This window comes from Rutidosis leptorrhynchoides, chromosome 9 (assembly GCF_046630445.1).
Source record: "Rutidosis leptorrhynchoides isolate AG116_Rl617_1_P2 chromosome 9, CSIRO_AGI_Rlap_v1, whole genome shotgun sequence".
In the NCBI taxonomy this organism is placed as follows: domain Eukaryota; kingdom Viridiplantae; phylum Streptophyta; class Magnoliopsida; order Asterales; family Asteraceae; genus Rutidosis; species Rutidosis leptorrhynchoides.
In genome coordinates, this window is record NC_092341.1 from 324,657,503 (window position 1) to 324,729,591 (window position 72,089).

The 72,089-nt window shown below is 33.2% G+C and overlaps 3 protein-coding genes across 3 annotated transcripts in view; all 3 read left to right on the forward strand.

The window, feature by feature from the left end:
• Positions 1-25,698: 25,698 nt before the first annotated feature.
• On the forward strand, positions 25,699-28,775 carry LOC139865700 (cell division cycle 20.2, cofactor of APC complex-like). The gene is made up of 5 exons (XM_071853779.1): positions 25,699-25,836; positions 25,937-26,209; positions 27,316-27,585; positions 27,669-28,250; positions 28,432-28,775. Exons 1-5 carry the CDS (start codon positions 25,765-25,767, stop codon positions 28,576-28,578), a joined length of 1,344 nt encoding a protein of 447 aa, XP_071709880.1. The 5' UTR covers positions 25,699-25,764; the 3' UTR covers positions 28,579-28,775.
• A 12,231-nt stretch (positions 28,776-41,006) lies between these two features.
• On the forward strand, positions 41,007-42,774 carry LOC139867671 (late embryogenesis abundant protein At5g17165-like). The gene is made up of 2 exons (XM_071856035.1): positions 41,007-41,202; positions 42,286-42,774. Exons 1-2 carry the CDS (start codon positions 41,102-41,104, stop codon positions 42,536-42,538), a joined length of 354 nt encoding a protein of 117 aa, XP_071712136.1. The 5' UTR covers positions 41,007-41,101; the 3' UTR covers positions 42,539-42,774.
• Positions 42,775-70,835: 28,061 nt separating this feature from the next.
• Positions 70,836-72,089, forward strand: part of LOC139866251 (aluminum-activated malate transporter 4-like) — a 6,190-nt gene continuing 4,936 nt past the window's right edge. The window contains exon 1 of the mRNA XM_071854435.1: positions 70,836-71,474. Within this exon, the coding sequence (XP_071710536.1) occupies positions 71,132-71,474 (343 nt within the window). The 5' untranslated portion in view covers positions 70,836-71,131. The remainder of the gene's footprint in view (positions 71,475-72,089) is intronic.

Consider the following 72,089-nt stretch of genomic DNA (forward strand, 5'->3'; position numbering starts at 1 on the left):
CTCTTCATCCTTGCATCACTCACTTTCTCTTCAGGAGCAAGTTGAGATATCTCATGACAAATAGATTTCACCTTGGTAAAATATTGAGAAATAGATAGACTTCCTTGTGAGATACCCGCAAGCTCATTTTCTAAGAGCTGGAGGCGTGCTTCATTCTTCTTTGAAAATAATTTTTCAAAAGTTTTCCAAGCGGCCTTTGGTGTTTTCTCGTCACGAATGTGCTCCAATAGATCCTCCTCGATTGTAGTCTTCAATATAAATAAAGCCTTCCCGGCCTTGATGTTCCATTTTCTCAAGGCTTCGACATTTTCTTTCGGTGAAGGCGTTGTGTCACTGCCAGCAACTATTTCCCATAAATCATGTCCTTGTAGGTAGGATTCTATGCAAGTCCGCCAATAACCATAGTTGTGGTTATTGAGACTCTTGATTCCACTGCTCGTACTTGCAAGATCTGCCATCATGACGTCCAACGTCCAATAAGCTTGGTCCCTGACCGATGAGCTTTCACAGTTCCTAACTGTGCTCCGACAGAATCTCCCTTAGAGCCTTGGTGAAAACAAGTCGATGTAAACGTCCAACATTTACCGATTTCCTCCACTAGAAATGGTCCCGAACGACCCGCTCTGATACCAATTGTTGGAAGCTTCGACGAGCCCAACACACCTACTATAGAGGACCTAGGTTATACTCACTCACTACACCAACACTTTGACGTTGATTAGCCTTTAATTTTATGAATCCTTAGTGCACAATAGTATTTAGGCGACAGTGTCGACCATATATCATTCAGGCGGTATAACCGACCATGTATCACTTAGGCGGCAGAGCCGACCATATAATAAAAATAACACAAGTGCACTAAGAACTCAAACACGAACTAAGGCTTAACCGGGAAACTTAACAAAGAACACTTTTATTAATACAAAGAAACAATTACAATATTATGGACTCAACTCACACTCTTACTTCTTCACAACTTCTACTTCTAACTCTTCTTCACTTCTTACTTCTTCTCTACTTCACACTTCACTTACTCACTCCTTACACAAATGAACTACTCATCACCCATATTTATACTACTCCATGGAACATTCTAAAAATTAGATATTTCCATGGATAAATATCTAGATATTTCTATACAAATATCTATATTTTTCTTTTCTAGATTTTTCTTTTCTAGATTTTTCTTTTATTTTCTAATATCTAGATATTTTCTTATACATATTAATATCTAGATATTTTACATATATACATCTACAAATTCCATATTATTTTATAATACCAAATTTGCATTGCATTTTAACAGCCCTTTCTGTATTACATCCTGATGAATATCCTGCTCTTAGAATAAGCAACCCTTTTTCGTATTATGCATTAACTAATCGATCGGATTAATAATTACTCACTTGAAACTGCTTTATGATGCCACAACCACCAGCAACGAACCATAACTGAAAAAGAAGCAATTAGCAGCTACCCATTTGATAAAGATTGATCATAACCCAACCCACATTGTAAAAAGGCTTGAATATTCTGATTTGTTGGTGTTAGAGATTCATGACATGGACCAATTGGGCAACTTTCTTTTTCGTATTTGAATGGTGGTGATATTAAAGTTTGTACATTGTATGTTTGTTTGTTAAGTCTTTATTTGATGTTATAAATTAAATGATCAGAATGAATAGGTACAAGCTGGTGCTACAATAAGTTTGGTAAAAATAGTGGAATTTTTTTTTCGAAAAGCTAGGATTTCATTCATGAATAAAATTAAAAGGTGCAATTGGGTTTGTGAGGAACCAAACCCATACCCATGATTACAGACACGAAAATAGTTAACACGAGTTTACGATAATTACATTAACGATAAATAGACACTAGGACTATTTAGCCAAGTTAACCAATCTATCGATCTTCCATGGAGGCGGAGCGAGATCCATTCGAAGGATTTCACTTGAACCTCATTTAGAGCTACCGGTCCGATCCAACTTTTGTCCCGAAAAATTTTGTTGTTCCGGTTCTTCCAAATGTAGTATGCACACACCCATTCCGTTGCTTGCCAAATCATCATGCCAATTTTCGATGTTGGTCTTCGAGCTTTACCTCTCAAAATCTCGCTTACACTAAGATTCGAGAAGGGGCCCAAACCCCACCATCTAAATAGTCGTTCCCACAAGTCCAATGAGTGCTTACAAAAAATTAAAGAATGTTCCACCGTTTCTGTAGTGACCCGAACTTTTCCATGTTTATATATATTAATTGAGAGTGATATTTACATGATTAAATGTTTCCAACATGTTAAGCAATCAAACTTGTTAAGACTTGATTAATTGAAATAGGTTTCATATAGACAATTGACCACCCAAGTTGACCGGTGATTCACGAACGTTAAAACTTGTAAAAACTATATGATGACATATATATGGATATATATATAGTTAACATGATACTATGATAAGTAAACATATCATTAAGTATATTAATAATGAACTACATATGTAAAAACAAGACTACTAACTTAATGATTTTTAAACGAGACATATATGTAACGATTATCGTTGTAAAGACATTTAATGTATATATATCATATTAAGAGATATTCATACATGATAATATCATGATAATATAATAATTTAAAATCTCATTTGATATTATAAACATTGGGTTAACAACATTTAACAAGATCGTTAACCTAAAGGTTTCAAAACAACACTTACATGTAACGACTAACGATGACTTAACGACTCAGTTAAAATGTATATACATGTAGTGTTTTAATATGTATTTATACACTTTTGAAAGACTTCAATACACTTATCAAAATACTTCTACTTAACAAAAATGCTTACAATTACATCCTCGTTCAGTTTCATCAACAATTCTACTCGTATGCACCCGTATTCGTACTCGTACAATACACAGCTTTTAGATGTATGTACTATTGGTATATACACTCCAATGATCAGCTCTTAGCAGCCCATGTGAGTCACCTAACACATGTGGGAACCATCATTTGGCAACTAGCATGAAATATCTCATAAAATTACAAAAATATGAGTAATCATTCATGACTTATTTACATGAAAACAAAATTACATATCCTTTATATCTAATCCATACACCAACGACCAAAAACACCTACAAACACATTCATTCTTCAATTTTCTTCATCTAATTGATCTCTCTCAAGTTCTATCTTCAAGTTCTAAGTGTTCTTCATAAATTCCAAAAGTTCTAGTTTCATAAAATCAAGAATACTTTCAAGTTTGCTAGCTCACTTCCAATCTTGTAAGGTGATCATCCAACCTCAAGAAATCTTTGTTTCTTACAGTAGGTTATCATTCTAATACAAGGTAATAATCATATTCAAACTTTGGTTCAATTTCTATAACTATAACAATCTTATTTCAAGTGATGATCTTACTTGAACTTGTTTTCGTGTCATGATTCTGCTTCAAGAACTTCGAGCCATCCAAGGATCCATTGAAGCTAGATCCATTTTTCTCTTTTCCAGTAGGTTTATCCAAGGAAATTAAGGTAGTAATGATGTTCATAACATCATTCGATTCATACATATAAAGCTATCTTATTCGAAGGTTTAAACTTGTAATCACTAGAACATAGTTTAGTTAATTCTAAACTTGTTCGCAAACAAAAGTTAATCCTTCTAACTTGACTTTTAAAATCAACTAAACACATGTTCTATATCTATATGATATGCTAACTTAATGATTTAAAACCTGGAAACACGAAAAACACCGTAAAACCGGATTTACGCCGTCGTAGTAACACCGCGGGCTGTTTTGGGTTAGTTAATTAAAAACTATGATAAACTTTGATTTTAAAGTTGTTATTCTGAGAAAATGATTTTTATTATGAACATGAAACTATATCCAAAAATTATGATTAAACTCAAAGTGGAAGTATGTTTTCTAAAATGGTCATCTAGACGTCGTTCTTTCGACTGAAATGACTACCTTTACAAAAACGACTTGTAACTTATTTTTCCGACTATAAACCTATACTTTTTCTGTTTAGATTCATAAAATAGAGTTCAATATGAAACCATAGCAATTTGATTCACTCAAAACGGATTTAAAATGAAGAAGTTATGGGTAAAACAAGATTGGATAATTTTTCTCATTTTAGCTACGTGAAAATTGGTAACAAATCTATTCCAACCATAACTTAACCAACTTGTATTGTATATTATGTAATCTTGAGATACCATAGACACGTATACAATGTTTCGACCTATCATGTCGACACATCTATATATATTTCGGAACAACCATAGACACTCTATATGTGAATGTTGGAGTTAGCTATACAGGGTTGAGGTTGATTCCAAAATATATATAGTTTGAGTTGTGATCAATACTGAGATACGTATACACTGGGTCGTGGATTGATTCAAGATAATATTTATCAATTTATTTCTGTACATCTAACTGTGGACAACTAGTTGTAGGTTACTAACGAGGACAGCTGACTTAATAAACTTAAAACATCAAAATATATTAAAAGTGTTGTAAATATATTTTGAACATACTTTGATATATATGTATATATTGTTATAGGTTCGTGAATCAACCAGTGGCCAAGTCTTACTTCCCGACGAAGTAAAAATCTGTGAAAGTGAGTTATAGTCCCACTTTTAAAATCTAATATTTTTGGGATGAGAATACATGCAGATTTTATAAATGATTTACAAAATAGACACAAGTACGTGAAACTACATTCTATGGTTGAATTATCGAAATCGAATATGCCCCTTTTTATTAAGTCTGGTAATCTAAGAATTAGGGAACAGACACCCTAATTGACGCGAATCCTAAAGATAGATCTATTGGGCCTAACAAACCCCATCCAAAGTACCGGATGCTTTAGTACTTCGAAATTTATATCATATCCGAAGGGTGTCCCGGAATGATGGAGATATTCTTATATATGCATCTTGTTATTGTCGGTTACCAGGTGTTCACCATATGAATGATTTTTATCTCTATGTATGGGATGTGTATTGAAATATGAAATCTTGTGGTCTATTGTTACGATTTGATATATATAGGTTAAACCTATAACTCACCAACATTTTTGTTGACGTTTAAAGCATGTTTATTCTCAGGTGAATATTAAGAGCTTCCGCTGTTGCATACTAAAATAAGGACAAGATTTGGAGTCCATGTTTGTATGATATTGTGTAAAAACTGCATTCAAGAAACTGATTTCGATGTAACATATTTGTATTGTAAACCATTATGTAATGGTCGTGTGTAAACAGGATATTTTAGATTATCATTATTTGATAATCTACGTAAAGCTTTTTAAACCTTTATTTATGAAATAAAGGTTATGGTTTGTTTTAAAAATGAATGCAGTCTTTGAAAAACGTCTCATATAGAGGTCAAAACCTCGCAACGAAATCAATTAATATGGAACGTTTTTAATCAATAAGAACGGGACATTTCAGTTGGTATCAGAGCGTTGGTCTTAGAGAACCAGAATTTTTCATTAGTGTGTCTTATCAAGTTTGTTAGGATGCATTAGTGAGTCTGGACTTCGACCGTGTTTACTTGAAAAATGATTGCTTAACAAATTTTGTTGGAAACTATATATTTTTAACATGTGAATATTATGTGATATATTAATCTCTTAACGCGTTTGATATTATGTGATAGATGTCTACCTCTAGAACAAGTCCCATTGACTCACCTAATAATAATGAAGAGTCAAATGTAAATTGGAATGATTCGTGGACTGATTCACAAGTTCCCGAAGAGGAACCGGAAGAAGAGTCGGAACCGGAAGAAGAATCGGAACCGGAAGAAGAATCGGAACCGGATGAAGAAATAGAACCGGTGGGGGAAATAATAAAACGGTTAAGTAAAAGAAAATCCTCAACCAACCGACCAAGGTTAATTATGGTCAATGGTGTTTCCGCCAAGGAAGCAAAATATTGGGAGGATTACCAATTCTCCGATGAATCGGATTCCGACGAGAATTCCGATGATGTTATAGAAATTACCCCAACTGAATTTAAAAAGGCAAAAGAAAATAATAAGGGAAAGGGCATAAAAATAGAGAAATCTAATTCCAACCCCGATGAACTTTATATGTATCGTCAACGCCCGAAGTCCTTAAGTTGTAACAATGACCCGGGAACCTCTAAACCACCAGGTTTTTCTAAACCAATGTGGACAACGACGGCTCGTATTAGGGGAACATCATATATCCCTAGAAACTTGGCAAAACGAACCAAAACCGAAGAAGAAGAAACGAGCGAGTCGGAATAAGATAGTTATATTCGTGTGGTGTAATATATGTAATATAGTGTTCTTATGCTTTATGATATATGTAAAAATTGCTTGTATTAATAAGTATTTTTTTATGAATCTAACTCTTGTCTATTTTACAGTTTAAAAACACAAAATGGATAGACAACTCAATATTTTAAGAGACCTACCCGGAGACATGATTGATGAAATCTTGTCTAGAGTCGGCCAGAATTCCTCGGCACAACTATTTAAGGCGAGATCAGTTTGTAAGACATTCGAAGAACGTTCCAAAAATGTCTTGGTTTATAAGAGACTTTCGTTTGAAAGATGGGGGATATCACATTGGGAAACCCATAAGTTACGATGTGTTTACTTTGACGCATATATTGCGGGGAACCCAAATGCTATTTTACGCAACGGGTTAAGAAATTATTTTGACTCAATATATCCGAATATTGGACTTCGTGATTTAGAAAAAGCGGCTAACATGCAACATAAAGAAGCATGTTATGCTTACGGATTAGTAATGTTCGCTTCTCACCAAAGTGAGAACAAGAACATCGGGCTACAACTATTAAACAAAACGTTTCCACAAGTGACGGAGTCGGTAATTGGGGTAAGAAATGAGGTTTTTAGATTATTACGGGACTGTTGGACATTACGTAACCCTCGTCCCTTTGACGACGTTACAACACGCTGTCTTATCAACGGCCATAACGGTTATGTTGCACAAGACCAAGGATGGGAAGTAGTCCTAGTAAAACCAGAATGCATGACTTGTTTCTGGACGTATGAATTACGTGTCTTTATTGCCTTTGCTGAACGACTTGTGTACTAGCTAGAATTATCTTCACAACTATCTTGTATCAAAGTTATGGTGTGCTATATTTCATGCTTTATGTAAAATAAGCGGTATTGTAAGTTTGTAAAATATTGTATAAAAGTTTGAACGCGAAATATTATTATAATCAGTTTTTCATATAGAATTGTGGTAGTTGAATTGTATATTAGCTACTAAGTATGAACTTAACGGGTAGGTACTACCCGAATTTAAACTTATAAAACGCTAATATGAAGAAAAAGCTTTTATAAATGAGTTCATATTATGCTACGAAATACTATTAACTACTCTTAATATTCTGTATGATTAACTTGTTCCATTTAACTATTTTGAAGGAAATGGCACCGACTACTCGACACACCGTGAATATGAATGAAGAGGAATTCTGTACTTTTCTAGCTTCAAACATAGCCGCAGTACAGGCTGCGCTACATACCAACAATAACCTTGGATCTAGCAGTACAGGAAATCGTGTAGGATGCACCTACAAAGAATTCACTGCCTGCAAACCTTTGAAATTTGATGGAACCGAAGGACCGATCGGATTGAAACGGTGGACCGAGAAGGTCGAATCGGTGTTTGCCATAAGTAAGTGTACTGAAGAGGACAAAGTAAAGTACGCTACGCATACCTTCACAGGTTCTGCGTTAACATGGTGGAATACCTATCTAGAGCAAGTGGGACAAGACGATGCGTACGCACTATCGTGGTCAGCATTCAAGCACTTGATGAACGAGAAGTACCGTCCCAGAACCGAGGTCAATAAGCTCAAGACAGAACTTAGAGGGTTACGAACCCAAGGATTTGATATTACCACGTACGAAAGACGATTCACAGAATTGTGCCTATTGTGTCCGGGAGCATTCGAAGATGAGGAAGAGAAGATCGACGCGTTTGTGAAAGGATTACCGGAAAGAATCCAAGAAGATATAAGTTCACACGAGCCCGCCTCCATACAACAGGCATGTAGAATGGCTCACAAACTCGTGAACCAGATTGAAGAAAGAATTAAAGAACAGACTGCTGAAGAAGCCAATGTGAAGCAAGTTAAAAGAAAGTGGGAGGAAAACGGTGATAAGAATCACCAATACAACAACAACAGCAATTACAACAATAATCGCAACAATTATCCCAACAATCGCAACATCAATCGCAACTACAACAAACGGCCCAACAACAACAACAACAACAATAACAGCAACTACAACAATCATCCCAACAACAATAATAACCGCAACAACAACAACAATCAGAAGCAGCTATGCCAAAGGTGTGAAAAGAATCACTCGGGGTTCTGCACTAAATTTTGCAACAAGTGTAAAAGAAATGGTCATAGCGCGGCGAAGTGTGAGGTCTACGGACCAGGGATTAATAGAACGAAAGGAACAAATGGTGTCGGAACGAGTAATGGCGGAGCAAGTAGTGTCGGAGTAAGTTATGCCAATGTAGTTTGTTATAAATGTGGAAAACCGGGCCACATTATTAGAAATTGCCCGAACCAGGAGAACACGAATGGACAAGGTCGTGGAAGAGTTTTCAATATTAATGCGGCAGAGGCACAGGAAGACCCGGAGCTTGTTACGGGTACGTTTCTTATTGACAATAAATCTGCTTACGTTTTATTTGATTCGGGTGCGGATAGAAGCTATATGAGTAGAGATTTTTGTGCTAAATTAAGTTGTCCATTGACGCCTTTGGATAGTAAATTTTTACTCGAATTAGCAAATGGTAAATTAATTTCAGCAGATAATATATGTCGGAATCGAGAAATTAAACTGGTTAGCGAAACATTTAAGATTGATTTGATACCAGTAGAGTTAGGGAGTTTTGATGTGATAATCAGTATGGACTGGTTGAAAGAAGTGAAAGCGGAGATCGTTTGTTACAAAAATGCAATTCGCATTATACGAGAAAAAGGAAAACCCTTAATGGTGTACGGAGAAAAGGGCAACACGAAGCTACATCTTATTAGTAATTTGAAGGCACAAAAACTAATAAGAAAAGGTTGCTATGCTGTTCTAGCACACGTCGAGAAAGTACAAACTGAAGAAAAGAGCATCAATGATGTTCCCGTCGCAAAAGAATTTCCTGATGTATTTCCGAAAGAATTACCGGGATTACCCTCATATCGATCCGTTGAATTTCAAATAGATCTTGTACCAGGAGCTGCACCAATAGCTCGTGCTCCTTACAGACTCGCACCCAGCGAGATGAAAGAACTACAAAGCCAATTACAAGAACTTTTAGAGCGTGGTTTCATTCGACCAAGCACATCACCGTGGGGAGCTCCTGTTTTGTTTGTCAAGAAGAAAGATGGTACATTCAGGTTGTGTATCGACTACCGAGAGTTGAACAAACTTACCATCAAGAACCGCTACCCACTACCGAGAATCGACGACTTATTTGATCAACTACAAGGCTCTTCTGTTTATTCAAAGATTGACTTACGTTCCGGATATCATCAAATGCGGGTGAAAGAAGATGATATTCCAAAGACTGCTTTCAGAACACGTTACGGTCATTACGAGTTTATGGTCATGCCGTTTGGTTTAACTAATGCACCAGCTGTGTTCATGGACCTTATGAACCGAGTGTGTGGACCATACCTTGACAAGTTTGTCATTGTTTTCATTGATGACATACTTATTTACTCAAAGAATGACCAAGAACATGGTGAACATTTGAGAAAGGTGTTAGAAGTATTGAGGAAGGAAGAATTGTACGCTAAGTTTTCAAAGTGTGCATTTTAGTTGGAAGAAGTTCAATTCCTCGGTCACATAGTGAACAAAGAAGGTATTAAGGTGGATCCGGCAAAGATAGAAACTGTTGAAAAGTGGGAAACCCCGAAAATTCCGAAACACGTACGCCAGTTTTTAGGACTAGCTGGTTACTACAGAAGGTTCATCCAAGACTTTTCCAGAATAGCAAAACCCTTGACTGCATTAACGCATAAAGGGAAGAAATTTGAATGGAATGATGAACAAGAGAAAGCATTTCAGTTATTGAAGAAAAAGCTAACTACGGCACCTATATTGTCATTGCCTGAAGGGAATGATGATTTTGTGATTTATTGTGACGCATCAAAGCAAGGTCTCGGTTGTGTATTAATGCAACGAACGAAGGTGATTGCTTATGCGTCTAGACAATTGAAGATTCACGAACAAAATTATACGACGCATGATTTGGAATTAGGCGCGGTTGTTTTTGCATTAAAGACTTGGAGGCACTACTTATATGGGGTCAAAAGTATTATATATACCGACCACAAAAGTCTTCAACACATATTTAATCAGAAACAACTGAATATGAGGCAGCGTAGGTGGATTGAATTGTTGAATGATTACGACTTTGAGATTCGTTACCACCCGGGGAAGGCAAATGTGGTAGCTGATGCCTTGAGCAGGAAGGACAGAGAACCTATTCGAGTAAAATCTATGAATATAATGATTCATAATAACCTTACTACTCAAATAAAGGAGGCGCAACAAGGAGTTTTAAAAGAGGGAAATTTAAAGGATGAAATACCCAAAGGATCGGAGAAGCATCTTAATATTCGGGAAGACGGAACCCGGTATAGGGCTGAAAGGATTTGGGTACCAAAATTTGGAGATATGAGAGAAATGGTACTTAGAGAAGCTCATAAAACCAGATACTCAATACATCCTGGAACGGGGAAGATGTACAAGGATCTCAAGAAACATTTTTGGTGGCCGGGTATGAAAGCCGATGTTGCTAAATACGTAGGAGAATGTTTGACGTGTTCTAAGGTCAAAGCTGAGCATCAGAAACCATCAGGTCTACTTCAACAACCCGAAATCCTGGAATGGAAATGGGAAAACATTACCATGGATTTCATCACTAAATTGCCAAGGACTGCAAGTGGTTTTGATACTATTTGGGTAATAGTTGATCGTCTCACCAAATCAGCACACTTCCTGCCAATAAGAGAAGATGACAAGATGGAGAAGTTAGCACGACTGTATTTGAAGGAAGTCTTCTCCAGACATGGAATACCAATCTCTATTATCTCTGATAGGGATGGCAGATTTATTTCAAGATTCTGGCAGACATTACAGCAAGCATTAGGAACTCGTCTAGACATGAGTACTGCCTATCATCCACAAACTGATGGGCAGAGCGAAAGGATGATACAAACGCTTGAAGACATGCTACGAGCATGTGTTATTGATTTCGGAAACAGTTGGGATCGACATCTACCATTAGCAGAATTTTCCTACAACAACAGCTACCATTCAAGCATTGAGATGGCGCCGTTTGAAGCACTTTATGGTAGAAAGTGCAGGTCTCCGATTTGTTGGAGTGAAGTGGGGGATAGACAGATTACGGGTCCAGAGATTATACAAGAAACTACCGAGAAGATCATCCAAATTCAACAACGGTTGAAAACCGCCCAAAGTCGACAAAAGAGCTACGCTGACATTAAAAGAAAAGATATAGAATTTGAAATTGGAGAGATGGTCATGCTTAAAGTTGCACCTTGGAAAGGCGTTGTTCGATTTGGTAAACGAGGGAAATTAAATCCAAGGTATATTGGACCATTCAAGATTATTGATCGTATCAGACCAGTAGCTTACCGACTAGAGTTACCTCAACAACTCGCGGCTGTACATAACACTTTCCACGTCTCGAATTTAAAGAAATGTTTTGCTAAAGAAGATCTCACTATTCCGTTAGATGAAATCCAAATCAACGAAAAACTTCAATTCATCGAAGAACCCGTCGAAATAATGGATCGTGAGGTTAAAAGACTTAAGCAAAACAAGATACCAATTGTTAAGGTTCGATGGAATGCTCGTAGAGGACCCGAGTTCACCTGGGAGCGTGAAGATCAGATGAAGAAGAAATACCCGCATCTATTTCCAGAAGATTCGTCAACACCTTCAACAGCTTAAAATTTCGGGACGAAATTTATTTAACGGGTAGGTACTGTAGTGACCCGAACTTTTCCATGTTTATATATATTAATTGAGAGTGATATTTACATGATTAAATGTTTCCAACATGTTAAGCAATCAAACTTGTTAAGACTTGATTAATTGAAATAGGTTTCATATAGACAATTGACCACCCAAGTTGACCGGTGATTCACGAACGTTAAAACTTGTAAAAACTATATGATGACATATATATGGATATATATATAGTTAACATGATACTATGATAAGTAAACATATCATTAAGTATATTAATAATGAACTACATATGTAAAAACAAGACTACTAACTTAATGATTTTTAAACGAGACATATATGTAACGATTATCGTTGTAAAGACATTTAATGTATATATATCATATTAAGAGATATTCATACATGATAATATCATGATAATATAATAATTTAAAATCTCATTTGATATTATAAACATTGGGTTAACAACATTTAACAAGATCGTTAACCTAAAGGTTTCAAAACAACACTTACATGTAACGACTAACGATGACTTAACGACTCAGTTAAAATGTATATACATGTAGTGTTTTAATATGTATTTATACACTTTTGAAAGACTTCAATACACTTATCAAAATACTTCTACTTAACAAAAATGCTTACAATTACATCCTCGTTCAGTTTCATCAACAATTCTACTCGTATGCACCCGTATTCGTACTCGTACAATACACAGCTTTTAGATGTATGTACTATTGGTATATACACTCCAATGATCAGCTCTTAGCAGCCCATGTGAGTCACCTAACACATGTGGGAACCATCATTTGGCAACTAGCATGAAATATCTCATAAAATTACAAAAATATGAGTAATCATTCATGACTTATTTACATGAAAACAAAATTACATATCCTTTATATCTAATCCATACACCAACGACCAAAAACACCTACAAACACTTTCATTCTTCAATTTTCTTCATCTAATTGATCTCTCTCAAGTTCTATCTTCAAGTTCTAAGTGTTCTTCATAAATTCCAAAAGTTCTAGTTTCATAAAATCAAGAATACTTTCAAGTTTGCTAGCTCACTTCCAATCTTGTAAGGTGATCATCCAACCTCAAGAAATCTTTGTTTCTTACAGTAGGTTATCATTCTAATACAAGGTAATAATCATATTCAAACTTTGGTTCAATTTCTATAACTATAACAATCTTATTTCAAGTGATGATCTTACTTGAACTTGTTTTCGTGTCATGATTCTGCTTCAAGAACTTCGAGCCATCCAAGGATCCATTGAAGCTAGATCCATTTTTCTCTTTTCCAGTAGGTTTATCCAAGGAAATTAAGGTAGTAATGATGTTCATAACATCATTCGATTCATACATATAAAGCTATCTTATTCGAAGGTTTAAACTTGTAATCACTAGAACATAGTTTAGTTAATTCTAAACTTGTTCGCAAACAAAAGTTAATCCTTATAACTTGACTTTTAAAATCAACTAAACACATGTTCTATATCTATATGATATGCTAACTTAATGATTTAAAACCTGGAAACACGAAAAACACCGTAAAACCGGATTTACGCCGTCGTAGTAACACCGCGGGCTGTTTTGGGTTAGTTAATTAAAAACTATGATAAACTTTGATTTTAAAGTTGTTATTCTGAGAAAATGATTTTTATTATGAACATGAAACTATATCCAAAAATTATGATTAAACTCAAAGTGGAAGTATGTTTTCTAAAATGGTCATCTAGACGTCGTTCTTTCGACTGAAATGACTACCTTTACAAAAACGACTTGTAACTTATTTTTCTGACTATAAACCTATACTTTTTCTGTTTAGATTCATAAAATAGAGTTCAATATGAAACCATAGCAATTTGATTCACTCAAAACGGATTTAAAATGAAGAAGTTATGGGTAAAACAAGATTGGATAATTTTTCTCATTTTAGCTACGTGAAAATTGGTAACAAATCTATTCCAACCATAACTTAACCAACTTGTATTGTATATTATGTAATCTTGAGATACCATAGACACGTATACAATGTTTCGACCTATCATGTCGACACATCTATATATATTTCGGAACAACCATAGACACTCTATATGTGAATGTTGGAGTTAGCTATACAGGGTTGAGGTTGATTCCAAAATATATATAGTTTGAGTTGTGATCAATACTGAGATACGTATACACTGGGTCGTGGATTGATTCAAGATAATATTTATCAATTTATTTCTGTACATCTAACTGTGGACAACTAGTTGTAGGTTACTAACGAGGACAGCTGACTTAATAAACTTAAAACATCAAAATATATTAAAAGTGTTGTAAATATATTTTGAACATACTTTGATATATATGTATATATTGTTATAGGTTCGTGAATCAACCAGTGGCCAAGTCTTACTTCCCGACGAAGTAAAAATCTGTGAAAGTGAGTTATAGTCCCACTTTTAAAATCTAATATTTTTGGGATGAGAATACATGCAGATTTTATAAATGATTTACAAAATAGACACAAGTACGTGAAACTACATTCTATGGTTGAATTATCGAAATCGAATATGCCCCTTTTTATTAAGTCTGGTAATCTAAGAATTAGGGAACAGACACCCTAATTGACGCGAATCCTAAAGATAGATCTATTGGGCCTAACAAACCCCATCCAAAGTACCGGATGCTTTAGTACTTCGAAATTTATATCATATCCGAAGGGTGTCCCGGAATGATGGGGATATTCTTATATATGCATCTTGTTATTGTCGGTTACCAGGTGTTCACCATATGAATGATTTTTATCTCTATGTATGGGATGTGTATTGAAATATGAAATCTTGTGGTCTATTGTTACGATTTGATATATATAGGTTAAACCTATAACTCACCAATATTTTTGTTGACGTTTAAAGCATGTTTATTCTCAGGTGAATATTAAGAGCTTCCGCTGTTGCATACTAAAATAAGGACAAGATTTGGAGTCCATGTTTGTATGATATTGTGTAAAAACTGCATTCAAGAAACTGATTTCGATGTAACATATTTGTATTGTAAACCATTATGTAATGGTCGTGTGTAAACAGGATATTTTAGATTATCATTATTTGATAATCTACGTAAAGCTTTTTAAACCTTTATTTATGAAATAAAGGTTATGGTTTGTTTTAAAAATGAATGCAGTCTTTGAAAAACGTCTCATATAGAGGTCAAAACCTCGCAACGAAATCAATTAATATGGAACATTTTTAATCAATAAGAACGGGACATTTCAGTTTCAATGTCATCGTCACAAAGTGGGCATCGAACACTATGGAGATCAATCCCCCGTTTATCAAGCTCGCACCTTACCGGAAGACGTTTTTTGATTACTCTCCAAACGAAAACTTCCAATTTTTTGGGGACGAGCTTATTACGAAGAGTTGACTCAGGGTGCCCGATTCGATGAGACCCACTATCATCGAGTAGTTTTGACAGAATGCTTACAGAATATACCCCTGAAGTTGAGTGAGCCCATGTCCACTTGTCACGTGTATCTTCGGTAACTGCAACATTCCCGATAACCTCCATCAGTTCCTGTAGCTCCCCAGCTGTACGACCGATTGGTCTTCTGACCTAATCCCACGAATAACTGAACCCCGAGTTGTTGACCCTCAATCTGTCACTTACCAAGCAATTTTTCGAATTCTCCAATCTGAATAATCTTTGAAATCTGTCCCGAAAGTTAAGTGGACCGGCCCACTGTTCAGCCCAAAATAATGTCGATGATCCATCCCCAATAGTTTTCACGAACGAGTTCTTGAAGGAAATATTCATGTCTTCGATGGAGTTACCTACAAAAACAATATTGCGCCAAGTACTCGAAGTCGAGCGATGATAAGAATCATCACCGGACCCCAAGCCACCACACGCACCATGTATACTTCGAATTAATTTGACCCAAAGCGCATTGGTTTCGGTATTAAACCTCCACCACCATTTGCCCAACAAAGCAAGATTTTTATTTTTAAGTGACCCAAAGTTTAACCCCCCATTTTCATAGGAAGCAATAACAACATCCCATTTGACCCAAGATATTTTTAACCCGGCACCCGACCCACCCCAAAAGAAATTTCTCCTCACACTCTCGAGTAGTTTGAGCACACATGGCGGGGCACGAAATAGCGAGAAAAAGTACAACGGGAGACTATTAAGAACCGACTTAATAAGAACTACACGACCTCCAAATGACAACGTACGCCTTCTCCAATCCGAGAGCCTATCCTTAAATTTTTCAATGATAGGCATCCAATCTTTCATTCTTTTCATATTTGAGCCTATCGGCAAACCAAGGTAAGTAAATGGAAAGGTTCCAACTTTGCATCCCATTCTACAAGCGACATGATTTACCTCATCCATATCCACACCAACCCTGTAAATACAGCTTTTTTGAAAGTTGACCTTTAACCCCGAAGCAAGTTCGAAGCATTTGAGTAGATTCCGGAGGTTATATGCATTTTCTCTACTCCACTTTCCCAAAAAAATCGTGTCGTCCGCGTATTGTAGATGCGAGATAAGAACCTTATCCACACCTATTTCCACCCCTTTGAACAAACCCTTATCAATTGCCGCTTTGGAAAGGATATTTAGTCCTTCCGCCGCGATTATGAAGAGGAAGGGAGATAACGGGTCCCCTTGGCTTGTGATCTCTGTATTTTTGACTTTTCAAAAGCTTTGTGGTAGGATCTGCAAGTTTCTTACTAGTCCTAAATTCTTAGCTAATGGGCTCTTGGGGTTGTAATTCTTTCTCAGGTTTAATTCTATTGTCTTGAAATTTGGCATTTTACATTTTAGTATGAAATGAAGATTTGACTTTTAAATTTGTGAGTCTTCTTAATAGATATTTCAAGGGACTAAGACGTAAATTGACTAAAATGACATTCTTGCGATAAAGGTAAAAACTTTTAGTCAATTAGATTTTAAGCATCTTTGATATGGTTGATATAAAGGTCATAGTTTGTCATAGTTGTTACAGAACTGACAGGGCCGGTTCTGTCATTTTTGATGCCCGGTGCATAAATATAAAAATATGCTCCTTTAATTGTTATAAGCAAATAGTACTATTATACTATCTTTATAAATATAAGTATAAATAAATTGTTATAATCTTGTGTTAAATTTTATGTTTTATTTAAGTGAATATATGTTATAATAGATACATTTATAGAAGAATATAGACACTAAAAAAATATAACCTCACTTCAAGTCAACTTGCAAGGTTTATTAATACATGCTACATATGTTCTATTGGAAAATATTCATTTAAATCCTTAATTTTATTTGAAAATCAAGAGCTAAAACTCAGCCTTTGGATTAAAATAATCAATGGCTAGAATTAAAATCAAATGTGATTTGACGGATCCATCACATGTGATTATCATAACAATCACATGTGATTGTAGATCCAAAGCATACGTGATTGTATGATTCTCAAACAAAATTAAGAATTCAAATAAATATTTCACTTATTCTAGTTTGTAAAAATATCACGGTAATATTAATATATTCATTCAATTGGATTTCAAATATGTTTATATATTAATATTAAAATACTTTTTTATTAATTTAAACTATATCTTTTAGTCTAGATATAAATTGACACAAACTAAATAACATACGAGTACATTATATGATCCTATTTTATTTTGTATTACAAGTACAAAAGTGTTCTTTAATTCCTTAATATACTCACATACAGTTCTACTCGTATATAATTACAATAATGGAGTATTAATAAAAAAGTTTTAAATAATAAAATCTAAAGAGAAGGGTTAATATGTAAGTTAGTATAATAGTGAAGGGGTAAGTAGCAAAAAAGTTAATTGATCGTGTCAGAGAATCACCTTCCCCAAATTTTCCCCAAAATTCTCTGCAACATTCTAACCCCATAAAACCTAAATGAAGCTTTTAAGTTTGCGCCAAGAAACAAAAATTAACCATCTAAACATACTATATATACAAGTATAAGTATCATGTAACATAATTAAATTGTTCAAAACTCGATTTTTACACCCTTACACATCTCAAATCTGTAAAAACTCAAGAACAACCATTGAACACATGATGCCCTCTCTTTCATGATGCCCAGGTGCGGTTGCACCTCCAGCCCCACCCCAGGTCCGGCCCTGAGAACTGATTATTTGATCTTTAAATAAACTGGTATTCAGAGGCAAGGTTTGTTGATCTAATATCTAAATACCAAAGACCTCTAGTGCAGCTATAATTAGAAGTTTGAAATTCCCTAAAAAAAACCTTCCTAAGAAGTATTTAATTGGATAAAGTTACAAAAGTTTAGCTATAAACTGATCGAAACAAAAATCTTTAACGGGTAAACATGTTGTAACAATAAAATAATTACTACCATTTAGGTTTAGGAGTCAATATTCATTGCTCGTATGTTTTGCAATGTGTTAACTAGAGTCAAAGAGAATCATTGTATCATGTAAAACAGTTCAGTTTTCACTGATGACTAACTATATGTTGCACTTTCAAGATTAAAAATCAAAATTAAATCTATCTATAGTTTCTATTATATTGCTAAAATGATGATGTCATTATTAGGCTAATTCATTTATTAAGAAAAAATCAAAAAAATAGAAAAAAAAAATCTAAGCATGGTGGATGATGTCATTAATCTAAATAATTTTAAATTAAAATTAAATCTTACTAATTAATTATTATTATTAAATCTTATTAATAATTATTTTAATTATTAAAATTAAATAATTTTAAATAATTTTAATTAATTATTTTAAATTGAGTACGAGATGGTGTAAAAATTATGCAGAAGGAAACCAATTCTACATTTATATTTTACTTTACACTTTTAAAATAAAATGACAACCAATATTATCTCTTATGATTGGATGTTGATTGTTTAATATGTATTTTAGGTGTTTGATGAAATGTTCACCTTACGAGGTTCTTAGTCGGACTATGTGATTCTACGGGTTATTAAACTAAATAACTTTAGCATTTACATTCACTTAATACCTAAAACATATCATTAAACTATTTCGTTTAAATAAACCCGTGATTTCACGGGTCATTTCACTAGTTGATTGTAGTAGCTTTAGACAAAGACTATTTCCTTATTTATATTTTTGACAAATGTAGTCTACAAAGAATATTGCAACATTGTAGTATTCATATTATCAACTCAACAAGTTCTCAACAAAGGTCGTCTACAACGAATATTTTAACATTTGTAGTATTCATATTTCAACTTGCACTATTTCCTTAATTCTATTTTTGACTTAACGAATTGTCATTTCAATATGCTCCCTAGTTTAGTTTAAACTATTATACGACATCTGTTACTCCATTTCGGATGATAGAAACAAGCCATTTTCTCAAATGAGCACTGGCGGATCTAATGTGTTAAGAGGGGGGGCGGGGAAATTCTATTTTTGACTTAACGAATTGTCATTTCAATATGCTCCCTAGTTTAGTTTAAACTATTATACGACATCTGTTACTCCATTTCGGATGATAGAAACAAGCCATTTTCTCAAATGAGCACTGGCGGATCTAATGTGTTAAGAGGGGGGGCGCCCGCCCCCGGTGGATTTCGAAATTTTAGTGCAAATTTTTTCGATTTTTCTATGTTGCCCCAGGTGGAAAAAATTTTTTGCCCCAAACCCTTCATATTTTGCCCCAAAACCTTCGTATTTTGCCCAAAAACCTTCAAATTTTGCTCAAAAAACTATATATTTTGCCCCAAAACCTATATATTTTGCAAAAAAAAATTCCCTACGTTTTAAAAAAAAATTCGCCCCCGGTGAAAAAATTTCCTGGATCCGCCACTGCAAATGAGTATATATGTAATTACTTTTTTTACGGGATTGAATTTGGTTGATGTTGTATTTCTATTGGTACTTGCAATAACCAACCCTACTTGCTTGAAAAAATCACAACTAATTATTTAACTAATTTTCTAAACAGTCGTGCATCCTTATTTCGTAAGTTTGAAAAGATATTAATTTTCAAAGTTAACTAATATTGTAAGTTCTCTTCCTCACTTAGTTTTCATAAATCCCTATGCTACATAACTATCTATAAAATTTTAATTAAATACCTATGAGGAGTATTCAAATGAATCTAACTTTTAAGTTGAGATACAGGGGATCAATTATAGTGCGACATGTGGCGCGACGATCACATGTGAATATGTAATTGAAACAAACAAAAAAAAGAATTCAAAATTTTTTTTTCACCTTTTTTTTTTCAATCACATATGATTGGATTTAACATGTAATAAATCACATGAGATTCTGCATGCCAATCATATCATATGTGATTGTAAACCCTAATCACACGTGTTTTTCCAATCACATGTGATTGGATTTGACATGCAGAATCACATGTGATTGAGTTTTACAATCACATGTGATTGGATTTGACATGCTAAATTTTAAAAAAAAAATGTTTTTCTCAAAAAAAAATTGTTTATTCAATCACATGTGATTGTCGCGCCACATATCGCGCTCTAATTGGTCCGTTGAATTTCAAACAAATTGTTGGATTCAAGTGATTACAACTCAAACACCTATATATTACTTATTTACCTTATATTTCCCTTTTATAAAAGTTTCGTGTATCATATATCATATACTATATCATATAAACATATACTTGTTGTACTAGTGAAATGACCCGTGAAATTACGGGTTTGTTTATACGAAACAGTTTAATAATATGTTTTAGGTATTAAGAGAATGTAAATGTTAAAGTCATTTAGTTTAATGACCCGTAGAACAACGAATTTCGACTAAGAAACTTGTCGTTGTTTTTACAAATATATTGATGTACATAACTTGGTCAGAATAAATGAATTAACTTGATGTACTTAACTTTGTCATAAAAGCCTATATTACTATAACAACCCTCACTTTTACATAGCTCGAACACTTATTAAAACTAAATTAGTATATATGCTAACTTTAATTAATAAAAATTAAACAAACTTATATAAAGTTATGTAATTAACTTTATTAATAAAATATAGTGACAAAAATATAAACTACAAAACTTAAAGGTAATTAAATAAATTAAACTATAAATAACTACATAAACCCGAAAATAATTGATAATTAATAATAACTTTCGGTAATTATAAAAAAAAATACAACTAATTAAATTATAAAGTCTAGAATATTCTAAAATAAAAAATAAATAAATATATTCTAGATTGTTCTTTTAATTAAAAATAGTTAAAATATAAATCATATTTATTTGTTGTATAACTTAGACCAAAATATAGGATATATATATATATATATATATATATATATATATATATATATATATATATATATATATATATATATATATATAATGTTTCTTTTAAATAAACTTGGTTAAAAGGAAATTGAATTAGAACAAGAATTATGACCAAATACATAAATAAGATAAAATCAAAACAATCCTATCTTTTTTTTTTTTTTTGAAATCGATCGAAATTATCATCATCATTTTTATTTTTATTTTTAATAAGTCCCCTAATTTTCATCTGTAAATACCACATCAAATTTTATAAAAACTTGCATCAAAAAGCTTGAAGAAAATTCTCTCTTTTCTCTCTAGAAATACTTGTGAGTTTTTCTTTTCTTATTTTATTTATTTTTAGTATTTATTTACGGTTTATATTTCTTTTTACCGAATGTTTATTTTAATTTTGTTATACGAAGTTAAATACATATTAGTATTATGTTATAATGATCATAAACTAATTATATGAGATCTGAAATAAATGATAAAATTTATAAAAACAAATTTAATAATTATTTGTTATTAAAAATCGAATTATAAATCATTATACGATTTAAATATGTTAAAATGTAAAAAATAATATATATAATTGAGAAAAATAAGTTTTCAGGTTTCTTAACCTCTGTAAAAATTTATATTCACAGGAAATAATTTTTATAAATTTTATAAATGCTAAAAATGAATTTATAATTATTTATTGCATTCATTATGTACCGAATAGTGTATAAATATGTAAAAATCAAAATAAAACAGTAAAATTTGTGAAAATAATTTTCGCAGGTCTCTTCAGGATTTGGCCCGAACTGTTCGGCATATTCCCATGCATTACGCACCCGTTCGCCACTTTGTTCTCAACTCTTCTAATCATGTATAAGTTATTAAAATCAAAACTTGAATTTAAATATTATTCTACTTAATTAATTTCTATTTATTTGTATTCGAAATCGTTTAATAAACAATTAAATCTGTAAATTCGAGTAGAATTTTTTTTTAGCTGGTAATTATGATTAAAATATGTATTATTAAGATTCTGAAGTATTACATATTTTTGATAAATTTTATGATCAATAGATTAATTATTATATATTTATTTTCATTTTGGTCGCTATATATATATATATATATATATATATATATATATATATAGAAAATAGAGAAAATTTATGTAAATACTTAGGGACTGGAAAAATAATTTTTACAGACTGCAAATGACATATAATAAATATTAGAATCGAAAATATAATTTATTTTCTATTCTATATATTTATTCTTCAATTAATAATTCAAAAACTGTTATTTAAGTTTAAAATTTGAAATAAATAATATCTTCGGTATAAAATTTGTTTTAAAACTTTTATATTATCTATACAGTATATAAAACTTGTAAAAAATATAAACCCAATTATTTAGGTCAATTTGGTATTTTATATGGAATTAAATTTGTTTTATGGATAAATCAAGATTTAAAATAAAGATAAATACTAATTAAATATAAACACATGTGGGATATATTTTATTACAATTTTGTACAACTTATTATAATAAAATAAGTCTACAAAATATTATCTATATTTATTTGGTATATATTTGAATTAAAAGTGAATTTAGACAAAATATATATAATTCGGTATATAATATGTATATAAAATATATGTATTAACCAAATATTATTATTTTAACTTAAGATCAGAAATAAATATATAAAATATAATTATTAATTTATTATATATTTTATTTCTTACATAATTAAACTTATAGTATAATAATAACTTTAAATAAAGTAATGACGACAATACATATTAATAATAATTATACTATAACATATAATATAATAAGATTTATTATATAAGTAAACTAATCGTATCATACCTATACGTCCATAATACGTGAAGATTATAATCAAAAGATAACGTATAACTTATACAAACTCACCGCTATTTACGGTCAAAGGGATGATGTCTATGGTTGCCATTTATGGGATAAGCTTGTGGATCTCGAATGTCATGACTTAGATTATGATTAAGAGTCATGGCCCCCGTTACATTTGGTCATCCCCGACTTACTTGATAACAACGAGCGTCTTGGTAAAGGATTATAATCCGAACTTTTTAAAATTGGGAACTTACTATAAGTGGAAACTTTCCATAAATAGTAACCCTCCGAAAATAGAAACTCTTTTCGTGAACTGTCACTGTTAATATAGTTACTATATTAATAAACATACTTTTGTCTGTTAGGCAATAACTGATCAAACGTTATATCTCTAGCCTCTAGGTTGAGGTCTCGATTGCATTTCTTGCTTCTATTTTCGTTTGTGGATATTCTTCGTCGTGCTATATTAAGGTGAACTTCATAGCCACGCTTTTACATACTTTATTGAATTTTATAAATCTCGGGGTGAGACACATGCTTGATTTTAAATGATTTACACTTTAGACACAAGTGCCTAAACATTTTGATATGCAACTTCATGAAATTTTTGTTAACTTGTATTCTTACATGCAAATCTCCACCATAATATCGTTAATTGCTAAAATTAGAATGTGGCAAGCTTAATTATTGTGAATAGGCCTATTGAGAGCGACGTCTCTACCCATTGACAGATCGTCAAGGGGGTACATAATAATGATTACCGACAAACGCGCAGTGTCAGGGGTTTTAATGTTTACCTCGATATTATAACTCATGGCATATTGATTATTTTTGATATTTTGAACTAAATCTTGTGGTCTAAAACTTTATTATGGTTATTAAAGTTATGTTGTTCACTCAACCATTGTGTTGACATTTAAGCATGTTTTGTCTCAGGTAACGATTAGCTCATATGCTGATGGTGATTGTTATTTGTGTGCTGCCTTGCATTGGAGTCTCGCATATTATAATTTATCCTTTATTAAACATTTGTCATTTACATTGGATTTATGATGTAAAACCTTATTTATTTTCGCTGTTATACAATTAATTTTTTATTAAAATGTATCATTTAGAGTCGTTTTCGCTTATATACTTGTGTTATGATATTAAAATGTCACATTTACCCCCGACCCTATTTGGGGGTGTGACAATTACAACCTTTTATTGAGACATTTATTTCGCATACATATGTAACGTAATTAATCTCGTAAAGGCACCCATATTTGAATAATAATAATATTATAACTTTAATTATAATTATAATTATAATTATAATAAATAATAATAAAGTTTGTTTAAAAATTGTGTATTTATATTTTTAATAATAATTATTAGTAATAACAAATGCCTCTTGATAAATTTTAAAAAAATAAAATTACAATTATTATATGAAGGTTGTACAATATGCTTCAAAGTTTGTACACGTGTTTATGAGGTGATTTGTAAAAGATTTTACAATTTGTTTTAAAACTTATGCATATGGTCATGTGAGTGTTTAATCATAAGGTTGTACATAATATTTCAAATATTGTACATATGGTCATGAGGGTGTTTTACCTAAAGTTGTACATAATGTTTCAAATATTGTACATTTAGTCATGAGGGTGTTTTATCATAAGATTGTACATAATGCTCTATATATTATAAAATTAACATGTAAAATTTTACTAAATATAATGACATCATCATGAGGGTTTAGAATTTTTTTCTTTATTTTTGAATTTTTTTAAGCTTAGATAATTCTTATTTATGATATTATTAAGTAAATTTTTAATTATAAAAATAATTCTATTTATGACATCACTTGCATGCTCTCACAATTTTTCTTTTTGATTTTTTATATAGAAGGAAAAAGGTAAATATTTCATCATCATTTTAGCATTTTAATACAACTTATAGATAGATATAGATATAGATATAGATATAGATACTAGGTTTAAGAGCCCGAATGTTCACGTTGGATTTAAACACAGCAACATTGGAATTAATAGATGTTTATTAAAACAACGTAACAGGCCGATTAGATAAACACGGCAACATTGGAATTATATATTGGGCTTAGCCCACTACCTTTAGTCTGTTCCAAGAGCCCATAAGTCACCAAAGGCATTTTAGCCACAACAATGCTTTACAACGGATACATTATGAATACTAGCCGTTATTTCAACGCCGTCACATAACCACCCCCAAATCACCATTCTGATTTCTGAACCCTAGTTTCACATATATAAACCCCCGAAAATTCCTCTACGTAATCTCAAATCGCCTCCAAATCACCATTCTTAACCCTAGTTTCACATATAGTTTGGCATCGCTGTTATTCTCTCGCCTGTTGCAAACTAAGCAACTACGATCTCATTGAGTTCTTTAATTTCTGTTCTCTTAATCTCACTTCTGTTATTATTGCATTTTTGCCCTAATTTTTTTTTTTTTTTTTTTTTGCAGGTTTTCGTTTGTTTTTTATATATATTATACGTATATATCTGTTACTACTAATATCATGGATGCAGGATCACAATCACGTTGTCCTCTTCGGGAACAATTCCTACAAAGACGCAATTCTCGTGAGAACGTAATACTCTTTTCTTTGATTCATGTTGTTTTCCCCCAAATTTATTGTTAATTGGGTACTGAATTAGGGTTTATTGTTTGTGTGATTGATTGATATGCAGTTGGATAGATTCATACCGAATAGATCAGCGATGGATTTCGATTACGCTCATTACATGCTAACCGAAGGGATAAAAGGTAAGGAAACCCCATTGAACAGCTCGCCATCGAAGGAGGCGTACAGGAAGCATTTGGCAGATTGCTTCAACATGAACAGGACCAGGATTCTTGCTTTCAAGAACAAGCCTCCCACGCCTATAAAAGGGATCCCCGACGATTTTTCTTATTCTGTCCAACGCTCGAAGCCAGTAAAGGCCGGCAGATACATTCCTCAGGTAATCATCTACAATATCCATTACTTCTTTAATTAAAACTTGTTTTGTTTTCAAGCCTTAGAATCTGGTTTCATTACAAGATCCCTTCTTTATTAGTTTAAAATGTGTGTATTGTTTTATTTTGGAAAAAAAGGGACATCACCCCGGAAAATTGTATTAAAATAATAATATGTTCATGATTACATTAGGCATACCTAATGGGGATTTTTAATGTACATCTTAAACCAATACATGCCTGTTCTACTGCAAACAAAACATCCTCTAATTTGTATGTGCATTTACAATTCAATTGGTGACTTAGTTGTTGACAGGTTCATTGCAATACCGACCCAAATTTATCCTTTTATCGTTTGTGCAGCCTATTTAAGACTAACATGTTGACTATTTCCAACAAACTTTGCATAATCCATAGAACCAATAATATGCCTCTTATTCACAGTCATATACGACTTATCACTTTTTAAATTTCTTTCCATTCATCTTATCGGATCACAACAGTACGCTGCAACCCATTCACCAAACCCACTGCATTCCTTTCATTTTGTTGACTTAAAAGGTCAACTGTCATCAAATTCATAGCAGCTACTGGCCCTTCCGAAATACAGATCTGTTTCTTCCGACTAAGAAAACACCCCTGCTACGCTTGACTTTGACCATCTCTTTGTTGTAAACCCTTACTGCCATTCCCCAAACTTTACTGCCACCTTTTGTTATCTGTTTCTTTTCGAATTCCCTTGTTAGCTGTATTTTCTTTTTTACTTTTAATGCTTCTTAGACTTTGATAATTATAGCAGTTCTCCATCTTCACTCCTTGGACTAGCTCTACATTGTTTAACCGAATGACCAAAAACTTTACAATATGTAGAAAATGAAATATGTTTGTAATGTTTTCAAGCACAAAATAGTTAAATGTGGCTTACATACAAGATTATTAACATGTTTGTTTCAGTTTCAACCCCTAAAATAGGGTAATGTTGTTTTTTAACAGGATGTTTTTCAACATTACATTCAATTCAAATTGGTTTCTTGTACTTATCTGTATAATGCACAGTTTAGTTATTAGATTCAAATCTGAGTATTGTGTTTTGTTTGTGCTAAATAAATAGACTTCAGAAAGAACATTGGATGCGCCAGATATTGTTGATGATTTCTACCTGAATCTTCTGGATTGGGGAAGCAAAAATGTTCTTGCGATTGCACTCGGAAACACAGTTTATCTATGGGACGCAACAGATGGAAATACATCAGAGCTTGTGACCATTGATCATGAAAGTGGTCCCGTGACGAGTGTCAAATGGGCACCCGATGGCAACCACATCTCAGTTGGATTAAACAATTCTGATGTCCAATTATGGGATTCCACTTCTAACCGATTGGTAATGATCTGACCTGTGACTTTGTAATTTTGTGATTTGGCCTGTGTTAACTGTTAACTAATTTTGGTTTTTGATTGAAACAGTTAAGAACATTGAGAGGCGGTCACCAATTTCGTGTTGGAGCAATGGATTGGAACAACCATATTCTCACAACCGGAGGTATGGATGGTCGGATTGTGAACAATGACGTTAGAATAAGATCACATATAGTCGAGACCTACTCGGGCCACCACCAAGAAGTTTGCGGGTTAAAATGGTCAGCTTCGGGTCAACAATTAGCCAGTGGCGGAAACGATAATCTTGTTCACATTTGGGACCGATCAATGGCTTCAGTGAACGGCCCAACCCAATATCTTCACAGGCTTGAGGATCATATTGCAGCAGTGAAAGCCCTTGCGTGGTGTCCCTTTCAGGCTAACCTACTTGCTACAGGCGGTGGTGGTGGTGATAAATGTATCAAATTTTGGAACACGCACACGGGTGCCTGTTTAAACTCAGTCGATACTGGGTCACAAGTGTGTGCACTTTTATGGAACAAGAATGAGCGTGAGCTGCTGAGCTCACACGGGTTTACTCAGAACCAGCTGACTCTATGGAAGTACCCGTCAATGGTTAAGATGGCTGAGCTTACTGGTCATACTTCAAGGGTTCTTTTCATGGCTCAGGTATTGTCAAAGTCTAAAGTCAAACATTCCTTTTCCTTTTGTGCTTAGATTATGTTAAAAGCTTCAAAAAACTGATCAATGATCAGTAATTATATAATAAAAACAATATGTTGTTTGCTCAGATTGATTAAAATTCAAACACTGATCAGTAATTATATAATAAAAACAATATGTTTTGCAGAGCCCAGATGGATGTACAGTTGCATCTGCAGCAGGAGACGAGACTTTGAGATTTTGGAATGTTTTTGGGCAACCTGAAGTAGCTGCTGCAAAAGCTGCACCTAAAGCCAACCCTGAGCCATTTGCTAACGTGAACCGTATTCGTTAGTGATTAGTATTTGCTCAAAATATATCTACTTTGGCTTTTCGTAGTACTTGTATATTGGATATAATTGGCAATTTAGTGCATGTGAAGTGAGTTTACGTAGTGATCAATATCATGGTTCACAATCAGAGACCGTATGATGACTCTGGTCAGTGTAATGGAGCTGAATCATAGTGGCTGAATCATGTATATTTGGTGGAAACCATAAAATGTATATATTCAGGTAAGAGCTATATATATTCTTCTTAGCTTAGTTTTGGTCCACAAGATTATGTGTTGCCGTGAGCCTAGACGACGTTATTGCATATATCTTTGAAAGTGAGGAGTGTCTCTATTATTCGGTGTTAATGTTATATTTTTCTCTAGCTAAAATTTACTGTTTTATTGCTGCTAATGAAAGCAAACTATGTTTCCCTAACCTATCCTACTGAAGTTTTTGTTAAGTTCATTACATGATCTGATTGAGAGAATACCGGATATTCAGAAACTGCAAATGATCTTTTTATTTTAATGTTATGATCATAATGCAAACCAGAACTAGCATAAAAAATGTAATGGGCTGAAATGAAAGGTTATAGATGTCGTATTGAATGAAGTCACTGTGATTTTAAGGTAGTTTATTTGTTTGTTTAATCCGTCAAATCCCTTATCCTTTATTGGTCCACCATGTTTATATAAAAACAAAAATACTAGTAGTTTTAGATCGGCGTACACGACTTTTCAACGTGAAGTTAATACTTTTGGAAAATACTTTAAAATGTTTCTAAGCTTAATTCTCAAAATGACTATTACGTTCAAAATTTGATCATTTGTAAGATAATATATAAAATTGTTCATTAGTCATTATATCTATTCTATAGTATCAAAATTTATTACTAATGTATGTGACCATTGAAATCAACACGCAATCCACCTTACTTCCATCACATATTCATTATTCCCTATTTTAAAATGTCACATTATTTATTTATATTTATTTATTTTTTTATACATATACTAAAAGAGGTGGGAAGTTTGGTCGTTTTGACCTCTTCCCCCTTTCCAAACGACATAAAAAAAAAAAAACACACCCCAACTCTTGCCCATAATTCATTATATTAAATTGTTACATTTACTTTTACTAGTAAAAAAATTGTGCATGCGTCAATGTGTAATACTAAATATAAAATATGTTTGTGCAAGTTAAAAGCGACTTGATTCCAAGTTATATGTACACATGTAAGTGATTCAAACGTTGAATAAACAATATGCAAACTATTCGGGCATTCGGCGTGGAGGAATTAGTTTAATTAAGGCGCCGAAATGGAGGAATTCAGCGTGTTAATAAAAGATATTTGAGCTCGTTTATTTCGGCTTCATGATTCGTAGCTTTCTTTTGGTATCATTGTTCGTTGCTTTACTTTGCTTGTGATGGATTTAGTTATGTTTCACTTTAGGTTAGATGAATCTCGGTATAGATAGATTATTTGTTAGCTGCTTTCTAGGTACGAGCCTCATCGGAGTTTCTTATTGTACTCTCGTTGAATTCGTTTTCTTTTGAAAAATGTTTTCCGTTTTTATAAAAGTATTCGTTATTTTTGCAAAAAAAAAAAAAAAAAAAAAAAAAAAAAAACTATTCGGTCATTCGGCGGAAACTTCATTTTTATTTGTCAGTCTATTATACGGATGAATGTGAAATAAAGAACTTTTCGTTTAATTGTATAAAAAATGCTAATTTCATTACATAACAACTGCTGATTGGGTGGGTGTCGTTTAGAGGATCAATTTACTAACATGCAATGTTATTTTGAGGGTTGGCAGCATGTTCAATGGGTGCGAAATGTTAATTTAGCAAAATAAATAAAAATGTCTTTTATATGACACTTTCTTTCATGTGTAAGGTCAAATATTGAAACGTGCAAGATGTGCAATCGTACATGGCCCAATTTTTAAAAGGGTTCAAAAAAATATAGCTCAATATTACATACAATGTGCATATGATTTGATATGACATTTTCTATAGCTATTATTTTGAATACTGTTTGAAGTTACGACGTTTGTTTTATATTATTGAACTTATTATATATGAAAAACTATTGTATATAAAATTGTCACTTTATTTATTGAACAGGGCCACTATAGAAGTGACAAGACGGCCCTGTTCATTTCTCTAGCTTCGCTAGACCCCTCTTGCTCGTATATACTATTAGTGAAAGGGGCATTTCCGTCATTTTAAATGCATTCAAGTTGTTCTCCTCATCCTTGATCACTTGTACGAGGATAGCTCAGTAATTTTGGTTGCATTCACTTACCGATTTGTGGACGAATTGTCGTAGATTAGTTAATGTAGTTAACATATACTTACTTATCAACATTCATTTAATTCATAATCAATATATTCTTAATATATATATACTCCGCACACATCATAAAGGATACACATTTTTCATTCTCGTCTTTATTAAACATATAAAAATAGTTTGATAGTACGACCAATTATTATTAAATTATAAGTATACAAATATTAGAACGTACGTAGCTTTCTTATAACCTATTAAAGGTATATTTTCCTTTCTTTTTTCTTTTATTCACTTATAAGTTATCCCATTCTCTAATTATTTCTTCTTGTACTGATACATCTTTTTATTTGGGTCCTGCTTGGTCCCTTAGCTATTTGTACTGATACATCTATTTTTTTTTATTATATAGTTTGTCTGTTTTTCGAAAAAAAAAATAATTTATTTCTTCTTGTGCTCGAGAAATTGTTCTTACGATGGTAACTAAGCCTTTGTTTCAAAGTTTTTATTTGAGAAGAAATGAAAAGAGATTGAAAGGATATAAAAAAAGTTTAAGGAATTACTCCAACGAATTATAAATTATAATGATAATGATTATTTTGTCCTATTCTTTTTCCATTATTTTCATTAGAAAGACTGAATTCTCTTATTTTCATTTCATTTATCTTCACTTTTCTCACATATTAGCCTTAGAGATCAATGATGCAGAACCGGCAGTGATTACAAGCCTTCTAATATATCTTTATACTCAGTAATTGTTTTAAAACTAATGGCATCTGTAGTCAAAAACATATGATCTTTGAATATTCTAACCTTTTTAAAATGGTTAATGCTTTATTATAAAACAAAATTAAAATTATAAATAATAAAAGGTTGCATATATAATATGTACATTAAAATAAACCTTTACGCGTGTATTTTTGCGTGTGTCCACGTCATGTTGAACATGTATACTAGGTAGCAGATGCTACGGAATATGTAATGGAATATTTCAAACGGTGTAGTCAGACCTGGGTCAGGTGAGTCAAATAAATGAAATAATCACTTTTATTTGTTTATTTATTTCTCACGATTAAGACCTCCCCCAAAAGTCTCTTTTGAGACACAAATCACACAATACGTTTGTTGTATTTTTTGCAGCAATATTCACGCAAACTTAAATATATTTACAAATCTTTCCTTCTGTTTATACTGGCATAGCTGCTTTTCCTTGAATTTTGTAACACTTACAGTTTCTACCCAAAACATCAAACTCAATTCATTATGTTTTTGAATTACTATGTTTTCTTTCTATTTTAGAAATCACAATCAATTCAATAATACCCATTAGAACAATCTCTTAATATTATATTTGAACATTATAGAATGTCAATAGGAATCAAATTTTGTAAGAATGAGGTGATTTATAGTATTATATTATGTTGTAACATCGAGAATTATTCACGTATGAACAGATATCAAATGCGCTTCTTACTCCAAAAACAAATCCTCTTACGGTGCCAAAAAGACCCAAGATAAACACTAATAATTTATAATCGCCATAAATTCTATCAACACACATAAGTTTTGTTTTTTTATAAATACTGATATATTAAAGTTTGTATGTTCATATATTATAAATGTAACCAAAACGACTTACTTATCATTAGATCATAAGTTAACTCTTGGAATCAATCATTTTTAATAGACCAAAGCTTAGTGACTAATTTGATCTTCCGAATTATGTCATTTCAATGAATGTGTAACAAAAAGTATATAAAGTATGGTATATACAAGGATTGGAGAGAAATAAAAGGAATTAGAAAGAAGTTAAATAATTAAAACAAACTAATGATTTTAATGTAATTTTTCTATCTTTTCTAAATTGAAAGTATTTCAATTCATTTCTTTTCACTTGTTTTCGCTTCTTTCACATAAAAACTCGAAAACAGAGCCTTTTAACTCCTAATCATATATCAAGGTTTATTATATTAATTCTTATGAAAAAATTAAAACATACTAATAAAATTACCCTATTGACAGGGACGGTCCCGAGTATTATGTTACCCTGTACGAAACATTTAAAGAATGTCCCTATTACTTTATCGAAAATTTGAAGAGACAAATTACAATTAAAAGTGACGGCTTAACTAATGAGTCTAGTTAAACATCTTTCTAGTGTCTTTTATTTTTTCCATGAGTAATTTAATTTATGCGTAAATGATAACAGAAAAAGACCAAGTTAATCTAACATGTGTCTAAATTAATTATTAGAGTATTACACAAATCATTTCAAAATATGTGACTACAATTTTATTTTTCTTTGTCCAAAAATAATGATCCACTTTTAAAAGGAGACAAACAACTTTACATTTGTATCCTTGCCATTTTTTCATTGATCGGGGGAAATAGTAAATTTGACATTTACTACCGATGTTTTATTACAAGTGTTAATTTACTTTTTGCACATATTTTTAAAAAATCTTGCTAACTTCATTATCCACTAATAAAAAATCTTCTCTTCATAATAACATTCTTCGATTGGTTGAAATCAGAAGGTGTAACTCTTAAAGATAAATGTTTAAACACTATTATTGATTGAAATCATTTAAAATAAAACAATGAGACTTTTTTCTTAAAGATATGGAGTATTGTTATATTTCAGTAGGCTTATAACTACCTTTAGTGGTCTGGTTCAATATATTCAAATTGAAAGAACCAATAAAAGAGAGATGTGTTGTAGAAGATATAGGAGAGAAAGAGGTTGAAGAGAGGTGTGATGTATTTAATGTATATGTGTGTTTTTGTAACTTACATTATGCACATATATATAGTACAAATTTTACTATCCATATTTGACTAATTACCATCCATATTTAACTACTAAATTTACAACACTCCCCCTTGGATGGTAATTTTTATAAAGAGCAATTAATATTGCCTCGTTAAAAACCTTGCTAAAGAAAACCCAGTGGGATAAAACTTTAGCTAAGGAAAAAAGAGTGCAGCATAGAGTTGACTCCCCCTCAAGTAGACAACGCTGAGTCGTCACATCTTTTGAACTTGCCTCATGCCAATATTGTGAACGTATGTTTTGAAAACAGCGATTGACAGTGCTTTGGTATAAAGATCAGCAGAGTTGTTGATTGAACGTATCTCATTTTAATTTGGTTGTCTTTTACGAGATCTTGAGTATATGAGAAGAATCTGAGGTTTTCATCTGAAACTGTATCATCTAAATCTTTTATGTACAAGTTTGACCCTTGTGATTTGTCTACAGTCTCCTTCATGGTTTGCTCAAACTGTTGTTTCAATTCCTATTCTCTTTCAGTCTTTTTCTGAGCCTTACCAATATACCATTCTTTTCCATCAAACTTATGACCGTTAAGACCGTTTATAGCTTTAGCGCCTCGTCAGCATTTATGTTTTGTTCTGTCATTTTTGATACTCTTCTTTCATTTGTACTATGTAAGCTGTATTATCTTCATAGATAGTTGTTGGGCTTTTATAGCGTTCTAGTCCACAAGAATCAATAATGATTTGTATCATTGATCTTAACTAAAATCATTACCGAGTAGCTTCATGTAATGCAATCACTTCGGCATGATTTGATGATGTTGTAACAAGTGTTTGTTTTGAGAACGTCATGATATTGCGGTGCCTCCATTTAGGAATACATATCCAGTTTGAGATTTAGCTTTATGTAGATCAGATAAATAATATGCATCTGTATAACCAAACAAATCTTGTTTCGAGTTGTTAGAATAAAATAATTATAAATCAGTAGTTCCCCGAAGGTATCAAACTATTTGTTTGATCCCATTCCAATGTCTTTTGGTAGGGGCTGAGCTGAACCTTGTCAACAAATTAACTGCAAAAGAAATGTCAGATCTTGTATAATTTGTAAGATACATAAGAGCCCCAATTGCACTAAAATATGGAACTTCTGAACCAAGAAGATCTTCATGATCTTCTAGAGGATGAAATGGATTAGTATCAATATTAAGATCTAACAACCATATGAGTACTTAATGGTTTTTGTCTTGTCCATATTAAAATATTTTAAAAAAAATTCGGTATAAGTTGTTTGATGTATAAGTAAGTCATTAGTTATATGCTCAATATGTAAATCAACGTAATACTTGATTTTTTTTTTTTTTTTTTTAAATCTTTCTTTAGAAGTTGAATAGCTTCATAGATTTCTTTATTTAAGATAATTGATATAAATAGCTATGATCACATATCCGAACATTATTTTTATAAAACACACGTGCAAATAAGTTTATATGTATACCCTTTTCTTATCAAGTAGTAATTTAATCGATTATACCACATACGTCCCGATTGTATAAACTCATTTAGAAATCTTTGTGATTTAATATAATATATTCCCTTGAGTTTTGCATTAGATGCTTATGATACCTTAACCCTTCAGGTATATTCATATATATATCACTATTAAGGGATCCATACAGATAAGTAGTAACAACATCCATGAGATGCATTTAAATAACTACCAGGTTGATTAAGTATCTAATAAGTAATTATATTCATTATAGGAGGATAAGTTTTTCTCCTAATTCATTTTTGGTCTTTGTGGGAAATCTTGAGTTACAAGTCTAGTTTTGCCTTGTAACTTCATTTGCACATTTCTTTTCGGATAAAAATTCATTTGTATCCCATTGTTTCACATCTTTAAAAGTGATAACGATTGATCCAAAAACTTTTCTTTTATTGAGCGATTCTAATTCAGCTCGTATTGCTCCTTTCCGTTGAGTTCAATCACGTCTATTTTGATATTCAATGACAGATTTTGGTTCCAGATCATCATCTTTATTCATGATGTCATTGTAACATTATATGAAAATATCTCATCAAGATTTTTCATTTCATTTCAGTTTCATAATATTGCATAATTTATTGCAATTTATGTATTTACATTTATCAATATCCTCTGCAGAAGGAGTATTGATTTGTGGTTCTTGTTGAACACTTCCTTTTACCTCATTATCAGCTGATTTTCTTTTTCGAGGATTTTTATCTTTGGAACCAATTGGTCTCCCACGTTTCTGCCGTAGCAAAGACTCATGAGTGACATTATTGCCAGCTTTTGTAATTTCAATTCTAGCTGAAGTATTTACTGCTAGTATATATGATTTAGTCACTTATTTTTTGTATCTTTAAATGCATAAAGTAATTAATTTGTAAGTTCTTGCATATGCATTATATTTGAACTTTCTTTTCGCATTCTTTTGTGCGATGATCAATATTCCTTAATTGATGTTCACACCATGAAACATCATTTTATTTATATTTCATTTCTCCCCCTAATATAGGGAACAATGTTTCATTAAAGTGACAATCGACAAAACTTGCTGTAAAAACATCACCCGTCATGGGTTCAATATATCTTATGATTGAAGATGTTTCATATCTAACATATATTTTAATCCTTCTTTGAGGAACCATTTGTTGTGGTTGTTCAATTAAAAATACACTGCACAACCAAATGTTCTAAGATGGAAAATATTTGGTCTCCACCAAAATTAAGTTGGTAATGGAGAATATTTATAACTTGCACTTGATTTAATGCGAATTAATGTCACATCATGTAAATTTACTTGTCCCCATATAAATATTGAGAGTTTTGTACTCATTTCTAATTGTCTAGTTATTAGCTGTAAGCGTTTATCTATTGATTCAGCTAAATCAATTTTGTGTATGCACATGAGCAACTGGATGTTCAACAACAATCCTTGTAGACATATAATAATCATTAAAAGCTTGAGATGTTAACTCACCAGCATTATCAAGTCTCATCCTTTTAATGGTGTAATCAGAATAATGTGTTCTTAATTTAATAATTTGTGCAATAAACTTTGCAAATGCCATATTATGGCTTGATAACACACAAACATGAGACCATGCGTTAGATGCGTCTATTAGAAAAATGGTCCACATGATGGATGAATTGGTCCATATATATACCCTTGAATTCTTTCAAGAAACATTGGTGATTATTTCTCAATGTGCTTTTCATTAATCGCCATATGTGATTTTCATTAATCATCATATGTGTTTTTCGTTAATCACTATATGTGCTTTTCATTAATCACTATATGTGCTTTTCATTAATCACCATATGTGATTTTCATTCATCACCATATGTGCTTTTCATCATATATCATTTTCACCATATGCGCTTTTAATCATATGTGCTGCGCTTTTCGTCATATGCACTTTTCATTATATGCGCTTTTAATTATATGCGATGCGCTTTTCATCATATGCGCTTTTTATCATATGCGCTGCGCTTTTCATCATATGCGCTGCGCTTTTCATCATATGCGCTTTTTATCATATGCGCTTTTGATCCTATGCGCTTTTCGGTGCTACATAGATATTTCTCATTTTCGATTATCATTGACTGATAATCATATCCATTATGATATATATCATAGAAACTTAACAAATTTCTCTTTGATTTGGGAGAAAACAAGACATTGTTTACCAAAAAATTCGTACCATTTGGTAATATGAAATTTTGCCTTTTTCGTTTCTTATATCAAGTCTGCAAGAGCTGATATAGTATTTATAATTTCTTCATTTGATTTAAATCAATGAAATATTTCTTATATTTGATCATAGTGTGTATGTTACTACTATCTGCAATACATAGGTCTTTACCATTTAATTGATGTTGTATTTCTGCAGGATTTATACTAAAACTTCAAATAAGATAAGCAAATAATGAGTTATATTTCAGCAAGATAATCAAATTATATTACCTGCAAACAAGTTATAATCTGAAGTACATAAAAGATAACACTTAATAAAACATATGCGTTATGGTCTAAAACCATTTATTTATGAGTGATACATAAAAAAACTAGGCATCTTAGAAAATTCAAACCATTCAAGTCTCAAGGTAGCTCAGGGTTAATTTAATCAATATTTGTCAACAGATTCACTCTCGTTTTCTTTTCTTTTGGGACTTATTTGTAGAGCTAAACAAGATGTTCATGTATTCAAGAAATACTAGACTGATGATCCACGTTACCAGATCATTAATAAGAATCTCCGGAATTCTTATAAGAGCGTCTACTAATATCTTTAATTTTATTCTTTCATGGATCACCGTTATTATTATTATTATTTTTTTTTGATAATTAATATCGTATCTATCTTTGAGTATTTTCCATAATACACTTGGATTTTCGATCATATAATATGTAGATTCTAAGGACTCGTCAATATGTTTGCTAAGAAAAATACTTACTATTGCTTTCTCTTGTTCGGAATAATTGTTATTTTCATTCAGGGTTTCTAAAATACCGTTTGATTCGAGATGTTTTTCTACATTCATAACCCATGTTAAGTAGTTGTTCCCACTTGTTCTAAATGAGCAAATTTAAGCCTTTTCAAATTCGACATTTTCTATTATCAAAAAGATGAATAACATAAATCATAATCATAATCAACTTCTATTCATAGACAAATAATAAAATGAAATTAGAATCATTTTAAATTCATAAGTAGCAAACAACAGAATAATGGTATGATTACAAATAATAAAACCATAAGGGCAGGATAGAATATAGGTTCACCCGGTGGTATATTAGCAACAATGATAATAGTTAATATGACCAATACAATAGGAAAAATCATCCTTGTGTGAATCATTTTTACAAAAATTTTTTGAGAGTAGTAATCTGAAAAATGAAGATTGATTTGTGAAAATGTGAAAACGGAGATGTTTATTTTATATTTGAAAAATATAGTTGTTGTAACGTCGTCAGTTGACGTTAACAACCGTTATGTATATATGACCGTTGTAACGTCGTTAGTTGACGTTAACGAATAAAGTCACTATATCAAAACGCGTATGAGTAATATAAAGGACAAGATTTTTTTTTCTTATTTTAACTTTTAAGATTTACTTTTAATAAAAATACAAACTACTTTTTCTTATTTTAACTTTTAAGATTTACTTTTAATAAAAATACAAACTACTTTTTCTTATTTTAACTTTTAAGATTTACTTTTAATAAAAATACAAACTATTTTTTCATATTTTAACTTTTAAGATTTACTTTTAAGAATAAACATTAGTATGCATGAAATAAATAATGATTAATTGCATAAGTAATCATAAATGTTAGATAACATATAAAGACCCCATCGTATTCGTATTGATCGGAATTAATCTCGACCCATGGTACCGTGTTGTCAAATGAAGTGTTGCGTACATAAAGTACCGTGTTGTCAAATGACGTGTTGCGTACAATCACGAGGTCTTATTAACATAAATATAAATGTTAGTGAAGTTATTAAGAGTTAGATTACAAAAAATATAATTCAGGCGGTATAACCGACTATATATAACTTAAATAACATAAATATAAATGTTAGTGAAGTTAATGAAAGTTAGATTACAGAAATATAATTCAGGCGGTATAACCGACCATATATAACATAAATAACATAAATATAAATGTTAGTGAAGTTAATAAAAGTTAGATTACAGAAATATAATTCAGGCGGTATAACCGACCATATATAACTTAAATAACATAAATATAAATGTTAGTGAAGTTAATAAAAGTTAGATAATTTCTTACCTTGATTAGTGACGTGTGCTTGCTTAGATAAACCTTGATTATACGGAGCACTTCGTGCTGATAACGTGCTATATTTCAGTAGGCTTATAACTACCTTTAGTGGCCTGGTTCAATATATTCAAATTGAAAGAACCAATAAAAGAGAGATGTGTTGTAGAAGATATAGGAGAGAAAGAGGTTGAAGATAGGTGTGATGTATTTAATGTATATGTGTGTTTTTGTAACTTACATTATGCACATATATATAGTACAAATTTTACTATACATATTTGACTAATTACCATCCATATTTAACTACTAAATTTACAACAAGTATAATAATTTAAATAGAAATATAAATATCTAGTACTACACCTCATTTGTTTGTCTAAAATTACCAAATGCATACGTGATTTGTACAACACATTGTACCTGGTGTACGTACGATATATTGGATTTAATAACATTAATATGGGAAAAGAACAAAAGCATACTAGCAAACCCGACACGTACCAATCAGTCAATTTAAACTTCTCTATTTCTAACTTCTACTTTTTCCTTCTTTCCTCTTCATACTTTCTCTCCCTTTCATCCATGAAACTTCTTCTCTGCAATTACAAAAAAAAAATAAAAATAAAAAAAAAATTAAAAAAATAATAATAATAATAATCAAACTTCACCTACCAAACAAACTCGAACTCCAGATTTGATGTCCCTTAAAATGTGATGTCCAGTGCGATCGCACTTACGGCTCTACTCTAGGACCGGCCCTGCCTATTGAGATATATATATATATATATATATATATATATATATATATATATATATATATATATATATATATATATATATATATTAATTATTATTATCATTATCATTATCAATTATACTAATTAGTATGAGCCTACCACTGTTTACAATTTTTGGGTTGCACGTCTTCTTATCTATATCTATATATCTATCATACGTAACTCACAATACCTAAACCTCAAATACACCACAAATATACCTAACCGATTTTTCTGTTACATCATATCGGATCTCTAAAATATTACTCCAATTTAATACACACATCATCTACCTAAGTACCTAACTGTCAGATTCAGTTAAATAATCACCTTTTGTTTTGAAAAACTTTTTTAATGTATTTTTTTTAAACTTTTTTTCATTTCATTTTTCCGCTTTCTTTTTCATTCATTTATTTTCTAAACATTTAATTAATCGATTCTAAACCTTTTTTTTACGTTCAATTATCTGACCGTTAAGTGACCAAAATCATCCCAGAAACATTTGTTAACCGTTTTTAAACGTTTAGTTAAATGATCGTTAACTAACCAAAACTGCTTTGCAGTGAAACGAAAACAGTTTTTTTTATCCTCGTTGGTACAAAGTATGGTCTCATATCACAGAGTTTCAATCTATAGTGCTTGAAATAAAATTTACAAAGTTCAACTAACCAACCAATAATATTATATTTTTTTAAATATGAACATTAAAAATTTATATATAAATGAAGTATTCATACAAAATTTAAAAGTGTTTATAAATATGGAGACAAATAGTTTGGAGATTACATACAAATCACACCTACCTTTTTCTTCTTGATTGCTACGCCCTATTTTTCTCTTTCATATTGTCCACTTTTTTACACCGGAGAATTAACTTTATTGTATGGCCGCTAATTCGCAAAGCCGATCAATCGCGAGCTTAGGGAAGCGATTTGTTAACCAGTTCCGTACATCATCTGCTGTTGATCCAAATCTCATTTTCAGGTAGGCACTCACACTAGTTCGCTATTTCTCATCATTCATCTTCATACATATACGATTGAGGTCATGTGTAACGAGCTACAGTATGCTGATTTCGAAGTTATAAAGATGATCGAATCTCTCAGTTAGTTATACGATATGTTGATTTCATGATTATAATTTATAATAATAATAATAATTAATATATATACAGTTCCTTGAGTGGATATATAAGTGTATCGGACTGTAATTTACATGATTATCACTTTATCAGGTGATTATTTAACTGAATCTGACAGTTAGGTAGTTAGGTATATGATGTGTGTGTTAAATTGGAGTAATATTTTAGAGATCCGATAAGATGTAACAGAAAAAATCGGTTAGATATATAGATATAGATATAGAATTATAGATAGGAAAACATGCAACCGAAAATTGTTTATGGATCGATGAATCGATCAAATAGTCAATCTCCATGTGAATTCTGCTGATACTCAAAATTTTTACATGAAACCGTTTATATACCTGAAAAACTTGCCTAAAAGTATACTTAAAGAATGAATTAGGTGTAATATGTAAGCACGTGTATTATTACTCAATTTGATTGATCAAATAGATACATGAAGTACTGTCTGATACCTTTGTTAAATTATTGATTTAGATTAAAAGGATAATAAAGAAGATATATGATCATGTAGCATTAAAGGTCAAAGGTGCTAAAGTTCAAAAGAGGAAAAAACAAATCTGCCGTACACTTTTTGGAAGGATAAGTGACAGTGTCATGTCATATATCCAATAATTTTCAAAATGCAGGGGCCAATAATTTTTTTATTTTTTATTTTTTTTTTTTTTTTTAAGGCGGGGGCCTTTTTCCATGTCATTTTCGTGTTATCCGTCAAAATCGGCTGGGATTAGGTAAGTTTTGGACCACAGTTTGTTGAATTTTGGTAGAGTGATTATTGATTAAGACCTTCCAATATCTTAATGTGCAGCCTTATATATGTATTGGAGAATCTGTGTAGTTTAAGACAAGATAACAAAATAACAAATGAATATTTCATAAGTTAAAATTGAAATAAATTGTTTCCATATGATTTTTTTTTCCAGGAGGGCAGTGCATGTGTCGGTGTACGACAAGAACATAGACGATCAGGTCCGTCCAACTTTGGTCCGAGAAGAAGCAATTACCCGAGCTGAATCTGAAACCGACTGGGTACCACACCCTAAGACAGGTGTCTTTGGGCCAGCGGATGGGCAAAAGTCATTTGGGTCTGAGCCAGCAGCAACGAATGGTTCGGTGTTGGAGGAGAAGGCCTTCTACCGTCCACTTGAGAACCTCGAGAAACCGACTCACCCGTGAGAGTTACTTTAAAACCAACTTCCCTAATCGTAGTAGTTATATTGGGAGGTAGTATGTTATGTGTATGTATGTACTTAAGGAATAAAAGAAAATACTATAAGGATATGATGGGCAGTGGCTATGACTTATGGTATGTAGGATGTTGTTGTATGTGACATTTTATGGAGCTTTTTTGTTGTGTAACTTTCTATGTGTAAAAGGTGCATATACATATTAGGAAATTGTTCCTTCCCGCATCTATGTTAGCATTTACAGAGTGACAAATAGAAAAATGATATTTAAAAATATCCCAAAGTGGCTTATTGGCTCGCGTTCTCGATTTCCATGATAGATCTCAGATTTAAACCTCATTAACAGCACATCTTGAGATCATTATTGAAAGGTTCAAAGATTATCACTAGGTAACCCGGTTAGATCATTTTAATTATAAATACTCATAGTGACCTTCGTAAGCCTCCGTTCTCCGTTTTACGATATTAAAGTTTTAACGTTCATTGATTGCGGTGGTAATGTTAGAATTTTAGATTGATTGTGGTACTTAAAACATAGTAATTCATAAAAATTCGATACAAACGTAAAAAAAGGAAGTAGCAAACATAATAAGAAGTGAGAATCATAAAGTAACATCAAAAGAATCTTAATCTTTTCTGTGATGCCCCGTACTAAATCATCATGTACGGACCATCAACAACAGGATCATTACAAGGTTAAGTACTATATGCGATTTCAAAAGAAGTTTGCATTCATATAAATAGTGATGTCATAACCAACATCGAATGTTTTACAACCCAAAAGCATGCTTCACTAAGTAGAAGCAAATAATAATTGTAATAAAGTTTGTATGCAAAAGTAAACGTTCATGCGGGACATCTCTAAAGCAGCGGGTTGTCTACAGCAAGACTAGTACAACAGCGGAAGCAACCTTAAGCACCTGAGAAAAACATGCTTAAAAACGTCAACACAAAGGTTGGTGAGCTATAGTTTAAGTATAACAGTAATGTAAGTAGGCCACGAGATTTCAGTGCTACAACGAGCGTTTCAAAATAGTAATCCAAATCAGTATGTTTAAGTATATGCTCAACCGTGGGCACTCGGTAACTAACTTAACGTTTAAATAATATATCACCCCCTGAAAGTACACTTGGCAAGTGCGTATGTTTACGAAGTATTAAACACTCGTTAAATGCTAGCGCGACTAGCCCGAGTGGGGATGTCAAACCCTATGGATCTATATCTAAGATTCGCGTTCACCGGTTCAAAAACCAATGATTAAACGTTACCGAGCTAAAGGGAATGTTTATGCCGTTGTATAACCCACACATATATAAAGTTTAAGTACTCGTGCCTAGTATGTAAAACATAAAATCCGCATGTATTCTCAGTTCCCAAAATAAGTTAAAGTAAAAAGGGAATGCTATAACTCACAGTGATAAAAGCGGTAAAGTCGGTAATGAAAGTACGCAAGTAGTAAGTCGGTCCGAAAGGTCGTCAACAAGCAATACTAGAAAGGAAAGAAAGAAAGAACAAGTGTGTGTGAAAACCAAAATGAGCAAGTGATTTGAATGAGAGGTAAATGGCTAGTATTTATAAGCAAGGAATTTGACAAGGATTGATGACATGGACAAGGGCTAGTATTTATAAGCAAGGAATTTGACAAGGATTGATGACATGGACAAGGGCTAGTATTTATAAGCAAGGAATTTGACAAGGATTGATGACATGGACAAGGGCTAGTATTTATAAGCAAGAAATTTGACAAAGATTGATGACATGGACAAGGGCTAATTAATTGGGTCACTAGCTAGAGTAGGGTGGGCTTGAGCCCAACAAGGTAGAAAGTCCAACAAGACTAACTATTGTGCATAATTAAATTACTACGCGTAATTAAGCATCCAAAAACCCAGGTAATTATTATTATAAAATAATAATTAATATTTCGCAGTCATAATATTCCGATTATGACAAAAGTTAAACGTGCGCGCAAGTTCGCAGTTTATTCGAAACGTCAAATAACACTAACGGTTATAAAGGCTTCCAATGATCAAGTTATGTATCCTACGTACTCTAAGGCACGTTTTAACATATAAATGGAAGTAAACCACGTAAATCAAGTTTCCAGAGTATAAAGTAACACAGTACGCACAAAATACGCAGTTTCGCAAAAACACAAGGCACAAAAGCAAGTCGAAAAAGCCGGGTCGTTACATTACCCACCTGTTAATGGAAATTTCGTCCCGAAATTTGAGGAGTGAAAAAAAAAATGGTACCGTAATCGATTAAGAGGGGTGTATCAAAGTTCCGTGAGACCCGTGGGCTCAGAAGTAAGTTATTTACCCTGAAAGGTATTTCGGTGTATGAAAGTAAGAATGGGTACATGCCATTAATTAAGTCTCTTGTCCTAAGAGATCAACAAATCGATTCCGTTTCCGATTAACCTCAGTATGTCATCTGAATGTATATCTACAAAAAGAAAGATGGTGTGTCTAGGCTTACAGGCATCTTCGGTAAGTTGGATGCGTGAAATGCATCATGAATGATTCTAAGCTCATCTAAAACATTGAGCGTGAATGTCGTAATATAAGCTGACGGTAGAATGGAAAACATAGTGATTACAACCATGCGATTTGATGTCTGGATAGCGTTAGCCACGGATTTTACCAATCTCTTGGTTTCGGAAGGAGGCCATAGGCATAGGAACTCGATATTTAAGAACGTTTCATTTGAATAAGTGAATTGAGATTTTAGCTAAAAGTGATCAATCGGACTTGCAAGCCATAATTATTCATAGTGCCTTCAGAACGGTCTGAACGAACAATGAGGAATATCACTTTAACGCCTTGATTCGAGTAAAATTTTTTTTTTTTTTTTTTTGAAAAGTTAAGTCACTGGCCGGACAAGGCTTATGCCGCGGCGCGGCAAGCCTTGTCGCGGCGCGACACAACACAGGAAATTTTAGACTCCTTAACCTTGCTTCTGTTCCCAACTTCAGTTATATGCCGCGGCGCGGACCCCTTTGCCGCGGCGCGACATAACCCTAATCCGGGTGCCTGACCTGCAACCTTGTATTTAAACCAACTTTTGCACGTTCCATCATTCTCAAACACATTTAAAACAACCAAATTCATACACAAACTTAAGATTCAGTTTCTAACATCGTATACCATCTAATAACAACATTTAGACATCAAACGTGTTTTCATGAAACAAAACCATCATTTGGTCCCAAATTCAATAATGACAAACATGACACTTCAAATACATGGCGTTTGATAAGCGGTAACCATAGAGCGTGATTACAAAAGGGACTTGCAATACCACTTACGCTAATGCCAATGCTCCTCCAGCTCTTCACACGGGTTCCTTACCTTCTCGATGAACCTTAGCACCTAAAACATAAAACATCATGGGGGTAAGCTTTTACACTTAGTGAGTTATAGGAAAGTAACAAAACACAAAACATAAATCATTTGGGCATAATCAAAACACTTATCCTTCAACCCTTAGATTGCTTGCATACTTTCGGATCCGATCATTCATACCATAGGCATGACTTACTAGGCCGAACCTAGTAATCATGTCTAAGCTAAACATAGACATACTAAATATGCCTAAGCTATCATCATCTCATACATAGACACCCGAAGTGTCTAAGCTAACATGAACCATAGGCAAGATTACTAGCAATGTAATAACCTTGCCTAAGCTAAGCATCATCCATAGACACAACTATTGAGCTAACCCAATAGTTCTATCTAAGCTACGTAACTAGTGCACTTAGTCGTTACTCTCTTGCACGGATGTAATCCGAGAACACTAAGCCACTCTTGACCCGCCCATATTACCCCCTATAAACTCACCTTGTTTAAATGGATTTCCTTGGTCACTTGAGGCTCCTTTACCTTGATTAGCACCTATACATGAGCTAATCTCATTAATAACACAACTTAATCAAAATCACAACTTTCACAAGCTTTTAACACATTCATGCACTTACACATTTACTTAACCCCCTAATCACATCAATACACAAGAACAATTTCACACATAGCCTTTGATCTCATCTTTTCTAATATAACAACATTATCAATCCAACATCATTTTCCTTAATCATGCAAATCTCTAGTTCATCTCTTTTAACCATAACATGCAATTTCCTTCAATTCTTCCATTAAATATCAAATGTGCATAAATCCATTTCCATTACTAGCAACCCTAAATTATCAATTATTCAAATTCTATGACTTACACAATAACAATAATTCATACATGAACATTCTTCTTCAAAATTACTAACTAGAACACATCAACATTTCATTGAGGCATTTCATCAAACACTTAGTGTGCATGACTAGAATTTAAGCTAGAACATCATCAAATTGACCATAATCATTCCATACTTTCATAATGCAAGTTCATACTTGAACTTATTCCTAAAATTACTAACAAATTCGTTTTCAATCATACAAGCATGCACAATAACAACAAACAACAACATTTAAGCCTAAAATTCATCACAATCATCCAACAATAGCAACACTTAGTCATAGAAACTCATACCTTAGCTTTTAGAGTTCAAGAACTCTAATTATGCACAAAGAGGATGAAATTGAAGATTCAAGACTTGCTAGAGTGCTTAAGATGTCTTAGATTTCACTAAATCAAGCTTGCATGAACACAATTTTAACAATTGATGATTTCTCCTTGCTCTTCCTCTTGGGTCGCCACTTACAGACACACACACACACAATAAACTCTCTGCACTTTTATTTTTTTATAAAAATGAGTTACAGCCTTTTTCTTTTCTTTTATTTAAAACAACTATGACTTATTTGCAATTTCTACCCTCCCCATCACAACTATAGTTAGGGAGATCCTTAATCTTAACTTTGCATCCTTAGTCCTTCCTAACTTAACCAACAAACTTAACTTTTGACCATTTAACTAAAACAACCTATACCATTTAATTTCTAAATAATAAAATTTACGTAAAATAATACCTTAAATATTTGGGATGTTACAACTCTCCCCCTCTTGGATCGTTCGCGTCCTCGCGAACCATTCTTGATGCAACGACGGATAATACTTCATGAGCCATTCTTCGGGTTCCCATGTACATTCGGAACCTTTTCTAAATTGCCATAACACCTTCAACAATATAACCGACTTATTTCTCAAGTGCTTAACCTTTTGATCCAAAATCTTTATCGGCTTCTCCGCATATCTTAACTTATTATCGACCTCAATTTCATTCAAAGGAACATAGGTTGAATCATCCGCCAAACACTTTCTCAATTGTGACACGTGAAACGTGTCATGTATATTACTTAATTCATCGGGTAAAGCCAAACGGTAGGCTACCTTCCCCACTTTCGCCACTATCTCAAATGGTCCCACGAACCTTGGACCCAATTTTCCCCTCTTTCTAAAACGGATGATGCCTTTCCATGGAGAAACTTTTAGCATCACTTTATCACCTACTTGAAATTCTATCGGCTTTCTCCTCTTATCAACATATGACTTTTGTCTATCTTGTGCCGCCTTCATTCTTTCACGAATTTGATCAATCATCTCGGTGGTTTGTTGTACTATTTCCGTGCTTCCTAATTCTCGTTGACCTACTTCGCCCCAACATATCGGGGTTCTACACCTCCTTCCATACAACATTTCATATGGTGCCATCCCAATCGTAGAGTGATAACTATTGTTGTATGAAAATTCAACTAACGGTAAATGAGTATCCCAACTTCCACCAAAATCAATGACACATGCTCTTAACATATCCTCAAGAGTTTGTATAGTCCGTTCACTTTGACCATCCGTTTGTGGGTGAAACGCGGTACTTATATGTAACTTAGTACCCATTTCCTCTTGAAACTTTCTCCAATATCTAGATGTAAATCGAGTGTCTCGATCCGAAACTATGGAAACCGGCACTCCATGCCTTGCAACAACTTCTTTCATATATAACTTAGACATTGCTTCCGATGACGAAGCTTCTCTTATTGCCAAAAATAATGCACTCTTAGTCAATCTATCAACAATAACCCAAATTGCATCGTGTTGTCTAGGGGTCTTAGGCAACTTAGTCACCAAATCCATCGTGATATGCTCCCATTTCCAAACCGGTACCTCTAAAGGTTGCATCTTACCGTAAGGCATTTGATGATCGGCTTTCACTTGAAGACAAGTAAGACACTTGTGCACATACTTAACTATATCCCTCTTCATTCCCGGCCACCAATAGTCTTTCCTTAAATCTCTATACATTTTCGTAGCACCGGGGTGAATCGAATACTTAGACTTGTGAGCTAAGTCAAGGAGCTCACTTCTAACATCACTTTGCAAAGGTACCCAAATTCTCCCATATCTAAGCCTTAAACCACGAGAATCTACCACAAAATCGTCAACTTGCCCCTTGATTCTTTCTTTTCTCACGTTTTCGGGTGATAATGCTTCACCTTGTGCAACACGAATATCATCAAATATTTGAGGTGCTATTACCATAGCCAAACTTGTTATCTTAATCGGTTGATGACTAGACTTCCTACTAAGAGCATCCGCTACTACATTCGCTTTTCCGGGGTGATATAAGATCTCACAATCATAATCTTTCACTAAATCAAGACCCCTCCTTTGCCTATCATTCAAATCCCTTTGATCAAACAAATACTTTAAGTTCTTATGATCGGTATAAATGGAAAACTTAACACCATAAAGATAATGACGCCAAATCTTTAAAGCAAAAACTACGGCCGTCAATTCTAGATCATGTGTGGGATAACGTTTCTCGTGTTCCTTCAATTGTCGGGAAGCGTATGCTATGACCTTCCCATTTTGCATCAACACACACCCTAAGCCTTTCTTAGAAGCATCACAATAAACCGTCATGTTCTCATTTCCTTCCGGTAAAACCAATATAGGAGCTTGAACAAGCTTCTCCTTAAGGAGTTGAAACGCTTGTTCTTGCTTTTCTTCCCATCTCCATGGCACACTTTTACGAGTCAACTTGGTGAGTGGGGTGGCTATTCTAGAAAAATCTTGTATAAATCGCCGATAATACCCCGCTAAACCTAGAAAACTCCTAACCTCGGTAGGATTCGTAGGTGGTTCCCATCTCATAATTGCCTCTATTTTAACCGGATCAACACAAATACCCTTCTTGTTAATGACATGACCCAAAAATTGAACTTCACGAAGCCAAAACTCACACTTAGAGAACTTAGCAAACAATCTTTCTCTTCTTAAAGTCTCTAATACTTGTCTTAGATGTACCGCATGTTCCTCCTCACTCCTAGAATATACCAAAATATCATCAATAAATACAATTACGAACCTATCAAGCATCGGTCGACAAACTCTATTCATCAAATCCATAAATGCGGCCGGGGCATTCGTTAACCCAAACGGCATAACCACAAACTCATAATGACCATACCTCGTTCGAAAAGCCGTTTTAGGGACGTCTTCTTCCCTCACTTTCAATTGATGGTAACCCGACCTTAAATCTATCTTTGAAAAGAAACTTGCACCTTGTAATTGATCAAACAAGTCGTCTATCCTTGGCAACGGATACTTATTCTTAATCGTGACTTTATTCAATTCTCGATAATCAATACACATTCTCATAGTTCCATCCTTCTTTTTCACAAATAAAACCGGAGCTCCCCAAGGTGAACTACTAGGACGTATAAAACCTTTATCTATCAAATCTTGTAATTGAGTCATCATTTCTCTCATTTCCGACGGGGCTAGTCGATAGGGAGCTTTGGCAATTGGCGTGGCCCCGGGTATCAAATCTATTCTAAACTCTACCTCTCGCTCGGGAGGTACACCGGGCAATTCACTTGGAAACACATCCGGAAACTCGTTAACTATTGGTACATCATCTAATTCAACAACCTTTTTCGAATCATCAACAACATGTGCCAAAAACGCACAACACCCATGAGACAAAAATCTTTTAGCTCTAGCATACGTGCATATAGGAATAGCACGCCTAGCCCATTCCCCATAAATCCATATAACCTTCCCACTTGGTGATTGTACTAACACAATTTTCTTACGACACAAAATTATCCCTTCATTGTCATCTAACCAATACATGCCCACAATTACTTGAAATTCCCCCATATGCATAGGTATTAAATCAATGACAAACTTTTCATCATCCAAAACAATTTCACATCCCTTAATAATACTATACACCATAACAGTCTTATTGTCCGCTATCTCAACCTCTAAAGGATGCTCTAACATACTTGGAGTCATATTAAAATGTTTACAAAAAGAATACGAAACAAACGACCGCGTAGCACCGGAATCAAACAAAACATGCGCAGGTAAAGAGTTTACAATAAAGGTACCTGACACCACATTTTGGGACTCCTTCGCTTCGAGTGCGGTAATCTGATGAGCTCGGGCCCTTGGTCGGCTATCACTAGTCTTTGGTTCCGTCTTAACCTCTTTCTTAACACTACCACTAGCTAAATCCTTCTTGTATTCCGGACATTCGGCTTGAAAGTGGCCTTTCTCAAAACAATAATAACATTGCTTACCTTTCTTAGGACATTCGGCGGCCCTATGTCCCGGCTTTCCACAAAAATAACAATCGGAGGTACCCGCTTTACATTCACCCGTATGATTTTTACCGCATCTAGTACACAACTTGGCTTCTTTCCCACCGCTTTTACCCGACACAAAACCCCCTTTTGACTTGTACGGGGATTCGGAACCAAACTTGCCCTTTTTCGGACTAACATTTTGCATCGCCTTAGAGTCTTGATCTAACTTTCGTTTAAACGCCGCCTTCTTCCTAAGTTCATGTTCTCTAACAAGGGCTCGATTCATCATCTCGGCTAAAGTCTTATAAGTACTCTTATCGATAAACTCACTTATTTCGGGATTCAACTTTTCATGATAATGATCCATCATCAACTTGGGACTTGACACAAAGTCCGGACAAAAACGAGACTTGTCATTAAACTCGGCATTAAACTCGGTCACCGACTTACTTCCATGCTCTATATTCATAAACTCGGATTTCAACCTACTAACCTCGGCGGGTGGAGCAAATTGAGTCATAAACATTTCACGGAACTTGTCCCATGAGAAACTTGTAGCCACGTCTCGCCCATGAGATTTAACTATGAAATTCCACCACTCATAACCACTACCCTTCATTTGATGAGCCGCATAAATTACCTTTAATTGCTCGGGGCATCCGCACAACATGAAAGTTTCCTCGATTTCATCAATCCATCTTTGACTAACAATAGGGTCAACCTTTCCATGAAACTCGGGAGGATGGCAATTTGCAAAGTTTTTATATTCAAAACGATCATCCTTTCTTTTCGGGGCTTCTACCTCTTCTTGCCTTACCCCACTTCCCCCTTCACCTCTTAAGGTAGGGTTATTAGCAACCAAAGTCTTTAACTTTTCATCTAGTTGATCATTGATCAACGTCTTGATCTTTTCTAGCAAGGTTGGGGTATAACGTATCAAGGCTTGCCCTATTTGCCCCGAAATGTCATTTGGCATGTTAACTTCTTCCGATTCATTGTGAGAGTCTTCTATAGACTCCGTGGATGGGGTGCGGACGTACTCATCATCCTCATCTTGACCTCGGTTTGGTGATACAATAGCCATACTGAAAATCACAATTAATCCATTAGTTCAAATACCGGTAACACCATTATTCAACAAACCAAACCATTCGAAAGAATTCCTAACTCGATTCACCATGACTATAGTAGACGTTCATGTGTACTAAAATGAAGTAATAACAATGGCCTGTTGTTATTACACCGTTTCATTACACATTAAGTCCACTATGACATCATGGCTAACGGGTATCAAACTCCTTTCATAGATCAATCATTATACTACGGGTCTCGTCAATGACTCTACCCTATGGAGCATGGCACAACTGTACGACTTTAACACTTATGCAAGTCCTAAACCGCTTATCCTTCACAACAATGGTTTAAGCCTAGATAATCCCTATCGTGGGTTATCCAAGTCCCTTAAACCACAGCTCTGATACCAACTTTTAACGCCTTGATTCGAGTAAAATTTTTTTTTTTTTTTTTTTGAAAAGTTAAGTCACTGGCCGGACAAGGCTTATGCCGCGGCGCGGCAAGCCTTGTCGCGGCGCGACACAACACAGGAAATTTTAGACTCCTTAACCTTGCTTCTGTTCCCAACTTCAGTTATATGCCGCGGCGCGGACCCCTTTGCCGCGGCGCGACATAACCCTAATCCGGGTGCCTGACCTGCAACCTTGTATTTAAACCAACTTTTGCACGTTCCATCATTCTCAAACACATTTAAAACAACCAAATTCATACACAAACTTAAGATTCAGTTTCTAACATCGTATACCATCTAATAACAACATTTAGACATCAAACGTGTTTTCATGAAACAAAACCATCATTTGGTCCCAAATTCAATAATGACAAACATGACACTTCAAATACATGGCGTTTGATAAGCGGTAACCATAGAGCGTGATTACAAAAGGGACTTGCAATACCACTTACGCTAATGCCAATGCTCCTCCAGCTCTTCACACGGGTTCCTTACCTTCTCGATGAACCTTAGCACCTAAAACATAAAACATCATGGGGGTAAGCTTTTACACTTAGTGAGTTATAGGAAAGTAACAAAACACAAAACATAAATCATTTGGGCATAATCAAAACACTTATCCTTCAACCCTTAGATTGCTTGCATACTTTCGGATCCGATCATTCATACCATAGGCATGACTTACTAGGCCGAACCTAGTAATCATGTCTAAGCTAAACATAGACATACTAAATATGCCTAAGCTATCATCATCTCATACATAGACACCCGAAGTGTCTAAGCTAACATGAACCATAGGCAAGATTACTAGCAATGTAATAACCTTGCCTAAGCTAAGCATCATCCATAGACACAACTATTGAGCTAACCCAATAGTTCTATCTAAGCTACGTAACTAGTGCACTTAGTCGTTACTCTCTTGCACGGATGTAATCCGAGAACACTAAGCCACTCTTGACCCGCCCATATTACCCCCTATAAACTCACCTTGTTTAAATGGATTTCCTTGGTCACTTGAGGCTCCTTTACCTTGATTAGCACCTATACATGAGCTAATCTCATTAATAACACAACTTAATCAAAATCACAACTTTCACAAGCTTTTAACACATTCATGCACTTACACATTTACTTAACCCCCTAATCACATCAATACACAAGAACAATTTCACACATAGCCTTTGATCTCATCTTTTCTAATATAACAACATTATCAATCCAACATCATTTTCCTTAATCATGCAAATCTCTAGTTCATCTCTTTTAACCATAACATGCAATTTCCTTCAATTCTTCCATTAAATATCAAATGTGCATAAATCCATTTCCATTACTAGCAACCCTAAATTATCAATTATTCAAATTCTATGACTTACACAATAACAATAATTCATACATGAACATTCTTCTTCAAAATTACTAACTAGAACACATCAACATTTCATTGAGGCATTTCATCAAACACTTAGTGTGCATGACTAGAATTTAAGCTAGAACATCATCAAATTGACCATAATCATTCCATACTTTCATAATGCAAGTTCATACTTGAACTTATTCCTAAAATTACTAACAAATTCGTTTTCAATCATACAAGCATGCACAATAACAACAAACAACAACATTTAAGCCTAAAATTCATCACAATCATCCAACAATAGCAACACTTAGTCATAGAAACTCATACCTTAGCTTTTAGAGTTCAAGAACTCTAATTATGCACAAAGAGGATGAAATTGAAGATTCAAGACTTGCTAGAGTGCTTAAGATGTCTTAGATTTCACTAAATCAAGCTTGCATGAACACAATTTTAACAATTGATGATTTCTCCTTGCTCTTCCTCTTGGGTCGCCACTTACAGACACACACACACACAATAAACTCTCTGCACTTTTATTTTTTTATAAAAATGAGTTACAGCCTTTTTCTTTTCTTTTATTTAAAACAACTATGACTTATTTGCAATTTCTACCCTCCCCATCACAACTATAGTTAGGGAGATCCTTAATCTTAACTTTGCATCCTTAGTCCTTCCTAACTTAACCAACAAACTTAACTTTTGACCATTTAACTAAAACAACCTATACCATTTAATTTCTAAATAATAAAATTTACGTAAAATAATACCTTAAATATTTGGGATGTTACAATCACCTAGTTTACCATACTACAGGTGAACCTACCCTTGGATGAAATGAAAGCACAGTTCTGTAATGTAACTTCATCCTTTCAGTTACATGTTGAAGTAGGGTTAACGTTAACTAGAGCAACATACAGTTGCAACCAATGAAGGAAGGAACATATAGAGTATCCACATCAGTGTCGTAAATGTTTTAAGCAGTCCCCTCCCAAGGGATAACAAGATTCATAGGTTCTCAAAGTATCTTATATTACATTTCCGAAGGAAAGTCGTACGAAAGGTGTGGTCTTTGAATCGAGAGTGAACTCTTCGAGTGGTTTGTTCCGAATTTATCCGTGTACTTAAGGGGTTGTGCGGATGAGAAGATACGTGAACCCTTGGTTCTAACGAATGGTTTACTCCGAGTGAAAAGAATCTCCAAATATGATTCTTGTGTCTTGAAAGGACCCGTTCATATACATTATAAACGATTCACAATAGTTGATTACATCGCGAGGTATTTGACCTCTATATGATACGTTTTACAAACATTGCATTCGTTTTTAAAAGACAAACTTTCTTTACATCAAAAATTGACGGCATGCATACTATTTCATATTACATCCAACTATAATTGACTTAATATTAATCTTGATGAACTCAACGACTCGAATGCAACGTCTTTCAAAGTATGTCATGAATGACTCCAGGTAATATCCTTAAAATGAGCTAATGCACAGCAGAAGATTTCTTTAATACCTGAGAATAAACATGCTTTAAAGTGTCAACCAAAAGGTTGGTGAGTTCATTAGTTTATCATAATCCATCATTTCCGTAATAGTAATAGACCACAAGATTTCAGTTTCTATAAATATCCGTACACTCGTAAGTGTATAAAAGTATTCTATAAGTTGTAGGCACCCAGTAACAAGCCTTAACGTTCATGTTTTACCCTCTGAAGTACACCAGATCAGGTGTGTTTAAAATAACCTCGAAGTACTAAAGCATCCCATAGTCAGGATGGGGTTTGTCAGACCCAATTGATCTATCTTTAGGATTCGCGCCTACCGTACATAGACAAGTAGTTTAATGTTACCAAGCTAAGGGTATATTTCTGGTTTAAACCCACATAGAATTAGTTTTAGTACTTGTGCCTATTTCGTAAAACATTTATAAATCAGCGCATATATTCTCAGCCCAAAAATATATATAAAAAGGGAGCAAATGAAACTCACAATACTGTATTTCGTAGCAATTATGTATATGACGGCACTGAACAAGTGCAGGGTTTGTCTCGGATTCACGAACCTATATTAAGTATATATATTTATATGTTGGTCAATATCTGTCTAACAATTTAGGTCAAGTCGTAGTGTATCACAATCTTAATGCTCGAGACCGACATGCAAAAGTCAACAAAAGTCAACTTGACCCAAAATGGCTTTCAAAATCTATACATGTTTATTATATAACTTATATATAGTAGTTTTATATATTTAAATATATTTATCAGATCTTATTATACTAAATAATACAAGTCATTTATTAATAAATAAAAATTTATATTAAAATTCATATATGATAAAAATATACTTTTATATATCTCAAGTAATAAAATTTATAAAATTCACTTAATATCATAAAAATATAGAGGTATGTATTATTAATGTAATTACATTACGTGTGGTAAAAATATCTTTGTACGCATATTTATTTGATAAAATAATATTGATAATAATAATAATGATAAAAATAATAAAATGACAGTTTCAATAAAAATATTAATTTTTAGTAATAAAGATAATTTTAGTAATAACATCAACTGATAACAGTTATAATAATCGTTTTAATAATAATATTAAAATTAATGATAATTCAGTTGACCATATCTTTTAATCCGTTCATCGAAACCACACGATTTCTAAATGAAAAGTTATTAATTTTTTTTCTTCAGCTTTTCAATGACATGCATATCATATAACTTATCTCAGTAGCATATGTATCAAATTCGTGATTTATCATAAACTATTTAACGACGAAACTAAGCATACAAACATGCATAATCATATATACTCGAGCACTAGTCAGGGATACACTATTAATATATAAAAGATAAGATATGAATGCTCACGTATCAATATTGTGATTCAATATTGCAGGAAAGTACGTAGACGCAACGAAAATGATAAACGTTAGGTTGACCTCACGAGCAATACCCTCGATCAATACCCATAACCTTCATAGCTATAACCCATAATTTCCTTAGCTATATCCCATTTGAAAACTTATTTTGAAATCGTCTGAATATAACTCCGTCGTAGTATTTTATGTATACTAATAATATCTTGAAATAGTACTAAGTAAATATATATATATGTAATTCGATTGAGAGAGTTTAGAGAAATATATTTTCAAGTTTCTATGAAATAATAAAACCTATTGAATTCTATTTATAATAGATTTTTGAATTATTAAAGTGAATTAATAAAGTATGAATTATTAAAGTGAATTATTAAAGTATGAATTATTAAAGTGAATTATTAAAGTATGAATTATTAAAGTGAATTATTAAAGTATGAATTATTAAAGTTAAAGTAAAGTAAAAGTAAAGTAAAGGTAAAGTTAAAGTATAGTAAAAGTATAAAACTATGTACGTATAATACGCGTATAAAAATATATAATATTAATTTAAATCGTTATATATATTTAATAAAATAAAATATAAATATCGTTATCTTTATCATACTGGTTAAGTAATGAGTTGTCAAAAAGAATAGATTTCTTAAATCACAGTGGACCTTATAACATAGGCCCGTAATCATATCATAATGTATCTGATAATTCAATCATTTGATATTATCTCTTAATTCTGTCGATAAATATATCGAAACAAATATGTTTATGTAAAGTATCATATATCTAATACTTTGTTAATGTTTTCAGTTAATATTATATATTATATATACATATCTATATACACATAATTGTTCGTGAATCGTCGAACACGGTCAAAGGGTAATTGATTACATGAATGTAGTTCCAAACTTTTTAAGATTCAACATTACAAATTCTGCTTATCGTGTCGGAAACATATAAAGGTTAAGTTTAAATTTGGTCGGAAATTTCCGGGTCGTCACAGTACCTACCCGTTAAAGAAATTTCGTCCCGAAATTTGATCGAGGTCGTCATGGCTAACTATAAAAATGTTTTCATGATGAATATGAGTTGATAAATAGAGTTTTATCATCATTGAGTAATATAGATAAAATAATTTGATTACGCGAAGAGTATAAGTGAAGCTATCGCAAGAGAGTGAAATGAGTAAACGTATATTCGTTTTAACCGATGACGTAGTTATGATTGATTTTTGGAATTCATGGGATTTAAAGAAAATCTTTGCAATAAGATTTGGTTCTTCGGCGATTAAGGAAATCAGGATCTTCTTTAATTAAATGCGATAATCTGTCTCGATTTCTCTGTCTGATATTTTACTATAATTTCACCCCCTTCGTTTCTTTATTTCCACATCTCACACCTTCTAGTCTTTCTCCCCAATTCATACTTTAAAGCATTCGTTAATATGCTTCATTCAGTATTGATTCTTGATATACTCTTAACTTTCATATATGTCATTCTTCTTTTTCATCTACCACCGGAGGAAGTTATTTTCTTCTACCATTACCTTGGGGTTATTGTGTTTTTCATTCTCCAGTGTCTTTATATTGCTATACGCATTGATATACACGGTTTGTAATTTCGGGGTTGTTATCGGGCTTTATATTCTCCATTATATTTCGGAGCTTCATGCTTTCGTTTTCTCTTTCCGACCTTAAGTCAAGCGGATAATGGTCCAGAATTCGTAGATATGAATTTTTGGATGAACATAGTTAATGTTCCAAGAAGAAAATCGTAATGGCACGATCTTGATTTGGCAAATTACCAGAATATCCGAAAATATAGAGCTATCAAGATGATATGTTCTTAATATGTTTGGAAATTGGGTAGAATGTAAGAGTCGTGTAAACAGTACATGATGACGGTATGTTCTGTGAATCATCACGTTCCATTAGAAACTCAGCATGACTTACTGTAATATAATCACGTTGATCAAGTGTCATATATTATACTAACTCATGCTTCAGTTCCCAACACTACTTCAAAAACATTCCTATTTTAAATTCAATTTTTTTTTTTTTTTTAGAATTTAGAAACTAACACAGTTTCTTTTTATGTTGTAACGCAGATATTGCGAAGAGATAAAAGATTTCAGATAAGAATAGTTGTGAAAATATCTTCAGGAATATCGAAGATATTATAATAAAAGATACGATAATATGGATGATGAAGAAGATTTGTCTGTGAAGGTTTAGAATAAGAAGTAAGTTGTTTGCTAACGATTTCAGTAGACACTGAATCATTTGGATCCTTTGAAGGCAGGTTTAGTCTTTGTGATTTATCCACAGCCTCCTTTATGGTCTGCTCAATCCGTTTTCCAGTTTCAAACCTTCTCTTTTTCTCAGCTTTACCACCATACTATTCTTTATCATCAAACTTTTGACTGTTAAAGTCGTTTACAGTTTTTGCTGCTTCATCAGCATTTTTCCAATTTCGAAGAACTAGTTCATGGTTTGGGATGTTTTTCATAAAATTCACATTCGAAGTATGTAAGTCTAGGAGATAGACGTTATATGTATAACTTTTGACGTAAAATTGTTGCGAAATTCAAAATACTGATTGCTAATTCCCAGTAGTTGGTGTGACAATTATTGTTACAGGATGTAGGTGAGTACATGATGGGGTTTTAATGAATAAGTATAGTGGCTTTTCGGAGAGGCTTAAGTCGAAGGTTAATGAAGTTGTTGATAAGTTTACTGCTAATGTGGCGAGATATGAAAGGTTCCCCGGTAACAATGATGAAGGGGTAATTGTTATAATAAGGTTTATTCGTATAAACAAATGAAGGTGATTTGCTGGAGCTGTGACAAAACTGTCTATTTTGGAAAGAGATTGAAAAATTATATTTGGTAATAAATATCAAAAGATCTGACATGGATACGTGTTAAACTATAACTTTGGTTTCGAGAGCTTTTCAGATGCATGACAGTGGATAATATGTGGTTGGATCATCATCTCGCATGTCTTTAGGAATTTCGAAGTGTTTGAACACATATTGTAATTGTTAATATACATATGATGTTCTAAGATTTTGAATGATACAAATATTTTTGTGAGTTCCATGAATAGAAATGAGGTTCTAGGACAGTTTTGAAGTCAAAGTATAGTTTTGAAAGATGTAGGAATCTAAGAGTGACGATTTCAGTTATATCTTGAATCGAATTCTGAGATTTCAAAATCAGAATATGTAATTAGATTTTGAATGAGTATGGTTGTTTTGATTTTTATAAAAGAATGTATATTGTTGTGAAAGTAGGGAGTATAATGGATGATTTGCTGAATCAGATTCGAAGAATGTAACATATTAATTGTGAATTTATATATCTCTCGGGTATTACCTACCCGTTAAAAAAAATTCACAATTAATATTTTGTACAAAAGAATTTTATTACAGTCTTTATGGAAATATATATGTGTATATTTCTTCAGATGTAATATTGATTTAATGAGTTAATATTAAATTAAACTCATTCGATTTATGGTTAAGGCGAGGATAGATAATTTCTAAACTTTAGAAATTACATAATCGCCGTAGAATGTTTCCCCAATGAAGTTATGAATCAATACTTCATCGTTGTGGTATTCCTTGGTATCTACATGGCGTATGACGTCGATGCTCGTGGGACAGATTGTGAAGTTGAGGTTTGCGATGCGGTTGTTGTTGGTGGTGGTAATGGTACTGTTGATGTTGTTGATGGTGGTACTGGTTATGCTGTTGGTGCTGCTGCTGGTGTTTGTAACCTTTGCACCATATTCTCCAAAGCCACTACCCGAGCGCGAAGCTCGTTGACTTCTTCTATTACACCGGGGTAATTGTCGGTTCGGACGAGCGGATAAATAAGATCTAGAATTTGGTGTAGTATACAATCATGACGAGATACTCTGGAAATGAGAGAGAAAATGGTGTTTCGGACAGGTTCGCCGGTAAGTGCTTCAGGTTCATTGCCAAGAGGGCAATGTGGTGGATGAAAGGGATCGCCTTCTTCTTGTCTCCAATGGTTAAGTAGATTACGAACCCATCCCCAATTCATCCAGAATAGATGATGGCTAATTGGTTGATTCATTCCGGTCACGCTGCTTTCGGAGCTCATGTGGAAATCCATATCGGCATAGCTGTCGGAATCCGAGGAACTCTAACTGGTTGAGGGATCCATCTTGTATGATCAGGGAAAGAATTTTTTTGGTATGAAATAGATTGTCGAATTTAGATTTGGTATTCTTCAATACATAATTTACATATGTATATATAATACCAAAATCCCATAAATTACGGAGGAATCTTTGAAAGATGTCAGTCAAAGTTCACAGTAACAGATATGCTAAGATAAGAATTCGTCTATACACTATTATGCAATAAATGTAGGAAAACGCGTCTAGACTTAAGAATGATAAGCAGGTAATTTCCTAAGGATGGTAAGTAGATGATTTCCGACTAAAAATGATAAGCAAAAATTTTGACATGCAGATACGGTCGAAGTCCAGACTCACTAATGCAACTTAACAACTATCAGTTAGATACACTAATGCAAGACCTGGTTCGCTAAGACCACCGCTCTGATACCAACTGAAAGGACCCGTTCATATACATTATAAACGATTCACAATAGTTGATTACATCGCGAGGTATTTGACCTCTATATGATACGTTTTACAAACATTGCATTCACTTTTAAAAGACAAACTTTCTTTACATCAAAAATTGACGGCATGCATACTATTTCATATTACATCCAACTATAATTGACTTAATATTAATCTTGATGAACTCAACGACTCGAATGCAACGTCTTTCAAAGTATGTCATGAATGACTCCAGGTAATATCCTTAAAATGAGCTAATGCACAGCGGAAGATTTCTTTAATACCTGAGAATAAACATGCTTTAAAGTGTCAACCAAAAGGTTGGTGAGTTCATTAGTTTATCATAATCCATCATTTCCGTAATAGTAATAGACCACAAGATTTCAGTTTCTATAAATATCCGTACACTCGCAAGTGTATAAAAGTATTCTATAAGTTGTAGGCACCCGGTAACAAGCCTTAACGTTCATGTTTTACCCTCTGAAGTACACCAGATCAGGTGTGTTTAAAATAACCTCGAAGTACTAAAGCATCCCATAGTCAGGATGGGGTTTGTCAGACCCAATAGATCTATCTTTAGGATTCGCGCCTACCGTATATAGACAAGTAGTTTAATGTTACCAAGCTAAGGGTATATTTCTGGTTTAAACCCACATAGAATTAGTTTTAGTACTTGTGCCTATTTCGTAAAACATTTATAAATCAGCGCATATATTCTCAGCCCAAAAATATATATAAAAAGGGAGCAAATGAAACTCACAATACTGTATTTCGTAGCAATTATGTATATGATGGCACTGAACAAGTGTAGGGTTTGTCTCGGATTCATGAACCTATATTAAGTATATATATTTATATGTTGGTCAATATCTGTCTAACAATTTAGGTCAAGTAGTAGTGTATCACAATCTTAATGCTAGAGACCGACATGCAAAAGTCAACAAAAGTCAACTTGACCCAAAATGACTTTCAAAATCTATACATGTTTATTATATAACTTATATATAGTAGTTTTATATATTTAAATATATTTATCAGATCTTATTATACTAAATAATACAAGTCATTTATTAATAAATAAAAATTTATATTAAAATTCATATATGATAAAAATATACTTTTATATATCTCAAGTAATAAAATTTATAAAATTCACTTAATATCATAAAAATATAGTGGTATGTATTATTAATGTAATTACATTACGTGTGGTAAAAATATCTTTGTACGCATATTTATTTGATAAAATAATATTGATAAAAATAATAATGATAAAAATAATAAAATGACAGTTTCAATAAAAATATTAATTTTTAGTAATAAAGATAATTTTAGTAATAACATCAACTGATAACAGTTATAATAATCGTTTTAGTAATAACATCAACCTATTGAATTCTATTTATAATAGATTTTTGAATTATTAAAGTGAATTAATAAAGTATGAATTATTAAAGTGAATTATTAAAGTATGAATTATTAAAGTGAATTATTAAAGTATGAATTATTAAAGTGAATTATTAAAGTATGAATTATTAAAGTTAAAGTAAAGTAAAAGTAAAGTAAAGGTAAAGTTAAAGTATAGTAAAAGTATAAAACTATGTACGTATAATACGCGTATAAAAATATATAATATTAATTTAAATTGTTATATATATTTAATAAAATAAAATATAAATATCGTTATCTTTATCATACTGGTTAAGTAATGAGTTGTCAAAAAGAATAGATTTCTTAAATCACAGTGGACCTTATAACATAGACCCGTAATCATATCATAATGTATATGATAATTCAATCATTTGATATTATCTCTTAATTCTGTCGATAAATATATCGAAACAAATATGTTTATGTAAAGTATCATATATCTAATACTTTGTTAATGTTTTCAGTTAATATTATATATTATATATACATATCTATATACACATAATTGTTCGTGAATCGTCGAACACGGTCAAAGGGTAATTGATTACATGAATGTAGTTCCAAACTTTTTAAGATTCAACATTACAAATTCTGCTTATCGTGTCGGAAACATATAAAGGTTAAGTTTAAATTTGGTCGGAAATTTCCGGGTCGTCACATGTCTCAACATACTGATTCATAGATATGAGGTTTAAGAGGGCGTTGTGATTTGCCGTGAAGTATTGAGAACAGTAACCCACCTAGTACATTTCCTACAATAGGGTGGCCAATGAGTGTACCTAAAAAAAATTTGATTTATTGGCCCGCGTTTTTGTCATGTTTAGCTTTTAAAAGAACATTTTATGGGCGCAAAGATTTTCTCACAAATTTTATAAAACCGCCATCCAAAGTGGCTCAAGGGTTTTTTTTTTTTTTTTTTTTTTTTTTTTTAACAAAGATCTTAATAGTAAGTTTCATCTCTAACGGAGGGCGAGAAAAGTGTGATCCATACATGGTGTAGTCTAATATGAAAACCTTTAATAAAATCAACTAAGGGGGTTTTGAAAAACAAAACCTTTAAACGCTTGTTGTGACAACGTAGACGGAACGAAGTTCCTAGTAAATTTAGGAGTAGGTACAACGTGTACCATTTTGCTTAAAACTATTTGACTTAAGTTGAATAACTCGGTAAAGGAGCGGTTTTTAAATATTTTGAAGATATAACTTAGTATCAAAATAAGTAAGTATAAATTTATACATATATGATTTTATAAATCGTTTAAGTGACCGAAAAGTTTTTAGTACTTTCATTGTCTGTAAATCTTGTGATCGAAAAGTTTTTAGCACAAATAAACAACGTGTAATAAAAAAAATTGATAAACATAGTTTTTCGTATTTCAAAGGTTACGAGTTGAAAAAGATTGAGTGAAAAAAAAAAGCTTAGAATCCTCGGGTGACCAGTTACTAGGTAATGAAAACTAATGACATAAATGTAGTTTTGGTAATTATCAGGACACAAGTCTTTGGGCCAAAAATATTTACGTGCGAAGCCGTTGCTAAAAGTGAGGTATGAAGGATAAAGCACGAGGATGAGAAGTTAATTGCTTCTTGAATTTGCAAAGTACCAAACAGGTTATGACTAGTATTAAAGCCGGAATAATGATGGTATTAATACCACTAAATGAGAATTCCTTGGAATGAGTCAGAACTTAGAGCCATGTAAGAAAGAGCATTGTTCCAACACGTGTGGTGAAATAAATACATGGGGTAACGTAATAGTTTTGAATGGTTTAAGTGTTAGCGGATGCCCGAAGGCCTTGCATGACATGGTAGTCAGTGCCTTTATCACATACACATGAATCTTTCGATTTCGACGGTTATAAAGCTTTTAGGATGACTTGGATACGAATAACACGAAAAGTTTTGTATAATACGCAACGAAAGTTTTATAGAAATTGTTTATGGTGACAATGCAAGAGAAGAAACGAAGTTCTTAGTAAATTAGGGTTATGTACAACACATACCGTTCAAAGTATAATATCTTCTGAATAAAAGATTTGATTTGTAAAAGTGAAAGTAAAGTTTCATATGTATTTGTCAAAAATAAGTAATCATTTACTTTATTTTACATAACGGATACGATTTCAAAAATTTGCATGAATGGCAGATAAAATAAATTTATTTTTATAAAGCTTTGAGAGGATAGCACAGTAAAATAATGTGTGTAAAATTTTGGCAAACAAAATTTTTCATATTTCGGAGGTTACAAGTTGGAAAAGATTGATGAGAATCGAGTAAAAGACTTTTGAAAATTTCGAGTGATATTTGAGGTAATAAAAACCATTAAATTTAGATGAGATTGACAACTATTAGTAGGGCATAAGTTCCTTGACCAAAAATGCCTAAGTGTGAAGCTGTTGCTTATGAGTGAGGTACGAATGGGACAGTATGAGGATGAGGGTTAACCACTCATTGATTTTAGGAAAATTTCGAACTGGTATGAATAATATTGAAGTGAGAAGGATGAGGTTGTGGTTATCATCGAATAAGAAATTCCTTGTAATAAATTAGGATTTAGAGTTGCGTAAGAATGAGTATCAAATGAGATTCTTGGGTAATCCTCAATATAGAATTTGAATTGCTGAAGTGACGGAATACAATTTCCTTTAAGTATCGCTGTGCAAGTTTGTCCATTGTATCGGTTTCTTTCATGGCTAGAAAGTGAGCAGTTTTGGCGAGATGGTCAATAATAACCGAGATGATGTCCTATCCGCATAAAGTCTCTGGTAGTTAATGATGAATTTCTTCCCATTTCCATTGTGGGATTTCGGGGTGTTGTCATGTAACTAATAAGGTTCCGTTTTCGGGCTACATCTCTCCCCATAATAGTTTCACCATTCTTGCGAGGTATACAAATAAATTTTTCCCATTATAAATAAATTCCGCTTTCCTCCTTGAAAGTCAGTTCGTTCCAACTATTTCATCAAAGCTTCCTGGCTCGATGAGTATTAGGTTAAGCTTAAAGTTCATCCCAAATCAAATCTTACTGTACTACTGTGAAAAATTCTATCAATCTTTTCGAATAGCGTATGCCTGTACGTAGGTAACTAATCCCTTTTCAACTACTACATTAAAACTTCCAAGTCTGGTTAATACGAGGTCATCTCCAATGACCCACCTGTTAATCTTAAAGTACTACCTTAAGTTATTCCTCTATCTTCCTCAGTTTACCAATTGCTTGTGTCCTATAGAATACTTAATTCCCATTGTTGTTGATGGTTTACTATTCATGATAATGCTAAGGTTCTTAGATGTAAGGTTTCTATCATTCTAGTATTAAACAACTCCGAAACAATAAAACGTTGTGCCGAAACGTACCCTAACAAGAATCAGGATCCATGCAAGTTTCCATAATGATTTCTTTACCGCAGGTAAGTTTAAAGTTTTTCCTATATGAGAACTTTTTCATTAAATGCCCAGGGTGTCGATATCTATAACAAATTTTCGGGTTATCAATTCTGTAATCAAGGCCCCTCTTGTACAGTTTCTGGGCTACGTGGTTATTCCTTCCCTACCCTTAACAGACTATAATGTGTATGCTCAAGTGATCCCTGCCAAAATTTTCCCTGGACCACCTCATATTCCTCATGTAGTAACATTGGAACTTCTGCATGATTTACTTCAATATAATCACGCTGGCCTGGCGTCATTATATTGTACTAAATCGTACGTTCATTCCAATATCACTTCATTTTGTCAATGTGACGTGATCACTTCAAGTTCTACTCAATTTTATCTAACGGTGCTTTACCTGTGTTGTCTTAAAATAAAATCTACATAATCAATCTCACGGTTTCTCGATGTGGATGCGTAAGCTCCATAGGTCATGCATCAATGCCTAAGTGCTCCGAAATTTCTTCAAAATATTCGGGTTCAAGTAACATCGTTAGATTCCTATCTAGAAATTTAATCTGGGTCTCGTGCCGAGTTGTACGTGTAGCAAGTAGTGATACGATATGTCTCGAGGCGACTCCCAAGTCCGTGGGTATGGCTGAGCATCAGTAGAAGACACTATGACCTCGTTAAAGGGAATGCCTTCCCGACTTCTTCAATGCCTAAATATAGAAGTGTTAGGGACCTAAGTCCAGAAGTGTCGTTAGACCGTCGAGCTGTGGTAAGGAATGAAAGAGTTAAGTGACGGTCACAAAAGCGTACAGGGTATGTGTCAACTGTACAATCTTCTAGATCGCGTGAAGTAATGTTTCGATCTCTGGAACGGTGGAGCAGTAGTAACAGGTCGATTACACTATTAGTTCTTATGGTTAGACGAGTGGGAAAGTAGTTCGGGAAAACATCTGAACTCGGAAGGATGAGTTCTCCAAGTCGGTATAGCGAACAATAGGCATGTAGCAAGAGTGTAATCAGGCATATCAACTACAGCAGCCTAGATCGTTTACGACAGCACGTAACATGGCAATAGTAACAGTATCATACCGAGGTAACATGTTAAAAGCAGATAGTAGTTTGCAGTAGCGAGAGTAAACAAAGGCATACAGCGAGTTTACATAGCAGTAAAAGGAAACGGTAGCATGCAGTAAGTTCATACAGCAGTAGAAGTAAGCAGTGACAGGCAGTAGTAGTAAACGGTAACATGCAGTAATATAACACAGTTGCATACAATCGAAAGTAGATAATAGCATGCAGTAGTGAAAACAGGTAGTAGCATACGGCATATAGAAGTAAAAGTAAGTAGCAGCATGCAGTAAGTTCAGCGGAAACAAGTAAACTAACAAGTTGTAGATTAGTCCTATTAGTGAATCCTACTCGGGTCGGTCTTAGACTCACTAATGCAACCTAATTCCCTACAACCAATGCTCTGATACCAAATGTGATGCCCCGTACTAAATCATCATGTACGGACCATCAACAACAAGATCATTACAAGGTTAAGTACTATATGCGATTTCAAAAGAAGTTTGCATTCATATAAATAGTGATGTCATAACCAACATCGAATGTTTTACAACCCAAAAGCATGCTTCACTAAGTAGAAGCAAATAATAATTGTAATAAAGTTTGTATGCAAAAGTAAACGTTCATGCGGGACATCTCTAAAGCAGCTGGTTGTCTACAGCAAGACTAGTACAACAGCGGAAGCAACCTTAAGCACCTGAGAAAAACATGCTTAAAAACGTCAACACAAAGGTTGGTGAGCTATAGTTTAAGTATAACAGTAATGTAAGTAGGCCACGAGATTTCAGTGCTACAACGAGCGTTTCAAAATAGTAATCCAAATCAGTATGTTTAAGTATATGCTCAACCGTGGGCACTCGGTAACTAACTTAACGTTTAAATAATATATCACCCCCTGAAAGTACACTTGGCAAGTGCGTATGTTTACGAAGTATTAAACACTCGTTAAATGCTAGCGCGACTAGCCCGAGTGGGGATGTCAAACCCTATGGATCCATATCTAAGATTCGCGTTCACCGGTTCAAAAACCAATGATTAAACGTTACCGAGCTAAAGGGAATGTTTATGCCGTTGTATAACCCACACATATATAAAGTTTAAGTACTCGTGCCTAGTGTGTAAAACATAAAATCCGCATGTATTCTCAGTTCCCAAAATAAGTTAAAGTAAAAAGGGAATGCTATAACTCACAGTGATAAAAGCGGTAAAGTCGGTAATGAAAGTACGCAAGTAGTAAGTCGGTCCGAAAGGTCGTCAACAAGCAATACTAGAAAGGAAAGAAAGAAAGAACAAGTGTGTGTGAAAACCAAAATGAGCAAGTGATTTGAATGAGAGGTAAATGGCTAGTATTTATAAGCAAGGAATTTGACAAGGATTGATGACATGGACAAGGGCTAGTATTTATAAGCAAGGAATTTGACAAGGATTGATGACATGGACAAGGGCTAGTATTTATAAGCAAGGAATTTGACAAGGATTGATGACATGGACAAGGGCTAATTAATTGGGTCACTAGCTAGAGTAGGGTGGGCTTGAGCCCAACAAGGTAGAAAGTCCAACAAGACTAACTATTATGCATAATTAAATTACTACGCGTAATTAAGCATCCAAAAACCCAGGTAATTATTATTATAAAATAATAATTAATATTTCGCAGTCATAATATTCCGATTATGACAAAAGTTAAACGTGCGCGCAAGTTCGCAGTTTATTCGAAACGTCAAATAACACTAACGGTTATAAAGGCTTCCAATGATCAAGTTATGTATCCTACGTACTCTAAGGCACGTTTTAACATATAAATGGAAGTAAACCACGTAAATCAAGTTTCCAGAGTATAAAGTAACACAGTACGCACAAATACGCAGTTTCGCAAAAACACAAGGCACAAAAGCAAGTCGAAAAAGCCGGGTCGTTACATTTTCGGGCTCCCCGTCCATAGTAATTCATAAAAATTCGATACAAATTACAAGCTCTAGCATGAAGACTCAGCTGTATTTTTAGCTATATTATGTCCATAATGTTTATATTTATATCATGTAATTATACATTTAGGTTCCAGTTTGAGAGTCTGTAATTTCCTCCCGCTCAAACTGTGAGGGAGTAGTAGAATATGTTATATGTTAGGATTAGTCCAACCCGATTGTATATTGAGTTTGGTCCATTAGGGTTTAATTAGGATTAGGGTTTCGTTGTACTCTATATATAGTTGATTAATAATATGTTATACCCACGGGAAATTCTATTATTCTACATTCACGAGCCACACGCAAGTCACTTGTGATATGCCTGAGCATTTCTCGATTTTTTTTGACAAATCGTCATAAACCTAAAAGAAATGTGGAAATAAAAGTAGACACCTTACAAGATATATGTAATTAGTGTTGAAGGGCATGGGCCAGTTGGCCCAATTTAATTGAGAAAGGCCAGGAGAGAGGAAAAGATGCAGCCCTTTTTTTGACCGGGTGTAAAAAGGAGGGACAACATTTCTCCAATATTAGTATTAGTATTAGTATTACTAATAATATCTAATGTCAATATCCATTATTTTCAAAGATATTAACCTAGTATATAATAAAAGTAAAACTTTGAGTCAATGTTCATAGACGATAGAAAAGACTTTTTGCACCACTTAGTTTAGACTTAAGTATTTTTTTTCCCTACTTAAAAATGTAAAACGTCTATTTTTGACAAAACAAATCATGATAATAATGTAAAAAGTACAACGGATGGGTAGTTCTCTTTTCAGGTTACTTGGAAAAAACGAATATTTTTACTCGGCTTGTATACGATTATATACGAACGGAAGTATTTTGCAACTAGATCAGACTCTTTTTGTAGAGTATAATATCGATGAATTCGTGTTTGATTTGTTTATAGGTGTGTATATCGTACGAATATATAATATCATATATATGTATGTATAGCGATGGTGATGAAGGTGCTATGATGAGAATGATTTGTTACAGAAGATTGAGCTCATATCATGATCATCAAAGTGTCTAGATTCATCGAATGTAAGATGGTTGCAATGTGAAGATGTTGATTACAAGTTCAGGAGTTTGTGAAGGTGATGGTGATGTTAATTACAAGATTCAATGAACGTAAGATGAGGTTTTCTCAACTTTCGATGGTACTGTCAATATCGTCGCGAATTCGGTTTCCTCCTAACGTGTGTGTGGGTGGCATATGATCGCGAATGTGATTAAGTTCCCACTGGGTGATGCTGATGTCATCATTCGAAAAAGAAAACGGTACAGAGGCTCTTTAAGTGTAAATGGGAAGGGATGATATTTATATCCTCATATCATTCCTTTACAAATGGTAATGTAGAGGTAAAAGCTAACATAGAAACCATATCTATTTTATACTCAACACTTTTTGTACTCCAAGATAAGAACTAGTAATACTTTTTTGTGACAACCACACACTAATATATGTAAAGTATTAAATTCGCATGTGTTTCATATCCAAAACAAGAACTCAAACGACCCCTCAATGGCATCGTCATCTACATAACTAGTGGACTAGAATGGTTTAATAACAATAGTTCATTATACTGATGGAATCAATTGTCTATAGCTCACACCTATACCACTTATCTTGCTTCTCACAATCATAATGCTCCGGCCACCATTATCCACCCTTCACCACCAACATCCGCCGCCATTCCCATTCCTCCAATCAATAGAATTTACAACCACCAAACACTAAAGTGATCGACAGACAAATTTGGGTCAATAATAATGTCGCGTAGTTCATCGAACAAAAGTAGAGAAAGATTGTTATCTCGAAAGGCTTATTCGGACCTTGGGCTATACACTGATTCAAGTAGTGCCACAGAGATTGGCGAACCATCGTCTTTTGACGGGATCAAGAAATGGTGGAACATTAATGTCCAAATGGTTGTTTTTAAGGCCTATGGAATGGGCCGTTCTGACCCGAAAAAGGTCATTTTTGCTCTTAAATCGGGCTTGGCGATTGCAATTGTTTCTGCACTTATATTTGTTTCGGAAACTCTTCCTTACGTTAGCGAAAATATTATTTGGGCAATCCTTACTGCTGTCCTCATCTTCGAGTTCAATGTAGGTATGTGATAACTTTACTTATGTGGTGTAGATTGTTACTCCATATGTTATGTAGTTTTTGTTTGCAAAATCATTAATCACTTATTAAAGATTTGATTGTATAGTTTGTTATCATTAATCAAAATCAATATTCCCTCTTTTTAGCGAAAAACCGAATACAATTTTAAATTAAAATAAATCAAAAGATGTAATTAAGTTACAAATTGTTTCATGTCTTAACATGTCTGATACAATGATCGACCATATTCACCGATTTGAACAACCTATTGACTTGGAGTTAACCCATGAACAAACGGTAAACAAACACCAAAGGACAATTGAAATATCAAAACTCGCATAAATTATTACGAGGAGGCAACGCCCCCTTGCAGGGTCCTTGGGGCAGCGCTTTTGGTGGGGGTACTATATTGTATACCGAAAAATCTCATCTCAACGAATTTTCCCGCCAACTGATACATCTTTTCGGGTAACAATTTTTCCCGCCAAAAACAAAATGTTGCATTCTTTCTTTACACCCTTCGTTGCACCTTTTCGAATTGCAACCGAATTTAATGTGTTTTCCCTACAGGGAAACATTTGGTTGCTTCTAATATGAAAGACAAAAAACACAGTGATT

What these genes read in the sequence shown, in the direction of transcription:
- LOC139865700 (XM_071853779.1), top strand. Translation starts at nt 25,765, where the DNA reads ATGGATGCAGGATCACAATCACGTTGTCCTCTTCGGGAACAATTCCTA. An exon ending in GACGCAATTCTCGTGAGAAC is followed by an intron (nt 25,837 to 25,936) that starts GTAATACTCTTT and finishes ATTGATATGCAG; the next exon opens with TTGGATAGATTCATACCGAA. An exon ending in CCGGCAGATACATTCCTCAG is followed by an intron (nt 26,210 to 27,315) that starts GTAATCATCTAC and finishes CTAAATAAATAG; the next exon opens with ACTTCAGAAAGAACATTGGA.
- LOC139867671 (XM_071856035.1), top strand. Translation starts at nt 41,102, where the DNA reads ATGGCCGCTAATTCGCAAAGCCGATCAATCGCGAGCTTAGGGAAGCGA. An exon ending in GATCCAAATCTCATTTTCAG is followed by an intron (nt 41,203 to 42,285) that starts GTAGGCACTCAC and finishes TTTTTTTTCCAG; the next exon opens with GAGGGCAGTGCATGTGTCGG.